Raw genomic sequence first — 59,195 nt, 5'->3', positions numbered from 1 at the left:
AATAATTAGAATTGTTTGTGCATCGATGATCAACTAGGTGAACCATTGCTGAAGTTATTTCTTGGCTAGACCCTTAATTATTATTACCTTGATTTTAGTAAATTGTCATTTAATTTTTGTTTGGCTATTTTATTTTTAGTTGAATCGTTTTAATTGTCATCTTTTATACAAAAACACCTCATGTGTTACTTTGGATTTCTAAAGAGACAAATATCCCAAATTCCTGAAGATACGACCCTACTTGCCCTGTCTACAAATTCATAATTATTTGTGAAAAAGCCATCCCATTCGGGTATATCGGATCGAGCAAATTTTTCAGAAATAGGGTGAATCAAGTAACTCATTGCACACCTAGAGTCCCTACTCCAATACCTGGAATCGGATTTTGGTTACTTTAACTGACAATTAAATTTATTTATTTTTTATTATTGCACATGCCTCGATATCCTGTCATTATCACAGGTGTAGAATGATAATACAGTGCTAATATATTTATTCTTACTGTCCATTCACAAATGGATAAGATTAATTAAGTAACTCTTTTTTATTGGATGAATAAGATGCATAGCGACAGGGCGGAGCCAGTCTTTGGTGCCCCCACTGGCCAAAGAAAATTTACTTTTATGCACAAAACTTTTGAAAGCTCAATTTTTGTGGTACCAATTTGTAACTGTGCCCCCAATAGTCACAGGAAAAACTCGTTTTAGATATTGATTTTTTTCTTTCAAAAAAAGTTATGTTTATCTCTATTAATTTGTAGAAAGCCATTATATGATGTTGACAAAATGATAATAATAATAATAATAATAGACACAACTCACACTTTGATGCTGACTACAAGAATAAGGCTAAAGAAGATTAGTTGGCTAGTAAGTTTTTCTATACATATATATATATATATACGTTCATACCAAACTTGATCATTGGTCGTCGATTTTCAATTCTCATACTTTTAGCTGTTCATTGTAATAATTGTGAGTAAATTCCCAAAAAGTGTGACTTTTTAAACTAACTTCCCAAAGGGTGGTGTTTTTTTAGTATCTTCCCAAATGATGAAAAACGCATCCAGGAATGCGTTTTTATAAATAAAAATGCAATTGTCAAATGCGTTATTTTATTTTTCATCAATTTATTTTAATATGAAAAAATTGGTCAAATAACGCATTATTAGAATGCGTTTTTTGATCTCACCATAAAACGCATTTCGGAAATGCGTTATTTTATAATAAAACGCATTAGATGAATGCGTTGTTTGTTTACAATATGTACCACTTTTTTTCATTTCTTCATTCTGGACTTCGATTATGTAAGGTTTTTGTTTTAAATATTATCTTATTATTTTATCGAAGTTATTATTAATTTAGCTCACTAATGGAAGTCAAGATCCAAAAAAATTGTTATTTCATAGTTGTTATTAATTTAGTTGGTAGAGATTTCATTTCAGGTTTGCAAAAGGCTTAAAGGTTTTGAACTTTGGATTTTACATATGTATACACTAATTTTGTATCTCAAATGTTGGTAGTAAAATTCAAAAAGTATTATAATAATATTATTACGAAAGGAAAACTAGTAGGTTTTGTATTTAATATAAATTAAATACGTGAAAGTAAAAAAAAGAAATTACCCACTTTTTACCAACTCTTTATGGGTTTCTTCTATTAGTTGAATAAAGTACTAGCTATGGGGGCAGGCATTTTACTCTGAATCATATAATTTATGTTAAATATATAAATGTTTGTAAGTAAAATTTAAAAAGTGTTATACTAATATTTTTATGAAAGGAAAACTAGTATGTTTTGTATTTAACATAAATTAAATATTTGAAAGTTAAAACAAAATTAAATTGCCCATAACATACCAGTTCTTTATGAAAAACTTGTAGGTTTTATATTTAACGTAAATTAATTGCGCGAAAGTAACACTCGTAGGTAATTTAATTAGTTTAATCAGTTACTTAATTTGTTGACAAGAAACAAGTTTCTTTTGCAAAATTTGGCCATTAGGTTTCTCCAAATAATTAGGGTATAAAGGTAAATTTTCACAATCTTTTGTTAGCAATGAGCTCCAATTTCCTTCTAAGGGAGGGCAGTGCTTAATTTATATCACCTGTTAAGCAAACACTTGCATATTCAAATATGTCATAAGATGATATAATATCACATCTAATTTCATATACTAAATTTACTTGGTTTTCAATCCAAATTCTCTTATACAATAAGAATTCTTATAACAAGACAAGTACAATAAATCATTTGAGAATGCCTCCAGAGTAACACAACTTTTGCCTTCTGACTCTTTTAGATGGTGGCCGCAAGGGTAGATGCTGATTTTTACCACGACCTTTACAAGTGTCACACTTATTTCGATCAACATGTTCTTGTGTTTGATGTTGCAAATCAAACTCCAGATGTGTCTGATCATGCTTATCACTTTGCACATGCGTCAGATCATGTTCACCAGCTTGTGCATGTGTTGTATCAGCTTCTGTATGTTCATCCCCTTGACCTTGATCGAGATTGATTTCAGAAGTCCGATCACATGTCTGATTGAACTCATTAGTTGTTTCCTCATTTCCCACGTCTCTAGTCTCTTGATTCAACATATGATCTCCTACAAACTCATCCTGACTTAAAATCTGATTTTGTACACTGTTTTGATCAGTTTGGACGTGTTTTCGCCTTCGTCCCCCTCTATGGATTCTTTGTGAACCTTCTTGTGTGGCTCTTCGAACACGTGCCCGTGGAACTACATGTTGCAACTCTTCATCCATTGAGAGCGGCATTATTGGATTCAATGGTAGGAGTTTCAATCTCATCTCACATCCAATGGCACGCATAGTTGATTGGCACATATCCCGAATATCAGTGAGAGCAGGAACAGAGATGGCCTCAGCATGTGGTAATGCTTCAAGTGATCTATAATAGACACGATGCAATGTATCTACCTGAAATGTTATCAAAATAAATTCTAATGCTGCCAATACAAAACTTTAAACAAAGTAGTCAATTAAAAATATCTAAATAATGGTTACCATCATCTCATTAGCTGGTGCAATACCCTGATAACCAGCTGGTAATAGTGGTCTCAATGATGGGTTGCCAATAAGCAATCTTGTACGCTGCTTATACCAAGTCATATACTCTAAGCTAGCCTCACCAGGAACCTCCTCGAGTTCACCTTCTTGTATACTTGAAGCTCGATCCATCCACATTTGGATGTGGCGGTAGTGTTTAAGGGTCCAATCTGTATTTCGTCTACCTCGACGATCCACTTGATGCAAACTCCAATCCGTGTCACATGGTGCCGGAATATGCTGAACAAATCCAAATTGTCGCATACACCTATCTGGTAGGTGTAGCTCTACTATATCCCAACAAATAAGTGCAGTTCGACTACGCCACAATTCAGAACTAGCCAAACAACACTGAGGCAATGTCTCTAAAATGTGTTGAGGATATGGTTGCCATACAAACTATGAGTAACAAAATGGAAAATTACAAAATAAATGAAATAAATACTTATATGATCATCTCTCAAGCTATCTAGTTGATCTCGATATACAACTAATACATGCATTGCTACTCTAGAAAGGTTAAAATCGACATTCCACCTACAGAATAATCAACAATACACCGTCATTGTTCATTATCCATGCAACTAATTGTTCATTATCCATATGTCCTAAAATCCAAAAAAAAAAGATAAAATTATTAGAAAATAACACTTGAAGGATTTAATTTCAAACATACAAATCAATGATTGATTAGAAGTCAATGTTAGACCCTCTAATGAAAGAATACCAAAATCCAATTATGACTCTGTAGAACTATGATTGATTATAAGAATTGCACAGCACTATGTTTTCTGCCTTTAATTTCAGCCTCTCGATATATCTTCCATGGCCTTTTTGGAAGTGGATGTTGACAATGTAGAGCATCCTCCTTCTTATCTTGAAACATCTTAACTATTCGAGTGAATACTAGTTCAACGGCAGCTCTAATAGGCAGATTACGAACACCTTTGATTGCATTGTTGAAACTCTCAGAAATATTAGTTGTCAACATTCCATGTCGGTATCCCCCATCATAAGCTAAGGTCCATAGCTCTTCTTTCCCTATTTCTCTTAGATATTTAGCAGCTTTTGCATCAATCCTCTCAATTTCTGCCATTATCTTGGTGAACTTGCGCTTTTGAGGGGTAGAACCAGCATCCCAACACAATTTCTTTAGATGCGTGTTATGAAACTTTGTGTTAAAGTTACTCCTAACATGTCGCAAGCAAAGTCGATGAACTGCATATGGGGGTTGCCAAAGCCTCTGCAATCTAATTGCATTTAATATTCCTTTATGACGATCAGAAATCAAGCAAACTTGTCTTTCTTTAAGAACATGTTGACGAAGAAGACGCAAGAACCAATTCCAGCTTTCATTGGTCTCTTCATCCACATAAGCATATGCCAAAGGAAAAATTTGATTGTTTGCATCTTGTCCGACTGCAAGTAGCAACTTAGCCTTGTATGGAGTGTGAAGAAATGTTCCATCCACACTAATTACAGATCGGCATGACAAAAAACCATCAATTGCTGGCTTGAATGCCCAGAACATATAGCCAAATGTCTTCAAAATTTCTAAACTGCACGGGTGGTGTTCCCAAACAACAATAGTACCAGGATTATAATATACCATAGCTGCCATGAACCTAGGTAGTTTTGTGAATGAGGTTGGCCAATCATCAAAGACCATTTTAATAGCTTTACATCGAGCAATCCATGCCTTCTTGTATGACACATCATAATGCAAAGTTTTTTTAACATGAGTTTGAACTTGCTTGACACTAGCAAGTGCATTTTCTTTAATAAAATGCACAATTCTGCGAGCAATGATCCTCGATTGAAGATGCCTATGATCATTTGTTGATGCCGTTGAAGTACAAGTATGGTCTGGAATCAACTTAGTAACTTCCCAAGTTTTATGTGTAGCTTTCAAACAAGCTATAAGTTGCCATTTGCAGCCTTCATCAGATTTTAAACATTTTACTTTCCATGCTGTACTTCGACTCTCTTGAACTTGAAACTCGCGGCATTGCTCCATAGACCAAAGTCGGACTGCCATCATCAATTGCTCTTTTTCACTGAATCGCATATGCTTGCGAATACCAGCACTATTTTCACTCCAAAAGTCTATCCTTGTAGGAGATCCCCTACCAGTGACAACAAATTTGTCAAGATCTCCAATATCTAAATAAAAAGGCATTCCGGGTGGATTGTAAGCAGGTAATTCAGGACTAAAAGTAACATTATTACTAGTATGACCATTATCCTCCCCAAAAGTACATTGTTCATTTTCAACCTCGACATTGCAATCACTGTCTTCATCAGACTGCCCTTGTTCAGCATCAATGAAAGCATCATCTCTAGACAGCAAAGATGCTTCATTCTAGACTAAGTTATGAATCACATCAGTTATCCCAAGTGCATTTCCAATTTCAGCCCCAACAATAGGTTCTTCAGCTGCTAAAATGGTTCTCATAGTTCCAATTTCTTCTCTATTATGATCCAATTGAAATGAACTAGAACAGCCAACATCATCTTCTAGTACATGCACCTGTCTTTGTTGGTTAGCACTCACAGTTTCATTATGTTCTGTATATTCGAGTGCATTCCGTGACACTAAAGGAGTAGGTAATGATGATTGGATGGGTTTCAATGAAGGTGACATACTACTCATAGCACGAAAAATGATATCATTATTTGAAGATGGCAACCATTGTGCACCATGCTTATCTTTAAGAAAAGATTGAGTGCATGAAGTTGTAGGTGCAGGTAATATCGGAGATTCAACATCTTGTGTCAGCAAATTTACATATGGAGCCATTTCCTTACTGGTGAAGATGTTATTGCCCTCCTGACAATTGACAACTGATTCTCGTACAATGTATAGATGAACCATAGTATTTGGGTACTCAGCTGCTAAAGAAAATATCAAATCCATTCCCTCTTCGTTCATTATTAGTAATGGGCAAAATTTGAAACCCCACGGTCCATGATCAGGATATTTGCAGATGAGCTTCAAATCTATAGTTATTGTATCCACTCCAATATATGAGTGTATATTACTTAGTAAGTCTCCAAATCTTATCCTGTGGTTGATTGTAACTATCTTGCCAATTGGGCCTATAAATCCCAAATCAGGATAATATTGGATATGACCATCCCAATATAAAGCAAGTTTCAATGGATGTTGAAGATCCATTAAAACATATGCTAACAAGCCTTCAAATGCAATGTAAACTACAGTCAATTCATCTCGAATGTTGAAAAATACTATAAATAAAAAGCATATTTTAAAACCAGTCATATCTTGTAAATGTAGGTAACTCCTAAACTTCTAAACTGTCCACAGGTATTACGTTCTATACTGTGAAAGAATCTTTCAAAAATAAAAGTCTATAGTAGTCTCTTATTTCTTTTCATTTTGACATGACCACACATTAATTTAGATTAATATCTATAGTGCCAACATTCATATTCGCCAATAACCAGTAAAGAATAAGAAAATATTTCAAGAACCACCTAACAATAACTGAAAGAGAGTAGACATACATGTATCAAAAGTGTTGAATGTAATATGCTGCTACGTTTTGTATCTAAACTCTTGCATGTATCTAGGTCTTGAGAATTTAAAAAAGGCACACAAGAACGCACACAACACATGCAGTGGGTGGCTCGGAAGGCAAGTTGTTGGACTGATTAACAAAATCCCCTGCTCCTCTTCTAACAAAATCATGGTTCAGACCAGTTAAATTGACATTAAGTACATTCTTACAAGTAAACTGAGAGAAAGTTAGATATCTTCAAATAAATTAACTGAATGCTAACTACACTGACATGTAAAAAAAAAAAAGAAAATTCGAAAACAAGGTGAAAAATATATCTCCTGCTTCAGTTTTGAAGTAATCTCCAGCAAAGTGTACAAGGTGTGGAGCCTAATTTAGCATCTTGACATAATCATCTCATATTATGGTCTGTTGGGGATATCTTTTCCCAAATCTTTTACTTTTTGTCTGCTGGGGTTTGCCGGATTGCTTAATTCCTTTGTATTCTATAATTCATTATTGTGCAAGAGATTATGGATCAATACATTTTTGAATCTAAGTGATGCATTACTGGGTGATGTCAAAAATTTATGAATTCAAGTAGTAATAGATCCGGATTTTAGAAGTTTAATTCATGATGCATTAGTTGATGGCACGTACTTTGTCTTTTTCTATAAATGTACGGGATGCATATTGCTCTATACTATTTTGATTGCTTCACCCTTCTTATTGGTTTCAAGAACAACAGGAAGCAAAAATTCCAACCTTGGAAGCTCAACATATAAAAGTATACTAGTAGAAGAAATGTCATAAACACACGGAAGCCATTTATATTTCAACCAAAAATAGTGTATGAAAAAAAAAGAAAAAGAAATTCAGCACTCACTTTGAAGAGAATGAATACTCTGGCAACAATTTATCCTTTGAATCTGCAAAAAAATAAACTTACTTTAAGTTTGAGGGAAAAAAAAAATTTCAGCACTTACTTGAGAGGGAAAAAGAAAGAAAGAAAGAAACCTGAGAGTAGATGATCTGTAGAATTTGAGAAAATTCCAGAATCTCTTTGTCTAATACTCTCGCCCTTTGTAGGGTATCTTCCTCTGTCAATAAACCCCAAAGAATCATCTCAGGTTTGCTTTTTGCTCTTTAAAATAATTAAATGCATCCATTACATAAACCCTAAATTTGGGATTTTAAGTATTACCTGATAATATGCCTAATTAGCTCAGCAGTCTCCCAATCACCACCCTTGCTCTTACGTTGGCTGCGAATGTGGGATAAGATGTAAGAAAAAATTGAATGGGTGGTGCGTTTTGTTTGGCGCCTGAAGAAGTTAGGGTAGAAAAAGAGAGGGATTGAGGGGAAATTAGTTTTTAGACCCCTTATGAAGTACCGGGGAGTAGAACAGGCTTCTTAGATATGCTAAACAACTCATTTAGCAAATGCGTTTTTTTATTAATAAACGCATTTCAGAAATGGGTTTTAAGGACAAAAAACGCATTCATCCTATGAGACTTTTTAAAATAAGGCATTCTAATAATGCGTTATTTAACCAATTTTTTATATTAAAATAAATTGATGAAAATTAAAATAACGCATTTGACAATTGCGATTTTATTTATAAAAATGCATTTCCTGGATGCGTTTTTCATCCTTTGGGAAGATACTAAAAAATCACCACCCTTTGGGAAGTTAGTTTAAAAAGTCACACTTTTTGGGAATTTACTCTAATAATTGTACGCCGTGGTCCGATGTCTGTCGAACGCAACCCAGGGGCCAGAGCCACACAATTTTAGCGTACCCTTTTTTTGTTGATTTTCTGCCCATGATGATAATAATTCAAATAATATCCTCGCCAAACACACTCCATGTCTATCTAAACACCAGGATGGATTCCCTTTACAGCTGGATTGCAGAACCCAATACAGAAAAAACAAAACAAAAAAGCCAAACGAAACAGCAATTGTCGTGTACAGCACCAGAAAATACACAAGAACATCACCTCTCATTTCACTCCTTATTGCAGTTTCCTCCATCACTGGTGTAGCCGACACTGAACCTGCCAAAAGATTGTCATCCGGACTTTGATGACTGATGTCGATTTCTCAACCGAATATGATTTCTGTGCTGACGACTGAAAATTTAACCAAATCCAAGGACTAAGTGATCTAATATCGCCTGAGAAATTTTGTAATCTAATAAACTACACTCAATTATCACTGGTAGCAGCAGTTTATTTGCCACATGAATTTAATAATTATTACAGGCTAATACATTTATTCTTGTGGCTAATTTACAAAAGGCAGAGAATAGTCTCGGCAATTTACATTAAGTATTAGAGTAAGTTACACTAACTTCTCCTCTAGTTTTTATAACAAGTGACCACTCTTCTTGATTTTGCAACAACTTCCCGTCTAGTAGTCTAGTTTGCTGTATATGTATATTACCACCAACCTTTCCTCTCATTAATAACTAAATAACGTAACATTAATAAGAGGGCATTTGATACAACTTAAAAGTTGAAGTTTGAAATACGAAAATTGAAGCCCAATTTCGGGGAGTTTCAATTTATTGAATCCATATAGACAAATTTATTTGATAATCAGCTAAATGCGAGCACTGAATTAAAATATTTTATTCTATGTGTATTACATAGTTTAACAGTAATAGTATACTATATTTATATATTATATTAGTTTCTTAAATATTTCTTCTTAATACTAATAAATTATTTGCTAATATAGAATGTGTGTTTGCGTCTGCGTGTGCGTCTGCGTGTGCGTGTGCGTGTGTGTAGTAGTATGTGTTTTAGTGTGAAATTGTGTCTGCTTGAGAGAAGAATATATATGTGTGTGTTTGTTTGACAAAATGATTATGTTTTAAATTGTATGTTGTAGAGAAATTGGTATACATGTGTGTGTGTGAAAGGGAGGGCGAAGAGAAGAGGGAGAGTATGTGTGTGTATGAGAGCGTGCATATGTAAGAGAATACATGTATATGTGTGAAAATGTGTGAGGGAGAGTATGCATATATGCGTAAAAATGTGCAAGAGTATGAGATAATACATTGCTGTAAATATTGCCGTAAGTGATACAACTTTCACTCAAAATTTTATGTACAAATTAAGTGAGTTTCAATAAATTCATAAGTAAGCAAATTCTGTTATCAAACAAGTTTTGTAGAAACAGCGCTCAATGTACTAAATTTTCAATGGCGCCATCATACACATCATAACAACAACTGGCTATCTGACTATAAAATGGGGTAAGTGGTTTGGCATAGTTTCTAACTTTCCATGCTAGGACCGTCCCAGAATTTTTTTCCCCAATCCTCATGGATATTCTCTTTTTCCTTGGTGCATTTCTCCTCTTTGGTTTGATGGCAGTCAAAATTGTAAAGAAATCCAAGCCTGTGAAGCTGCCACCAGGCCCAAGAAAACTGCCAATTGTCGGCAACTTGCATCTGCTTAGGGGCTCACTAACTTATCGAATCCTGGCAGACTGATAGGGTGTGAAATTGTCATTTAATTTATAATTATTTCTCCTTTTATTCAAGTCAAATATTGCGTTAATTGATGGATTCTACTTATATTTGGTTAATGATGCTAAATTGTAGGAAAAAGAGCAAAATGTGACAAAAAGGGGCAATCTTCTAATTAATTTGATGGTGGCACGTTCGGGATCGATTTCCAAGTTCGATTCAAACTCTGGGCAGCTTTAGAGGAAGATTTGGAAGACTTGAATTCTAATTACTAGTCTTATTGTTGAATTAGGGAACTTGAAATACTTTCTTTTGTGGTTTATTTTGCTATTTAGGAAACTAGTTCTTTTTGGTAGTATTTTTCCATTAGGAAACTAAGGAGAAAAAGAAAGTCAGGTTCCGTGTGATTAGGAGGAAGCCACCAACGCATTTGGGGACTTCTTATTATCTTTGCGGGGTCGGCCGCAAAGCAGAAGTCGGCAGAGCCTTTTGGCCTTTTGGCCAATCCTTTGTTCCCTGCAGTTTTTCTTTTTATCAAACAACAATTCGGCTGGTACTCTTGGCCTTGACTTTTCTGCTTAGCCGATTTTGGTAGAAAGAAACAACGGAAAAGTTTGGAACAATTATTTGCATGGCTTGTTCTCCAGTAACGGAGAACTAATTTTACACTGCTAGTCAAGGGGACAACTGAAGATTTGGTTCAACAATTACTGTGAGATCTAATTTATTTTAACTGCTCCCTCCATTTATTGGTATTCGTATATTTTTTACTTTTAATTGTTGTTATAGCTATCGTGTATGATTGAATAAATGCGCAATATTTAATTATTCACGTAGGCTATTGTGCTAATTAGGGGTAATTGAATCCGTAATTGTTCGTTATCTCTATCTCAGTAGCAACTGGCGTAATTGGGTTTATGTCAGGAGAACATACGATCTAATTTAAACAAACCCTCTTAGCGTGTTTGTTAGTTAGGATTGGGCCTTTCTAATTCTTAATGCAATCTAGAAATTAAATCCTACGGTCGTACCTAGGGTTGTTTTTGAGTTAGAGAAATAGTTAACGGTCGTACCTTAACTATCGGAAAAGTAAGGAAAGGTTGGTTGTTTATCGCGTGCATGACAACTATAACTAATCTATTAATAAATGTTAGAATTATCTGTGAATCAATTATCAGTACATGAACCATTTCTGAAGTATACCCTTGGCTAGAGTTTCTCCAATAATTATTTCTTTTATTTATTTTCTGCATTTAATTTATTTAGTTAGCATTTAATCCAAAAATCCCCCCATACTTTGAACTCTAGAAAAAACGAATTATCCCCAATCCCTGTGGATTCGACCCTGCTTATCACTATCTACAGAAATTATATTTTATTTGAGCAAATATTTATTATTGCACAGGCTTGACCCCTGTCAATTTTTGGCGCCGTTACCGGGGACTGGTGCCTATTTAATTTGTTTCTTTTTGAGTTCATTTTATTTTCAATTCCATTTTTTTCCCTCTTATTTTTTTTTCTTCTTTTTTTTTTCTTTACTAGTTTATGGCTGCTAACACTCCGTATTTTGGTGATAGACTGGATTTTGTTTCCAGGGAAGGCAATGAGGCTTGTTTTTTTGCTAAGTTTGCATATTCAGAGGCACTAAACTCTATTAGAGAAAGAATGGCTGCTGCAACTTGTAAAATTTGTTATGCCAGGGATCATTCAACCGGTATGTGCCCCGAATATCAAGATAATCTGTGTGTCCCACTCAATAATTATGGAGATTTTTCACCCTGGACTCAAACGTGGTATGACCCTTATTCAAATGGGTATGAGCAAGGATGGTGGGATGATTCCAATTTTAATTATCAACAAATGCCAATAGATTTTCAACAGCTAGAGTCTCAAGAACCGTCATTCATGTCAGGTATGTCTCTTGAAAAAATAGTTGAATTAATAGCTACTAACACATATCAAATTCAACAGGAGGTATATCAACTTCAACAGGAGACACAAAAGATGAGTGAAGAGATGAAAGAAGGAAGGCATGAATGGGCATCTAAAATGAGCAAATTGATTTCTCCAGTTTATGAAGAATTGCCCTCACCGACTATTATCGACCATGAGGAAGATGAGAGTGCAATTATTCTGACAAATGACATGGTACTGCAAGGGTCTCAAAAAGAAGAATCTAAAGATACAGTTGAAAAGAAAATTGAAGCGCAAGAATTGAGACCCCAACATCAAATGGTTCAAGTGAATGAATCCAGTGAACAATCTCCAAATGCGGTGACATCTCCTCCATTCCTTAATCAATATTTTCCTGACTCTTATTCTTTAATTCCTGTTAGTGAGATTGATTTTATTATACCAGAAAATTTTGAGTTTCATGACAGGAACAATTTAAGAGTCACGATGGCAAAATATCTCAAACCAGTAAGTGCTTGTGATGGAGGAGTGAATGAAGATTTAATGTCATTACTTGGTTGTTTGGCGCCATCTACTAGTCCATGGAAGACCGTAGCTCGTGTGCTCAAAAATTACTCTATTTACGAGGGCTATCAGGATTACATAGAAGATGAAGCACTGAAGCGAGTTACGCGATTTTATCCTCCATGAATAAACAGGACAATGTCTAGCCAATGACATTAAAGAAAGGTGCTGCTTGGGAGGCAACCCAAGGCTTTTGTTTTAATTTTCTTATATTTTTGGAGTTTTTGTTAAGTGTTAGTTGCATTTAGTGATTTGTTGCTTGGTGGCAGGAAATTGGCTTAAGCGTGCTCACGCCAGGTGGTCATGCCTGATGGGAAGAAATTTTCGTTCAGGATCTGAAGACTCTATAGCAGTTAAGCGTGCCCACGCCAGGTGGTCACGCCTGAGGAGAAAAAATTTTCGTTCAGGATCTGAGGACTCTATAGCAGTTGAGCGTGCCCACGCTAGGTGGTCACGCTAACGGATCGAGAATTTTCGACGGATGGAAAAGATTAGAGGGCGGTTAGGCGTGCCCACGCCTAAGACTGGGTTTCTTTGTAAAAAAAAAAATATATATATATATATATATATATATATATATAAATATAAAAAAATATTAAAAAAATAATAAAAAAAAGAACACGAAACCCTACTCTTTTCTTTCTTTTCTTTTTCTTTCTTTCTTCTTTCTTCTTCCTTCTTTTCTTTCTTTTCTTCGTTCCTTTCTTTTGCTTGGTCCGCCGCCGCACCTCACCTCGTTGCCACCGCTCGATCTCCACCAGCCCGCGCACCACTCCAGTCGCGCGACCAGAGCACCAGCAGCTGCAACAGCCATCCGCAGGCTGACGTGCGCCTGCACCCCAGCTCCCAGGCGAGCTCCAGCCGTGCGCTTCTCCCTGCCATCGCGCGCAAGTCTTCACGCGCCCCTCTTCACTGTCATCCACTACCTACTCCAAACCTCCGGTGAACTCTTTCTTTATTTTTCTGTCACTAAGTAGCTGAGGCCAGATTACTAGCTTTTATTAGCTGATGCCAGATTTTAATTTCTTAGCTGAGGTCAGATTTTTGATTTGCTAGCTGAGGACAGAAAATTTGTGCTTGTTTGGGTGCTGTGACATATCTGTGAATTGATTGTTGATTATTTGGTTAACGTTGTGCCTAACCAGTGATATTTGGGGAAAGTTTTTACTCTAATTGCCTGTTTAATTAGTTTTTGGGGGAATTTTGCTGTGTTTATCTAATTAATTGATTTTTGGGTTGAACTGGTAGTATTTGGGAAAAATTTGTCGTTCACAGGTTTAATTAGTTTTTGGGGTGAGTATATTATCCGTTTCTGCACTTGTTTGTGATTGGGAGTTGTGACTGGGGATCATTTGCCTTATTGGTTGTTTGTTGACATATTTTGAACACCATTACTTTGCCTTTGTCTTGTCCACTGATATCCAATGACCAAACCCAAGAACAAAGGCAAGAGCAAACTTTCCATCTCAACCCCACAGCCCACAGTCCCCTTGAGTGGATCTGCCCCCTCGACTGGACCGGGAGGACCCCGGACTGTCCTCTGCGGCACCTCCACCGTCTTCTTCCGCCAATAGCCAGCTTGCAGCCCTTCGGCTCCAGATGCAGCACATGGACACTCGTATGGAGTGGATGGAGCGTCAAATGGGCGGGATGGCCCAGAATTTAACACAGTATCTCCATCACGTGGGTTTCCGCCTGCATTTCCCTCCCTAGCCGTAGTTCAGTTCTGCCCTCCTCCTTTTTAAGGGAAGTGTCGTTGCCCCAATATCTCTGTTTTGCTCTTTCTTTGCTTACATTGAGGGCAATGCAAGATTTAGGTGTGGGAGGGTAGTATATTGGCATTTTATTGAAAAAGTATAAGTGTAGGCATTTTTGTTGGAATTTTTTGTTTGACTTTGTCGAATTTTGTCCAATTTTTGCCTATCTTTGTGCTTATTTGTGATTATTCCTGATAAACGATGATTAGATGTCTCAAATTTTTCTATTGCTAAGATTTTACACTTTAAGGTGTTGAGTATGACATGGTTGATTTTAAGGGTATCTTTCGGGTGAATGTTTGAGATTTTGTGACTTTTGCACTTTTTGGTTAACTTTTCTAAGTATTGTAAATATTTGTCTAGCATTTTTTTTGTGCAAATTGGTTTAGCTATTAATCTTAGTTCTCCATGTTTAAGAAATGAAGCGGGTTTGTGTGGTATTTCATTTTATTTTTGGTGCTTATTTATGAATAGTATTAGGCTATACTCCGCTAGTATCGTTGCCTAGTAACCGGGAGTCTTTACCACAAGTGTCGACTTTCGCGTCAAAAAGTGACGATAGCTATGAGTATGTGGTTTTTAAGCGATGATAGCTGAGTAACCGGGCTCCTTCATTTGGCCAATGTCGGAGTTCGCGTCAAAATGCTTGAATTGCTAAAAACTAAGCATTCCCCCGGAAAAAAAAAAATCAATCAAGCATGAGGATATTTTAGAAAAAAAAATGCTAATAGTGAAAAATGTGAAAGTGCTTGAATGAATTGTTAGTCCACTGATTCATGAATTTTAATGTTGAGATTTGGCTTGATAGTCGAACCATTTGCTTATGGATGCTGGTTGAATATTTTATATTCTTAGATTAGTTAGTCATGAATTGGAAGAGTCCTTAATCTTGAAAGCTAACTGGAGAGATATTGCTTGAAAAATTACCACTAATACTTGACATATGTTTTAATTGTATCTTGACAATAGAAGATTTGAACAATAGCCATTGTTTGATTTTATTTGCTTGATTTGTTGTTCTCATGCTTGAGGACAAGCATGGTTTAATTTAGGTGTGGGGGAAATTGATAGGGTGTGAAATTGTCATTTAATTCATAATTATTTCTCCTTTTATTCAAGTCAAATATTGCGTTAATTGATGGATTCTACTTATATTTGGTTAATGATGCTAAATTGTAGGAAAAAGAGCAAAACGTGACAAAAAGGGGCAATCTTCTAATTAATTTGATGGTGGCACGTTCGGGATCGATTTCCAAGTTCGATTCAAACTCTGGGCAGCTTTAGAGGAAGATTTGGAAGACTTGAATTCTAATTACTAGTCTTATTGTTGAATTAGGGAGCTTGAAATACTTTCTTTTGTGGTTTATTTTGCTATTTAGGAAACTAGTTCTTTTTGGTAGTATTTTTCCATTAGGAAACTAAGGAGAAAAAGAAAGTCGGGTTCCGTGTGATTAGGAGGAAGCCACCAACGCATTTGGGGACTTCTTATTATCTTTGCGGGGTCGGCCGCAAAGCAGAAGTCGGCAGAGCCTTTTGGCCTTTTGGCCAATCCTTTGTTCCCTGCAGTTTTTCTTTTTATCAAACAACAATTCGGCTGGTACTCTTGGCCTTGACTTTTCTGCTTAGCCGATTTTGGTAGAAAGAAACAACGGAAAAGCTTGGAACAATTATTTGCATGGCTTGTTCTCCATTAACGGAGAACTAATTTTACACTGCTAGTCAAGGGGACAACTGAAGATTTGGTTCAACAATTACTGTGAGATCTAATTTATTTTAACTGCTCCCTCCATTTATTGGTATTCGTATGTTTTTTACTTTTAATTGTTGTTATAGCTATCGTGTATGATTGAATAAATGCGCAATATTTAATTATTCACGTAGGCTATTGTGCTAATTAGGGGTAATTGAATCCGTAATTGTTCGTTATCTCTATCTCAGTAGCAACTGGCGTAATTGGGTTTATGTCAGGGGAACATACGATCTAATTTAAATAAACCCTTTTAGCGTGTTTGTTAGTTAGGATTGGGCCTTTCTAATTCTTAATGCAATCTAGAAATTAAATCCTACGGTCGTACCTAGGGTTGTTTTTTGGTTAGAAAAATAGTTAACGGTCGTACCTTAACATCGGAAAAGTAAGGAAAGGTTGGTTGTTTATCGCGTGCATGACAACTATAACTAATCTATTAATAAATGTTAGAATTATCTGTGAATCAATTATCAGTACATGAACCATTTCTGAAGTGTACCCTTGGCTAGAGTTTCTCCAATAATTATTTCTTTTATTTATTTTCTGCATTTAATTTATTTAGTTAGCATTTAATCCAAAAATCCCCCCATACTTTGAACTCTAGAAGAAACGAATTATCCCCAGTCCCTGTGGATTCGACCCTGTTTATCACTATCTACAGAAATTATATTTTATTTGAGCAGGTATTTATTATTCCACAGGCTCGACCCCTGTCACAGACTTAGCCAAGAAATATGGACCCTTGTTGCATCTTCAGTTTGGTGAAGTTTCAACTATAATTGTGTCATAACAACCATATTTTCTAGTAGGCATACTTTTCTACAAGAATACTGATATTGTCTTTTCTCCATATGGTGATTACTGGAGACAACTACGCAAGATTTGCATGTTGGAGGCTCCTAAGTGCAAGCATGATTCAAAGTCGCGGTCACAGTTTGGACCGTTTCACATCAGTCTAGGCATATCGGTCGCGGTCTCGACAAGACACGAATTTTTGAAATATTTAATATTCTAAAAATTGTAAAAATGTGATAAACAAAAATAATTAAAAATTAGTAAAAATAATAAAAATTCGAGTTGATTCAGAATGACTCAGAATGATTCGGTGTGATTCAGCCGTTTCAACCCTTCACGGTGACGTCTCGGTGAGTTGAGTATTTGGGTATCGTTTCGTCACGATATCGTATCGGCGAAGATCGAGACGGTGACGACTCGGCCGAGTCTTCGAACCATGAGTGCAAGGTGTGTCCAAATGTTCCGATCAATAAGGGAATATGAAGTCTTGAATATGATCAAATCAATCTCTGCACAAGAGGGATCAGTTATCAATCTTACAGCGAAGTTGTCTTCTCTGACATTTAGCATCATTAATCGGCTGCTTTTAGTAAATGAAGCAAATACCATGATGAGTTCGTGTCACTTATGGACGATGTTGCGATATTTCTGTCAGGGTTCAATATCACGGACATGTACCCTTCTTTCAAGATTCTCGAATGAATTACTCGAATTAGGCATAAACTGGAGAGGTTACACAAACAGATTGATGAAGTAGTTGAAAACATTCTCAATGAGCACAGAGTCAAAAGAGCAGAATCAACACCTGGTTATGGAGAAGCAAAGCAGGATCTAGTTGACGTTCTTCTAAATATCCAACAATCTGGGGAATTTGGAGTTCCACTTACTGACAATAACATCAAGGCAGTCATATTTGTAAGTGAGTCCTTTTTTTACCTCTGCAGACTCAAATCAAACATTTTCTTATAGGTTGTGTTTAGTTTTTAATCGGACCAGGAATAGTAGTAGAGCTAATATCGATCCTATAGAACACAGCTACTTTTCTTAGGATACATTTCAATTCCACTTCCAATTTAAATATAGCACCAAATGTAGCCATATGAACGATATCAATGAGTGCTACATTATAATCTGGTTCACTCTCCTATTTCCATCAACTAAACTTGAAGTTACTCATTCTGTCTAGGAAATGTACTTTGCCGGCGTGGAGACGTCGTCAACAACTATGGCGTGGGCAATGGCTGAAATGATTAAAAACCCAAGACTATTAAAAAATCCCAAAATGAAGTACGACAAATTTATGGTGAAATGGGCAATGTTGATGAGTCGCGATTTACATGAATTGAAATACTTGCAAGCAGTTATTAAAGAAGCTATGAGATTGCACCCTGCTGCTTCACTGTTACTTCCAAGGGAATGTAGCGAACAATGTGAAATCCAGGGATATGAAATCCCGGTCAAAACCAGAGTCTTTGTCAATGCCTGGGCAATTGGTCGAGATCCAGACTACTGGACTGAGCCTGAGAAATTCATTCCAGAGCGGTTTCTTGATTCTGAAATCGATTTCAAGGGAACAACTTTTAATTACATAGCATTTGGAGCGGGAAGAAGGATGTGCCTGGCATATCATTTGCTCTTCCTAACATCGAGCTACTTCTTGCTCAACTGCTCTACCACTTCGATTGGAAGCTCCCTGGTGACTTAGAACAAGAACAACTAGACATGACTGAGGTATTTGGCGTCACAGTCAGGCCAAAACAGGATCTCCTCTTGATTCCCACTCCTTACCACCCTTCTTCTCTCTGAGAAATTTGTCATCCACCATGGTCTATGAATGCTATGACTTTAAAAACTGTCCGAAAGTTAATCTAAAGTATTACTTATTATCACTGCAAATTATGTTTTGCACAAGCGAGTTAGATGCTTAACAAGTAGTACATTTGAATTTGTTTGATTTCTTATTCACAGATGGAGAAGATCAAAACTCACTAGAGTAAAAATATCACGGAACCATTGTGTATAATATCAATCTCCCACTAAAATGCATGGCTCCAGATTGTTTGCTAGTATAATTCCAATGCAATTTATCATGGGGTCTCCATAAAATTTCCAGTTGTTGCTGTTTCAGTTTACTGCTGAGCTCCAATCAAAGTGACACAAAAATTGTGCAAACGATAGTCCCAGGACATATACTTTTACAGATCAGATTTTGTCGCTGCTTTAGTAGTGCTAAATCTGGACTTCCAATCCAAAACTATTTTTGGAACGTAAGATGCAATTCAATGAATCTAAAAGATAAAATTAAAAAAGGTCACTTCAGTACAGTCATCCGAGAAAAGCATATTCCTAATGTCAGTAAGTGGTAATTGTGGTTGAGTAATGCATTGAACAAACCTCTAATTAGAATGTGGAAATTGTCAAGAACGAGTCCATTGATGGATGAAGTAAACTTGTCTGATCAATGACGAGCAATAATATAATTTATTTCCCATTTGAATATCGTTTGATCTAATGGAGTAGGCTCTTTCCAACCGTCAGCGTAAGAACTACATTTCAAGTCAATAAGCAAATGGCAATTGGTAACTGTTCTTTATTTCTTTCAAGTACTTTGGAATGTCAGAAGTTCATTGGTTTTACTCTTATTTAAATCAGATCAGGGACATAAGAACTACAGATCCGGGCAAAGTAAATTAACTGATGCATCTCTGGATCAAATCATCATAAACAGCTCTTTGGTTGTAATTGTTCTTATCTAATAAATCAAATTAAGAAAAGGATTAGTGGAAACAGAAGGGACAAAGCTGGCTTAAGACCCTCCAACAAGACAACTCCAATCGGCTCTAGATTAAAGAAATCTCGACATTCATGCATAAAAAATTGGTGTGGCATATTCATTATTTATTGTATAACTGGACTTCAAATAGGCTTTCTAAAATCCAATAGTCGAACAAACATACAATTCTATCTTTTGATTCTTTGCTATGGTTTGTGCGGTAGTAGCAGTTTGCGACAAAGAGAATTTTAAACATGTTCTTTTAGGTCGCGTTTAGTTTTATCATCAGAACAGGAATATTAGTGGAGCTAATATGGATCCTTTAATTAGGGCATAGCTACTTTTTCTTAAGATACAATTTCAATTCCACTTCCAATTGAATTAGAGCAGCAAATATACCTATATGAGTGATATCAATGAGTAGTACCTGATAATCTGGTTACCTTTCCTTCATCAACTAAACTTGAAGTTACTCATTATGCGTAGGAAATGTTCTTTGCCGCCAGGGAGATGTCATCAAGCCAAAAAAGAACAAATTTTATTTGCAAAATATTCAATTTCAAAGAGTACGTGTACCATGAATCAAAATACAATATCGGTACCATGAGTCTTCATAAAAATAGCACCATTTTGGTACTCATATTTATGACAGTACTGAATAAGAAACTTTAACATAAGATATAATAAGAGATGGAGTGCAAGGGTTGGACAAAGAGTTTTAGGTTTGGGAGCTTTTTATTATAGTTAATTTATTGAACTTTACAATGGATGTTCTTGTAGCTACTGCCAGTATTACAATACAATCAATGAATATAATAATGGGTTATATTTGAGATGAATATTGGTGCATTGGGTTGGACTCTCTTTAAAAGTAGCATGAGTTTGATGGTTAAGTGTACTGTGCAAACAAAACTTGATCCTTTTTTTTTATTATTTCAATCAATGTCAATCATATTAACAGTTATAAAAATGAAAATTCCCTCTGAATTATGGTGAATTAAGGAAAAAAAAAATGAAGAACAACTTTTATTTTAAAATATCTAAATTTAAATAGTACTTCAAACATGACCTAAAACATATTCAGCTAGCTCATTTGTTTGACTATCATATAGCAACAAACCTAATGGTTTACAATTTTGAATCATGAAGCTCTATAATGATAAAGCATGTCATCAACTAGAAATACAAATAGGTTTCACCAAATCAAAATATTTCTCCTCGAAGTTATGCTATTTGGGCAATCAAAACTTAGGCAATGAGATTTCAATACAATTGAAATAGTGTCATAACTCAAATAACACTATGGATCGTCTTCAATCCATCATTAACAGTAGAAAATGGAAAAAAAAAATCACTAAAAGTAAAACCAAGGAATGGCGTTGAGGAACAAGAAATTAATCAAATTTTGAAAAATTCAACTCAAGTGACGAAGAAAAGAACATTTAAATCGCCCAAATCTAATTGAGGAGGCCTTAGTCTGGCCACAAAATATAGAGATTTTTTATTCTAATCTCGCTACTCCCTCCGTACTTCTTAAAATTTCACCCCTCCCCTGCTTAAAAAAAAAAGAAAAATTTAAAAGGTCATCCAAATTTAATGGACAGTGATACTAAATAAAAGTGCTTATAGGATACTGAAGGGCTTAATTTGTATTGGTGAAAGCAAACCAAATTCATAAAAGAATATAAAATACTTTAAATATTAATGATAATTTTTTTTGTTTCAATTACATTTATTCTGTCAAAATAATTAATTTAAAATTCAAAAAATAAAAATGACAAAAACATCATGACGTACAAAGCACGTGTTCCATTCCATTACTAGTACGACAAAAGGCTTTTCCACTTTAAAATAAAATCTCAAAGTCTGGTATATCCCAAAGAATGGCCGAGAAAGGGCGGTCACAGGTGACCCGACTCGAAACCCTTGGTCTTAAAGTGCCATGTTAACTTTGGCCATGTCTGTAACCTTGAGAAGAGAACAGAATTTTGCCTGCATGCTGATGATCAGCAGTCTCAAAGAAGTCATCATCTACGTTTTAAGAGTTAGCATACCGGAAAATTGGGATGATTTCACTAGCCTCCCTCTAAATTTTAAAATGTATACTAACTTCCCTTGAGGTTTATTATTGTGTAACATTTGGGTCCAACCAATAATTAAAAAGTGATAGCGATATTAAAGGAGAGAAAATAATATGATTTCATAATTGCCCCCATCTACTAAATTGTTTAATTAATCTAATAGTTATCTAAATATTAAAGAAAATACTAGAATTTACTATTTATCATCAAAGGTTAAATCACATATGGCATTAAAAATAGTATATCATTATATATTTTGTTTAATTTAAGATCTAAATTGCTGTTTTCAGTTATCAACTCATCATCAGACACGATCAAAAATAAATAATCAATTGTAATCAAAATATTACAAAAAGCGAATTTTAATACCATAAAATTCATGACAAGAATGTTTATGATGTTAAAGTTTGTTTTCTATAATATTTTGGTTACAAATTTTTCGATTATTTGTTGTTGATCATGTTTGACAATGGGTATATAACTAAAAAGAGTAATTTAATCTTGTATTAAGCGAAAAATATAATATGATATACTATTTTTTGATACTATATGTGATTTAATCCCTAATAATAAATAGCAAATTTTATCGTTTTAATTTAATGTGTAGGTTGGTATTAAATGAATCAAATAATGTAGTAGATGAGGGACAATGGCGGAATTATATTGTCTTCTCTCCCCTAATATTATTTTTTAATTATCAATTGGGTCTAAATGTTACAAAATAATTAACCTCGGGAGAAGTTAGTGTAATTTTTGAAATCCAGAGAGAGGCGAGTAAAATAATTAGAAACATCATGGGAGGTTTCTGAAATTATCCCCGAGAAAATTATGCCTATCTAAACACCAGGATAGATACCATATACAACTGAACTGCCGAACCCAAAAAAATAAAAGAAAATTGCCTAACAAAACAGCAATTGTCATATTTGGCACCAGAAAAACACACAAGAGAATCACCTAGCAATTCAATCTCAATGAATATTTTGCCAAGCTAATTACTTGTAATACTTAGTTGGATTCAATGAAACTTACAAAATCAGATCATCAATCTTACCTATACTAAAAGAGAGAGTTGGCAATTGGATTTCAATTGAGATTCAAACTCAATAGAATCGGCCACTTATTTTTGGTTTGTTTTGTAACTGAAGTGGGTGCTTTTTGCTTCAAGAATTGCAGCGCGTTTGTCTGTTGGCGTTTCTTTGATCGGTGAGTATGGTTTTCTATGTTTATCTTTGTTTGCTGATTTCGCTGCCTTTGTATCTGCTGTTAGCTTTGTGGGGGGTTTTGTTATTGGTTTTGGTGGCTGACTTTGCTCAGAATTCTTCAATGCTTTGCTGTGATTGGTATTTCCTTTGTTTTATTGTTTGCTTTAGTGGTTTGTTGACTTTTATGAATGCTTTTTGTTTTTAAATATATATATATATATATATATTTTTTATCAAATCTGATTGTTAGTTGCCTGAGTTATTTATTCGCCTTTTTGTGTAGTTGTACTTCTAAATTTTGAGTACTAAGAAAATCTCAAGTCATCCAAAATAACTAAATTTTCTTAGTATTAAAGTTTGAGTACTAAGAAAATCTAAATTTGAGTACTAAAATTGCAGGTGTAAAATTTTATTTAGTCATTTTTTAAATGTCTGCACGAGAAAATAAGGATAATTTAGTTATTTAGTTATTTTCTTCATCACTTGTCAAGCATACACTGAAGAACTTGCCAAAAGATTATCCATCTGGACTTTGACGACCGAAAAGAGAAGCGGCGAGTGATGACCGCTGTTGATTTCCCCATCGAATATAATTTCTGATGCTGACGACTGAAAATTTAACCAAATCGAAGAAATATGTGATCTAATATTTTAGGTGCCATATTTTTTTAAATGTAAGATTAATTAGAAAATGTAAATATAGGTGACAGTAGGTAAGATTAAATATAAAAAATATATAAGTATTATGGAGAATAATAATTGTTAGTATATGTATATATATATATATATATATATATATATATATATATATATATATATATATATATATATATGATAAGTTAAGTGAACTTTAGATGTGTTAACGAGCGTCCAATGGGTACCCGTTAGAAAAAATCCTAAATTTTATATATTATTAGTGTAAAGATTTTTTTTACACAAGTAACTTTCGATGAATACCACGTTATCACTATTCAAATTTTAAATTCACATCTTGTGCATGTGCCATATATCTATACTTATTAGTGTAAAAAAAATCTTGACAATGATAGTGTATAGAACATTAATCCATTTATGAGAATAATAATCATAGGCAAATACATTTATTCATGCAGTCTATTTACAAATTATCCTTCAAATTTTAACATAATTACTAAATTACCTCAAGATTAGATAACTTTGTATGGACTTTCTGTTTTGTTCCTATTCTCATTTCATTACCAAATTCATCTATGTGTCCCTTGTTTTGATCATCCATCATTTAATCTTCATAAAACAAGTAATTAATTACATCAAAAACTATTTAATTAGTACAACAATTCATTTATGTAGTATATCAGGTAACATGCTGATCTTTTTGGCAAAATCAACTTTTTAACTTTTTTCTGAGAACACCTATGCATTTATTAACGATGGATTTTATAACAGTAAGTGAGACCACATCAGCTATTCTAAGAAAATCTAATTTTCAATTATAAAATCAACTTTTATAAAATCAAAATCAGTTGAGAACATGCCCATATTCTAAATGTTTAACTTTAACTATCATACTAGCTTTAAAAGATTAATATTCTCTACACTAACATTGTATACATTTTCACCATTAGATAAATTATAACTAATTTAAATCTGAATTTTAAATTCAAATTTTATTTTTGTGTCATATGTCTAATGGTGATAGTATATACACTATCAATGTGTACAAGATTAATTCATTTTTAAAAACTTCATTACATAATTTTACTATAACAAAATAGTATTCATCAAATATTGTAACATATGTCAAAAAAATAGATAGATATTTTTTATAGCTACATTTTTAGATAATTAAAATTATTATAATGACCATAAATCTAGAACTACATATTCGTATTAAGTGCAAAGGATCTAATAATTTAATTTCTTTATAAACGAATATTCAGTTTTCAACAAACATTGGTAAATCTATTGGTATAATTGTTAAAGTTTTTTTAAAACTAGTTAATCCATATGAATTTATCAAAAAACATGATACTGTTGGAAGAGAGAGGAACTACAAGAACAAATAATTGAAATTTATTAAAAAAAAAAAGATAAAGTTGTTAGAAGAGAGAGAAATTGTAAGAAAAATTAATTATAAAAGAGTTGGATACAAATATGGGTAAAACTCAAGTATTTAAACAACATATCACTTGGGAAAGAGAATATAGGTAATTAAAATAAGATATGTAGATTCTTTTTTATTAGATGAATAAGATATGTAGCAACAAGGGTGGAGCAAATCTTTGGTACCCCCACTGGCGAAGAAATTTTATACTTTTAGGTACAAAACTTTTGAAAGTTTAGAACTTGTTTGGATGCTATTTTTGGGGGTTTTTGTATATATATATATATATATATAGTGTAGAAATTCAATGTATATGAGTTAAAGAGATGATTGAAAAGAAAAATATATTCAGGAAAAAAGTAAAAATTTTTTGTTGAAAATTGCAATCCAAACAAGGTCTTAATTTTAGGATAAATTACTTATAACCCCCTATGGTTTTGCATAACCTCCTTGTGGTCTTTTGTAAAGTTTCAAAATAGCCATATAAGCTCTTGTGATTTTATGTAGAGTGGAAAATAGACGTGATACATAAATAACATAATCAATTAAGGTAACCAGTTAAGGCAAGTAGACCACACGTGCTCTAAAAGTGCATGTGATGAAATCATAATATCCACTTAATACTCCTATAATTTGCATAAATATTCACTTTATCTCCCTCCACTCTCAGTGTTTGATTGCATTTATCTATGTAATCCCCATATGAATTTGTACGAAGAGATTAAGTCGTCATTTGATTTAACATTTAAGCACATTACTGGTTTTTCAATTAATGATATTACATAAACCATTTTCCGTTAAATTTTCAGTTTACATGAAACCTGAATGGATATCTTGAAATGTCAGGGGTTATGTGACAATAGATGACATCACGAAACGGTTGTTAAAATTTTACCCTACTTTTGATCCTAGTAATTGCTATGTTTTTCAAAAAAAAAAATAATTGTTTTTCGTTAGAATGTCAATACACAGGCGTCTGTAATGCAGTTGATGACTGATAAAATAAAAGTAACTGACACAGTGCATCACTTTGATGGTGACTACATCTATAAGGCCAAATGAGTTGACTAGTTGGGTTTTCTATGCACATAAGTTCCATACATTAATGATTTGCGAAAGTATGAACGTGCAGCTTGCCTCTTAGGTCTTATAATTGCGTATATCAATCCTTAAACTAAAGTAAATTTTTTCTATTTGTGTGTCCACTGAAAGCCGCCGCCTCGTAAACAATCAACATTAGTTATTTAAGCCAAACAATCATAAACAATACGGTACTTCTGTTGACTTGTCTTAATCACTTAGCAGCTATTTGGATTTTTCTAAATCTGAGAAGACGTTTATAAATTAGAATAGTTTAACCACAATGAGATCTCAGTACTTTAGATCATTTCTGCTCTAAGCCAGGAGCATCCCAGAATTTTTCCCCATCCTCATGGATCTTTTCTTTTTCCTAGGTGCTTTCTTCCTCTTCTGTTTGATGTTAGTCAAAATTGTAAAGAAATCCAAGACTGTGAAGCTTCCACCAGGGCCAAGAAAATTGCCTATAATAGGCAACATGCATCAGCTTATCGGCTCGCTGCCTCATCGAATCCTAGCAGACTTGGCCAAGAAATATGGACCCTTGATGCATCTTCAACTTGGTGAAGTTTCAACTGTAGTTGTATCTTCTGCAGATGCAGCAAAAGATTTTCTGAATACATTTGATGCCTTGTTTGCTAATAGGCCCACTCTTCTTACATCAACCATACTCTTTTACAATAATACTGATATTAGCTTTTCTCCATGCGGCGATTATTGGAGACAACTACGCAAGATTTGCACGATGGAGCTCCTAACTGCAAGGCGTGTCCAGACGTTCCGATCACTAAGGGAAGATGAAGTCTTAAATATGATCAAATCAATCTCTTCACAAGAGGGAGCAGTTGTCAATCTTACGGCGAAGTTGCGCTCTCTGACATTGAGCATCACTACTCGGGCTGCTTTTGGCAAGAGAAGTAAATACCATGACGAGTTCTTGTCACTTATGGACGATGTTGTGATGTTGATGTCAGGGTTTAGCATCATGGACATGTACCCTTCTTTCAAGATTCTCGAGAGAATTACTGGAATTAGGCATAAGCTGGAGACGTTACACAAAAAGATTGATGAAGTACTTGAAAACATTCTCAATGAGCACAGAGTCAAAAGAGCAGAATGGAAACCTGAAAATGGAGAAGCAAAGCAGAATCTGCTTGACGTTCTTCTAAATGTTCAACAATCTGGGGAATTTGGAGCTCCACTTGCCGACAATAATATCAAGGCAGTCATATTTGTAAGCGAGTTCCTTTTTCACCTCCATAGATTCAATTTAAACATTTTCTTATAGGTTGTGTTTTGTTTTTAATGAGACCAGCAATAGTAATGGAGCTAATATCGATCCTTTTAAACACAGTTATTTTTCTTAGGACACATTTCAATTCCACTTCCAATTTAAATATAGCACCTAATATATCCATATGAATGATATTAATCTGGTTTTACCCTCCTTTCTCCATCAACTGAACTTGAAGTTGCACATTCTGTTTAGGATATTTTTGCTGCTGGTGGGGAGACGTCGCCAACAACTATGGGATGGACAATGGCTGAAATGATTAAAAATCCAACAGTATTCAGAAGAGCACAAGATGAGGTACGACAAATTTATGGTGAAATGGGTAATGTTGATGAGTCGCGACTTCATGAATTGAAATACTTGCATGCCGTTATTAAAGAAGCTTTGAGATTGCACCCTGCTGCTCCACTATTACTTCCAAGGGAATGTAGTGAGAAATGTGAAATTCAGGGATATGAAATCCCTGTCAACACAAGAATCCTTATTAATGCTTGGGCAATTGGTCGAGATTCGCAGCACTGGAGGGAACCTGAGAAATTCTTCCCAGAGCGGTTTCTTGATTCTGAAATCGATTTCAAGGGAACAACTTTCAATTACATACCATTTGGTGGGGGAAGAAGGATGTGCCCTGGCATATCATTTGCTGTTCCTGTCATCGAGCTACCTCTTGCTCAACTGCTCTACCACTTTGATTGGAAGCTCCCTAATAATGACCTGCAGCAAGAACAACTAGACATAGCTGAGGTCTTTGGCGTCGTCGTCAGGCCAAAACAGGATCTGCTCTTGATTCCCATTCCTTACCATCATTCTTCTATCTGAGATATTTGATGTCGACAGGGTTGATGAACACTATGACATCAAACACTTGCATCCATCTCTAAATAGTAAACACACAAGTGAGTCCTCATGCTTAACAAATGAAGGCATGCTAAAATCTTGGACTTCATGATCAATACTTTGCAAAGATTGAATTGCATTGCACAATTCAGTTACACTTTACACAGTGATAATGTACAAAGTCAAACCCACATTAATAAGCGTAGCTCCAGACTGTTTTCTACTCTAGTATATTGCCAATGTAACTTACTTTGCAAGAAAACAAATTAACTACAGATTTCTAATTATCCTAATCTTTCAGAAGAAGCACACGGGATCCTCAGTATCACTTCTATATTTATGTCAAATATTATGTTTATTTAAATTGTCACATACTTTTTAATTTTTTAATAAATCAAATTTCTTTGATTTAACTCAAGTTTCCTTTATCATCACGTGATAAGTGGACTTATCACTGAACTTAGCACCAGCTAATGATACCGAGGATTCCAACTACAGAAGAAGGGCTGTAAGCGCAAGGAACTAAAACCAAGTGCAGATCGCACATTGGCCTAACTGCCTAGCCAAAGGCCTACATATTTCTTCTTGTTTCTGGTTCACAACTTAGAATTTAGATCACATAATACGCAACTTCGATTTTGATCAATGTCTAAACCAAAAATTTTGTAGGTGCCAACAACAATTTTCTGTGCAGGAAAGTGAACAGCTGTCTCCTCATGGTTTACAAAGATAATTATTTCATCTGCCAAAGACTATTCTGTCCAAAGTTTCAGCACAAAGTCAGTCCAGTAAGTGGCAAATATAGTTGAGGTATGCACTGAACAGACCACTGTTGAAAAAATGGAAATTGTGAAGAATAATTCCATTGATGGATCAACTGAACTCATTTAACTGATAACGAGCACCAATTTTTTTGCATGTGAAGAACGTCTAATCTGATGGCCACAAAAAAAAAATCTTTACATTGTCAACCCATGAAGAACAACTCCATTGATGGATCAACTATCAAAGACCAAAAAAACCCAGACTCAAGTAAGAATAAGTAGAGAATTTAGAGGGAGAAGAGAAGAAAATTTTGAAAGATTGGAAGGAAATCCTAAATCAAATTCATCCCAAAGTTGAAGTTTCCACAGCTACCTATTGACCCCCTCAATTTCTTAAATTTTACAAATTGAACCATAAAGTTCATCTATATGTCCCTCAAAAGAGCCGAATATGAAAAAAGCTTTAAGGGGTCGGGTATAGAGAGTTACCTCCAGCACAACTGTAATACCACTTTAGTTTGAAGTTGATTGGACACAGTTGTAACACTTTTAGCAATTTCTCTTTAAAGGGACTAGTCGGAATAAGAGAGTTGTGATAGAAAAAATTTTGGATGGTAAGTATCGGACCATGAGTTCCTATCCTAAAACGAGGAAACAAAAGGCAAAAATTCTAAACATGCAATCAATTATGAATTTAACGTAGGTGATATATGATATTTGTATATATAACATAATGAATTGCATAATTTGTCAAGTTGCATGATTAACATTAAACCTTAAATTTAAAGCTTCCCATAATTTGTACAAATTTCATTTCTTTTCTTCAATAAAAAAATCCAGTGATAGTAAGAGTTTCACCATGGCCCTCATAATTGCTTGTCACTAGTTAGAAACAACTGTTACAAAATGAGGAAGTGTAACTTTCTTTGAACAGTTTGTAACTCCATGTGAACTACTCGTAAAACTTTACAACAGACACATAATTATTATGTATCTTAATAGTTTGTCAAGATGTACAAGTAATTATGTTGTTACCAGAATAGAAAGTCGGTTAAGGAGCTTAGTCACAGATATAGAAGGTCGGTGCAAGATCTGTATAAAAGCATGAGAGATAGGAGGGAAAGGTTGTTGAATCTTTTTTCTATATTTTGCATCTTGTATCTTTCACCAGCTTCTTAATAACATCAGTTCTCTCTCTCGAGTTGGCTTCTCATTCCCAACTCCTGATTGGGAATCCCTTGCATTGAGATTTTTACTACCTTTCGCATCAATGGTATTAGAGCTGGGGGAGACCAGCTCAAGCAACAATGGCGGAAGGTACTAGATCTCAGGATAACAAGAGATTAGAGGTGAGCGTGAAGGCCATGATGAAGGAGTAGAAGGAACAGTTTGAACAAGAGATGGCGGCTCTCATGAATTTGGTACTAGAATTGCATTCTCGGAGGGGGCAATCTGCAAGGAGCTCTCCCTCTGACAATGAAGTTTCCTAGGAAAGGAGTTATCAAGCTCCCACATGCTTCTCTCGCTTGGAGTTTCCTAGATTCCATGGAGAAGATTTCCAGGGATGGTTGTTCAAGATTGAACAATTTTTTGAGGTGGATGAGGCACCTAATCATGTGAAGGTGAAAATGGTTGCTATGAACTTGGAGGGGAAGGCTCTCCAATGGCACTAGATCTTTATGAGATCTCGCATCACCAGAGAATTGCTTGCTTGGGAGGAATACATCAAGGAGTTGGCGTCAAGATTTGGAGGTTGCTTGTATGATGATCCGATGGGAGAATTGAAAGCTTTGAAACAAGAAGGATCAGTGCTTGACTACCAGGAGCAGTTTGAGGAGCTACTAAATAGGGTGGATCTTCTTGAAGATTATGCCACAAGCTGTTTTCTCAATGGCCTGACAAAAATACAGTTGGCTGTGAGGATGTTTATGCCTAAAACATTGCAGCATGCCAGAACACTAGCCAAACTAGAGGAGGCCAAGATTTTAACTCAGCAGAAGAAGGGAGTGATCAAAACAGGTTTCCATTCTAACATGGAAGATAGATGGAGAGGAGAAAAGAATTCTGAAGCTCCTTGGAAGAAGGAAAACAATTTTGAATGAAATTGGAGGAGAGATGGTAAGGCATTACTGCCCACCCCTAGCTAGGATAAAAGTGGAAAAACTGCAGAAGGATATACCAGGAAACCATTCAAGAGACTGTCATCCATGGAAATGGATGAAAAAAGAGGAAAAGGCCTCTATTTCTGGTGTGATGAAAAATTTGGAGTTGGCCATAGATGCAAGAACAGGCAACTATTTCGATTGGAAGTGTGTAGAAGATGAGGATGAGGAATTGGAGGTAGAATCTGAGGAGGAGGAAGAAGTCTCACAAGGTAATTTGGCTCACATTTCCTTAAATGCCATGACCTTAGCTGCTGTTCCTAAATTTAGAACAATGAGGGTGACTGGTCATGTGGGAAAAACCTCAGTCAACATCTTCATAGACTATGGGAGTTCTCACAACTTTATCCACCCAGATTTAGTCAATAAATTGGGGTTGAGAGTGCAAGGATTTCCACATCTGGTGGTAGAAATGGCAGATGGCAACAAGATTACCACCAATACATTGTGTGCTGGTTTTACTTGGAAGATGCAGAATCAAACTTTCAAGGTTGATGCCATGGTGTTACCTGTGGGAGGTTGTGAGCTAGTGCTGGGAGTTCAATGGCAATCAACTCTGGGTGATATTAAATGGAACTTTGAGGAATTGAAGATGGAATTTCTAAGTGGAAAAAGGAGAGTGGTGTTAAGGGGCAAGAATCAACAGGTTTCTTCAGTTGGTGAAGAGAAGGACCATGCAGAGGATTCTACACAAGGTAGAGCAGATTGCTTCTACTCAGCTATGTTTCCTTGTACCTGTGCAGTTAGCAACAGATGAACAATTAGCTAGTCTTTGTCAGATGGAGGAGAACTTCCAGGTGGCAAGTCCTACCCCTGACTCTGAAACAAGTGAGTTAAATGAAGTATTAATGGAGTTTGAAGATGTTTTTAAGGAACCTTCTGAACTACCCCCACATAGAGACCACGACCACCAAATTGTGCTCAAGGAAGGTACAGCACCTGTGAATGTAAGGCCCTACAGATATCCTGTCTTCCAAAAAAATGAGATTGAGAAGTGGATCCAGGAAATGCTACAATCTGGAGTTATTAGACACAGAACCATCCCCTTTTCTTCCCAAGTTGTGTTGGTCAAGAAAAAAGATGGAACATGGAGAATGTGCATTGACTATGGGAAGTTGAACTTAGCAACTGTGAAGGACAATTTTCCTATACCAGTAGTAGAAGAGTTGATTGATGAGTTGTTTGGATCACATTTTTTCACTAAACTGGACCTTAGATCAGGCTACCATCAAATAAGGATGTGTCCTGATGATATTGCCAAGACTGCATTCAGAACGCATGAAGGGCATTATGAGTTTGTAGTAATGCCATTTGACTTGACCAATGCACCTTCCACCTTCCAAAGCCTGATGAACATTATGTTTAGGCCTTACTTGAGGAAGTTCATACTAGTTTTCTTTAACGACATTCTTGTCTTTAGTCCTACCTGGTCTGACCTCATCAGACACTTACGTATAACCTTAGAGATTCTGAGATAGCACAGTTTGAAAGTGAAGCAGAGCAAGTGCTTTTTTGCTCAAAAACAGGTGGCCTACTTAGGGTATGTGATCTCAGGAGAGGGAGTGCAGGCAGATCCTCAAAAGGTGCAAGCTATTCAACAATGGCCTTTACCTTCAAATCTAAAGGAGTTAAGGGGATTTCTGGGATTAGCAGGATACTACAGGAGATTTATAAGGGACTTTGGGAAGCTGGCCAAACCTTTGATAAAATTACTCAAGAAGAATAACTTCAAGCGGACAGATAAAGCCATAGAAGCATTTTCACAGCTGAAGTTGGTCATGAGCTCACCTCCTGTGTTGGGTTTGCCAGACTTTTCACAGACTTTTGAAGTGGAAATAGATGCCTCAGGTGATGGCATTGGGGCAGTCCTGTGCCAGAAGGGGCGACCTCTGGCTTATTTTGGTCAAGGTCTGGCTACCAAGCACAAAGGCCTTTCTGTGTATGAAAAGGAGATGCTAGCCATTATGAGTGTAGTGTAGAAATGGAGACCTTATCTGTTAGGCAGACACTTTGCCATTAAAACTGATCATCCAAGTCTTAAATAACTGATTGAACAAAGAGTGTCTACACCTATGCAGTAGAAATGGGTAGCTAAGCTCATGGGGTATGATTATGAGCTTCAGTACAGGAAGTGGGTAGACAATGTGGTGGCTGATACATTGTCTCGACAGCCTACCCCTAATGCAGCAGTACTAGCTTCAATTTCAGTCATCAAATCAGCATTGCTTGCTGAGATCCATAGCAGCTGTGTTCAAGACCCTCAGTTACAACTTCTGATACAGCAATTGTAGGATCCTACAAGCAGTCATCAGCATACACACTACACCTATCAGCATCAGCAATTGAGGAGGAAAGGAATATTAGTTGTGGAGAATGACACTGACTTAAGGCAGAGAATTATCAGGTTGTGGCATGATACTCCCATTGGGGAACACTCAGGAGTACAGGTGACTTACAAGAAACTCAAGGAAGTGGTGTACTGGAGGAACATGCAGAAGGATGTAGAGCAGTTTGTGGCCTCATGTGATGTTTGTCAAAGGCATAAGGCTAAAAATGTAGCATGTCCAGGACTACTACAACCATTGAATATTCTAGAGAAAGTATGGTCTGACATATCCATGGATTTTATGGAAGGATTGCCTAAATCTAATGGTAAGGATACTATCTTTGTAGTGGTGGATAGACTTAGCAAGTATGTTTATTTCATTTCTCTCAAACACCCCTACACTGCACTGTCAGTTGCTCAAGTATTCCTGGATAATATCTATAGGCTCCATGGCCTTCCTAACACCATAGTCAGTGACAGGGACACAATCTTCATCAGTCATTTTTGGAAGGAACTATTTCAGTTGTTGAAGGTGCAGTTGTGCTTGTCTACTGCTTATCATCCTTAGTCAGATGGCCAAACTGAGGTTGTTAACAGGTGTTTGGAGAACTATCTAAGGTGCATGTGCAGTGATCATCCAAAGCAATGGTGTTTCTGGTTGCCATTGGCAGAATTCTAGTATAATACTAACTTTCACTCGACTATCAGGAGTACTCCCTATGAGATTGTTTATGGATAGCCATCCCTCTTGCATGTTCCTTACATTCCAAGCAGCTTTACTGTCGATAGTGTGGACAGAAGCTTGGCTGCAAGGAAAGCTGCTCTTCACCTAATGAAGCATAACCTACAAAAGGCTCAGTATCGAATGAAGCAACAGGCTGATCAGCATAGGTCTGAACGAACTTTTGAGCAAGAGGATTGGGTGTATGTCAAGCTCCAACCATACAGACAGCACTCATTAAAGAGGTCATTCTTGCCAAAAATTATCTCCACGGTATTTTGGGCCATTTCAGTTTATGGAAAAGGTTGGTTCTGTGGTCTATAAACTACATCTTCCTCCAGATGTTAAGCTGCATCACACCTTCCATGTCTCTCTTTTAAAGAAACATGTGGGTAATTAACCCGTGCAGCCACACATTCTTACTCTTGTCACGGATCAGGGTCATTTACTCATAGAACCAGCTGCCATCCTGGATAGGAGACTAGTGTGTAGGGGACAAACTGCTGGTGTAGTGGAGCAACAGTTTCCCTGAGGACGTAACTTGGGAGTATTGGTTTGATCTCCAACAACAATATCCTTATTTCAGTTCTTAAGGACAAGAACTGTTTGAGGGAGGGAGTATTGTTGTGACTGAATTTCACGTTGGAAATGTTAGCTCATGTCAGTTGCAATTAGTTAAGCCACGTCAGAGTTAGTTGCCAGCTGGAGATTGTTTCATGCAAGTTCGTTGGGCCATGCAAGTTAGTTAAGCCAGCTGGAATTCTGTTATGTTGTTACTAGAATAGAAAGTCGGTTAAGGAGCTTAGTCACAGATATAGAAGGTCGGTGCAAGATCTGTATAAAAGCATGAGAGATATGAGGGAAAGGTTGTTGAATCATTTTTCTGTATTTTTCATCTTGTATCTTTCACCAGCTTCTTAATAACATCAGTTCTCTCTCTCGAGTTGGCTTCTCATTCCCCAACTCCTGATTGGGAATCCCTTGCATTGAGATTTTTACTACCTTTCGCATCATCTAGCAAGACCTCTAACTTTAGCATGCATATTGAATACTGAGAATCCCAGAACAGCCAGAGTTCCAAGCTAAGTTTGCCAAAGAATCTGATATACTACTGGCCTCAGAAAGGCACACAACAAAGCAAGCGATTTTTTATTTTTTTCGGCACAAAAGTGACAAATTCCATTCATAACAACGGATAGAGCTCTAGAGTCCATCTTCAAGATGGCATCTTCCAGCCATCTAAATTGCATTGAATTCTGCAGCACTGATTATGCATCAAGATGTCTATTTTGAGAACTCCATAGAAGATAGAATCTAAAGGCGTGTCCAAACATTCCGATCATTAGGGGAAGATGAAGTCTTGAATATGATCAAATCAATCTCTTCACAAGAGGGATCAGTTGTCAATCTTACTCGCAAAGTTGGATTCTGTGGCATTGAGCATCACTACTTGGGCTCTTTTTGGTAAAAGAAGCAAATACCATGATGAATTCTTGTCACTTATGGACAACGTTGTGTTATTGTTGTCAGGGTTCAACATCGTGGACATGTACCCCCTCTTTCAAGATTCTTGAAAGAATTACTGGAATTAGGCATAAGCTGGAGAGGTTACACAAATAGGTTGATGAAACACTTGAAAACGTTCTCAAAGAGCACAGACTCAAAGGAGCAGAATCCACACCTGGAAATGGAGAAGCAAAGCAGGACCTAGATGGTGTTCTTCTAAATGTGCAAAAATCTGGGGAATTTGGAGCTCCACTTACTGATGGTGACCTCAAAGCAGTCATATTTGTAAGTGGATTCCTTTTCCACTTTGCACATATAAACAGTTTCTTTTCGGTTGTGTTCAATCCTACATCAGAACTGGAGAAGAAATTGCAGCTGAAATTGATTCTATTGGACAAAGCTACCTCTTTTGAGGGTGCAATTCTAATACTGGTTCAAGTAGAGCACCAGACACAGCCTTCATCCAAACATGGGAAAAACCAACCAACAGAAAAAAGCAAATGCTCTGTATAAAAAGCAAGATCGTTCAGAACTAGAATTACAGGCAGTGCTTGTGCTGAACAATCAAAACGGGTCCTAGAGAAAATTCTTTGCTGCTTTACTTTTAAGATGATCATTTCTTTGAAAGGCCTCTAAATTTGAAGCTGCTCATCTTGTTTAGGACATTTTTAGTGTGGTGGGAGACACCGACAACTACTATGGCATGGGCAATGGCTGAAATGATACGTTGATGAATCGGAACTACATGAGTTGAAATACTTGCAAGCAGTTATTAAAGAAGCTATGAGATTGCACCCCTGCTGCTCCACTATTACTTCCAAGGGATTGCAGTGAGCAATGTGAACTTCAGGGATATGAAATCCCTGTCAAAACCAAAGTCTATTAATGCCTGGGCAATTGGTCGAGATCTGGACTACTGGATTGAACCTGAGAAATTCATTCTAGAGGCGGTTTCTTAATTCTGAAATCGATTTCAAGGGAACAAGCTTTCATTATATATCATTTGGCACAGGAAGAAGGATGTGACGTGACTGAAGCCTCCGGTGTGGTAGTCAAAGGCCAAAATAGGATCTCCTCTTGATTATCATAACTTACCACCCTTCTTCTATCTGAAAAATTTGTGTCGCCAAAGTCTAGGACTTTGCACTCATCTCTAAGCAAAAACTCAGAAAATTTATCCTAGATTTTGCATACTATGAATGTGAATTATACTTTGCACAAGCAGGTTTAGATGCTTAATGACTAAACAGGGTGACATTCTAAATCCATTGGTGTAAGACCATCGCATGTAGATGGTTACTACAGAATCTAGCAAAATAAATCAATGATTCTTCATTGGATTAAATCACCATAAACATGCTACAAATCTTACTTGGAGAGCTAGTTATTAACAACAAACAATTATTTTGATTTTTGGCTTCTTCACTTGTCTACAATAGCAATAGATGTATGTGGGAGAATGTTTCGCAGTATTTCATCAGCCTGTTTGTGTTTCCTCTCTAGTTTTTGCCTCCAGTAATCTCCGTGTGGGAAATGTTGTAAAATATATAGTATTTCAAAAAAATATTCTTTGTCCCACATCGAAAAATGAGAAGTATTGCTTTCTCTGTCCCACATTGAGAAGTGAGAAGAGTTGCAGTCTTTTGTCCCATATCGGAAGTGAGAAGGGTTGCACCTCATTCTAAAATCTATAAATAGGATCCATTCCCTCCTCAGAAAATCACCCCAGCAGCTTCAGTTGATATCTTTTGGTAGCTGCTCTCTCTATCTCTCTCTCTCTCTCTTTTATTTTTTGTTAGTTGATATCTTCCTGATAATTCTGTTCTCATCTTCTTCTTCTTTTTATATATATCTGCTGGCTTTAATTTGCTAGTTATGGTCCTTCTAGTTTGCAACAAGAAGAAAGCTTGTCTTTCTTGTTCGCAATAAATAGAAGAATACTTGTTTAATCCTAGGGAAACATTTCAATTTCATGAAATAGTTTCTTAGGACAGTGCTACGCACGACTCAAGCAGATAGTGTTAACATTGTTATAGCCATTTATCCAACAATCTAAGAAACTATGGCCTCCAACAATGTTAACACCTCACAACTTGCATCAGGATCAATTGCAGTCGCACTACGTTTGGCCTTTTCCAGACGTATCCAAAATTGAAGTTTTTGCCAATGAAAGCTTCAAAAGATGGCAAGAACGTGTGCACTTTCTACTCGACATTCATGGAGTAGCCTATGCACCGATAGAAACACAACCACCTACAACTACGGATGTCAAGATGCAAGAATCTTGGCAATATGCCAATAAAGTATGTCGGCATACTATTTTACAAATTCTTTCAAATGTGATCAATGAAAATAGATTTTCATTTGCCTATATTGTTGATTTAATTTCTTTATGGCATCTTAGATTAGAACATGTTAATGCTAGTTATATAAAGAAAATGCAATCTCGTGGTTTAATTTCTGATATTAATGAAAAAAATTGGACAAATGTGAGATATGTGCAGAAACTAAAATGACAAAGAAGACTTGTATAACTGTTCAAAGAGAAACTGAACTATTAAATTTAATCCACATAGATTTAGGTGATTTAAAACAAACTATGGCTAGAGGAGGAAAAAGATATTATGTTACTTTTATATATGACTACTCTAGATATACTAAACTTTATTTACTTAGAAATAAAGATGATACTCATAATGCCTTTTTATCTTATAAGTCTGAGGTAGAAAATCAACTTAATAAGAAAATAAAAAGAATTAGATCTGATAGAGGAGGCGAATATTTAGCCTTCGATAAATTTTGTGAATATGAAGACATAATACACGAAATGACACCTCCTTATTCACCTGAATCTAATGGAGTAGCTGAAAAGAAAAATAGAACACTAAAAGAAATTATGAATTCTATGTTAGTTAGTTCTCATGCTCCTGATAATTTATGGGGAGAAGCTATCTTATCTGCATGTCACTTACAAAATAGGATACCTCATAAGAAAACTGGTAAAACTCTTTATGAGTTATGGAAAAATTATAAACCTAATTTGAAATATTTGAAAGTATGGGGATGTCTTGCTAAAATATTGTTGCCTGAATCTAAGAAAAGAAAACTAGGTTCTAAATCTTCTGATTGTATGTTTATTGGATATGCTGAACGTAGTGCTGCATATAGATTTCTTGTTTTAAGAAGTGATGTGCTGGATTGTAATACAATTATTGAGGCAAAGAATGTCGAATTTTTTGAACATATTTTTTCACTGTCTAATAAAATTTCTCATGCACCTGTTGAAATAAATAAGGAAATTATTCCAATTGAGGAATTAAGAAGGAGCAAAAGGCCAAGAAAAGAATTTTCATATGGAAATTATTTTCAAACCTTTCTTATTGATAAAGATCCTTTAACATACTCCGATGCTATTTCTTCTCCTAATTGTAATTTTGGAAAGAAGCAATTAAATCTGAAATTGATTCTATCTTGACAAATAAAACTTGGATTTTGGTAGACTTACCTCCTGGTGCAAAACCTATTGGTTGCAAATGGATTTTTAAAAGAAAATATAACTCTGATGGCTCTATTGAAAAGTACAAAGCTCGTTTAGTAGCAAAAGGATTTTCTCAAAAATAAAATATTGACTATTTCGATACATTTGCACCAGTAACTAGAATTGCATCTATTCGAGTTTTATTTGCTTTAACTTCTATCCATAAACTTGTTGTTCATCAAATGGATGTCAAAACAGCCTTTTTAAATGGTGATTTAGAAGAAGAAATTTATATGTTTCAACCTGAGGGATGTATTGTATCTGGACAAGAAAATAAGGTTTGCAAACTAATTAAATCTCTTTATGGTCTGAAACAAGATCCTAAACAATGGCACGAGAAATTTGATCAAGTATTGATAAAAGATGGATTCTCGTCTGTAGAAGTGGATAAATGTGTATATGTCAAAATTATAAATGATCAATATGTGATAATCAGTTTATATGTGGATGACATGCTTATATTTGGTACTAATCTAGATATTATAAATAGTACTAAATATTTTTTGCCTTCTAATTTTGATATGAAAGATTTGGGTGAAGCCAAAATGATACTGGGTGTTAAAATTATAAGGAAAGGTGATGGTATAATGTTGTCACAAGAACATTATACAGAGAGACTTCTTAAGAAGTTTAAAAATTATGATGTGACACCTGTGAGTACTCCTTATAACGCTAACACTCAATTAAAGAAAAATAATGGTGACCCAATTGCTCAGTCTAAATATGCTCAGATTATTGGGAGTCTAATGCATCTGATGAATTTCACTAGACCTGATATAGCTTATGCTGTATGTAGATTGAGTAGATATACTCATAATCCCAACCGTGAGCATTGGTTTGCATTAGTCAGACTAATGAAATATTTGAGAGGTACCATGAATTTTGGTATCCTGTATAGTGGATTTCCCACTGTATTAGAGGGTTACAGTGATACTAATTGGATCTCTGATTCAAATGATACAAAATCCACTAGTGGTTATGTGTTCACCCTTGATGGTGGTGCAGTAGCATGGAAGCTATGTTTTCAGAACGGGACCGGATAGTGACTCGGTCAAAGTCAGGGGTCAATGGGTTCGACCGGGGGTCGATAGGGGTCGAACCAGATGACGTCATAAATAAAAATTATTTAAAAATTAAAATATTATATATATAATATCTAATAATATATTGATATTAATAAAGGTATATTCATATATATTTGATGTTTCAAATATATTTAACAAGAAAATACAAAAAAACTAGAACAATCAAGTAGCAATTTATATTATTTAATAAATATTAACAAGTTTAGAATTAAAATTATGAATTTAATTGAAAAATAACATCAAATTTTAGGACAATATTTATAAAGTATCAAATAGTTGAGGTATATCAATAAGTTTTAACAATTTATGGGGTCAAAACATAATATTAAAAAGTTTGAATTTTTTAAAAAAAATTACTGTTGAACCGGAAAAATCGATTTTTGACCGGCTTTGACCGGGTTTTAAATTTCCGGTTTTTAAATATGACTCGGACCAACAACCTGGCCGGTTCCCGGTTCGACCGGCCGGTCCGGTCCGAGTTTCAAAACAGAGCATGGAAGTCAGCCAGATAGACAATCATTGATCGGTCAACTATGGAATCGGAGTTCATAGCACTGGAGTTGACTGGCTCTGAGACAGATTGGTTAAGAAATTTCTTAGCCAATATTCCTCCTATTAAGAAACTGTTGCCTCCTGTGTCTATACACTGTGATTGTCAAGCGGCAATTGCTATTGTAAAAAATAAATCTTATAATTGTAAAAGTAGACACATGAGATTGAGACATGATGTCGTAAAGCAGCTACTTAGAGATGCAATTATTTCCATTGATTATGTAAAGTCAGAGTTGAATTTGGCCGATCCTCTGACTAAACCCGTAGGAAGAAAATTGATTCTTCAAACTACAAAAGAAATGGGATTTCGACCAACAAGTTGTCAATAGAGACGGTAACCCAACCTATGTGATTGGTGATCCCATGAAATAGGTTCATAAGGGTAACAACAAGTCAATATTGATGGTAAAGCACTTCAATTTAAGTCCCTCCAGAGATAAGTGCTTTGAGTAATTGTGAGGATGAGTTATAACTCTTAATGAATTCATATCCCATTAGGGAGGTGTAGTTAAAGCAATACACACTTGATGAATTCACCTATATAAGAGTGGAGTGGGGCCGCTCCTATAAGATTCATTGGTCAAATCTTTAGAGCTTTCATGAATAACTAGGCAGTCGCACGGCCAAAAGGCGCAAAACTACGTTAACAGCAAATTATGGGTTGTAATGTGATTGATAAAATCTCTGTCATACATCAAAAGTTATTGGTTCATACAAATTTATATTTCACCAATAATTCTGTAGGTCATGTTTTATCAATCTAAGTTTGGTTCATAGTCCAAAAGACACCAAACGAATTACATTTCATCCAAATAAATCCAGCAGATTATTTTCTTGTCCTCCATCCAAAGAATTTTTTTTAAATAGGAAGGAGATTGTTGTAAAATATATAGTATTTCAAAAAAATATTCTTTGTCCCACATCGAAAAATGAGAAGTATTGCTTTCTCTGTCCCACATTGAGAAGTGAGAAGAGTTGCAGTCTTTTGTCCCACATCGGAAGTGAGAAGGGTTGCACCTCATTCTAAAATCTATAAATAGGATCCATTCCCTCCTCAAAAAATCACCCCAGCAGATTCAATTGATATCTTTTGATAGCTGCTCTCTCTCTCTCTCTCTCTCTTTTATTTTTTGTTAGTTGATATCTTCCTGATAATTCTGTTCTCATCTTCTTCTTTTTTTTATATATATCTGTTGGCTTTAATTTGCTAGTTCTGGTCCTTCTAATTTGCAACAAGAAGAAAGCTTGTCTTTCTTGTTCGCAATAAATAGAAGAAGGCTTGTTTAATCCTGGGGAAACATTTCAATTTCATGAAATAGTTTCTTAGAACAGTGCTATGCACGACTCAAGCAGATAGTGTTAACATTGTTGTAGCCATTTATTCAACAGGAAAAAGCTATATTGGTATTTTTACGTTGTCATTAGTACATGAAATTGATAATGGTAGGCCATGTAAATGACATTTATGCAAGGTACTAAGTTTTACTTGACATAAAAATTTAGGCCACCCAAATCCCATAAAAAGAACTATTAAATACTTCATTCCTGAATTAATTAACCCACTCTAATTCCAATATTGCAATGTGTTTGTCTTAGATCCATCCTAAAAAAAATAAAGTTGGCAAAGTTATCGATAGTAATATAGAGACAATTCAAAGTATTGATTATGTCAAACCTTTAGTCTTTAGTCAAATCTTTTTTTTTCAGCTGTCGAAAACTCAATCATTTCTCTGGAAAGTCCATAATGGAATTTATTCCAAATTAGAAGAAAGCATTTCTGGACTCTTACTGGTAAGTGAGTTTGTGGGGAAGGGAAGGAGGGAAGAGAGGGTTGCACACACAACACAACAATTGACTTGCTACAATAACTCAAATCATTGATTCTAATTACCCTCTAGAGGTTGATGTTGCAGTTCACACATTTACTTTACTGATAATGTTTATAAATTCTATTTGTTGCTCCCATGCTTGACGTGTACAATTATTTCTCTGAGTTACCAACATTTTTTTTGTATATAAAAAAATTACAATATCATGATTAAAATGTAATGATATTATGAATATACAATAACTTAAGTAAGAGATGATAATACTGATCTTTGTATGTCAGAGAGTTAAAGGTATAAAGTATACCTATAACTATCAGGCTAAAAACAATAAACAATCATTGTAAAAAAATTCAATTTGAAAGCTATTTGACAAGATACATATCATATTTATTTTAAGGGCTTTTTTGTCAATACTCAATAAACAATCATTAATACATTTAATTTAGTTTAAAATCATTAAACCCTCCTGAACTTTACCTTCATTTGCACTTTGCCTCTCTCAACCCAATAAATAGGCACTTTGTCCCTATTTTATGTTTTAGGACAAAAGTACCTTTTTCATATTAATTATTATTTTATTTCTTTTTAATCCTTTTTTGCTCTTTTTCTAATTGCCTTTTTTCTTTATAAATTTTAATTTTCCTCCTTTCTCTCATGTGATCCAATACTTTCTTCTCTTTGCAATTATTATCTATATACTATTTTTAATTATCTTAAACTTCTTCTTTGTTTATTTCTAGCTCTTTTTACTTTTTGTTATTGAAAGAAATGATTACCATTAAGTCTATACTATAACAAAGTATATTATCTATGCATATAGACTATTTCATAAAGTACTTAAATCAATACATCTAGAATTTAGAATGTAAATTAATTTCTAATAACAATAGTAACAATTTCGAATCATAATAATATAGTGGCTAATAAACTATACACAAAAAGTAAATAAATATATTAGTTACCTTTTTTGGGCTATACATATAAGTATTAAGTAATTTAAAGTTCTAGTTTGCTAATATCTTTTTAAATAGTCAAAATGCTAGTAATAGACATTTTTTTTATCATAATAGGCATATATTAGTTTTTTACAATATATACAGTTTGTCTTGAATTTTTTAATAGTGTAAATAAATAAAACAATAGTGAAATTATAAGTAAAAGATAATTATAATATTATAATAAGCATATAAATTAGTAACACTAATAGGAAAGTGAAACAAAATAGTGACATAAGAGAAGCGAAAAAATAGTAAAAGAAGAAAAAATAAAAATAAAAGAAAGTGATGGAAAAGGAAAAAAAAAGGAATGAATAAACAAAAATAAAATAAAATAGTAAGGGCACATATGTTTTAAAATATCAAATATGGGGGCAAAGTGCTTATTTAATGAATTCGGGTGGGCAAAACACAACTATGGGTAAAGTTCAGGGGGATTATTGCATTATCAAACTTGTCATTTGTATCCATACACTTACATTTATTGCTTCCTTACATTTAGATACCTTTTTCTTTCAAGGGTTAAATGCAAAATACCCTCTTGAACTATATGCCCAGTTGCACTTTACCCCCTAAACTATAATAATCGATATTTTGGCCCCTTAAATGATATATTTGGACAACACTACCCCCTACTATTTTAAATATTTTCTTTTTTCTCTATTCTTTCTTTTTCATTTTTTTCCTCTCCTTCCTTTTTTTTCTATTTTTTTCTTCTTTTTTCCCTTTCTCTCATGGACCTAACAATGTTTCCCTCCCGTGCTAAAAGACGTACATCAAAATTTTTAATTTTTTTGAAACCATTTTTTAAATTTATTTATTTGTTAAATTCATTCTTAATAATTCATCATAAACTCCTTGTTATTACAAAATATATGTAGCTTATATCGTAAAGTGTATTAATCTAGTAATTCAAAAATTTAAGTACCCATAAACCAATTAAAGTTCACAATTACTCAACTATTTATAACAAAAGTAACATATTATATAGCATGTAAGAAAGAAAAGTCAACAATTGTTATTTGTAGTGAAACAAAAAGATAAGAATAAACAACAATAATAGTTCTTTTTTTTTTTGTTATTGATACTATTAATAATTGATTAATCAATACCTCTTTTGTTCTTATATATTGGAATAGTTAAATTTCTTAAACGACATTGACTTTCAACAATCAGAAAAGAAATCTTGTATACCATAGAATTCTTTTATAAAATATTGACATGCGAAATTAAGAAATAAATAAGTTTTGACTAATCTAGTATACTAATTTAAACAATGTTTAAAGAAAATAGCAAGGAAGAATCTAAAAAGAAAATGATAGGGAAAAAAGAAAAGTAACAGTGCTTAAGATAAAAGGGGTAGATTTGTTCAACTATATTATGAAAAGGGTCAAAGTGCCCATAAAAATAGTTTGGGGGATAAATTGTAACAAGGTATATATTTCATGGGGGTATTTTGCATTTAATCCTTCTTAGCTAACACTTGAGAGTTGAGACCATAGTTATTAAACCCGGCCCGGTCCGACGGTCGAACCGATCAAACCGGTGAACCGGGCATGAGACCGGGCTGGATTTCGAATTGGATCGTGTAAGCAGCCAAACCGTTGACTAGTCAACGGACCGGCGGTTCAACCGGATTAAACCGGAAACCCGGCCGGTTTTGTCTAAGAACCAGGTTTCATATAAAAATTTTATGCCCATGCCGAGAGTCGAACCTTGTACCTCTGGTACAGAGCAACAACGACGCAGCCACCAAGCTACTTCACGAGACAATGATAAGGTTGCTTACTTATAATATATAAACATTTTCAATTTTATCTTTCTTTTTCATTTCTCTAAAACAAATTTATTTGGAATCTTCTAATAAAAATTTATGACCCCCAAACTTATGAAATGGACTTAAAAAATAACATATTACATAATTCATTTTAAAAACATATATTATTTTTAATAATTTTTTGCACTTAAAATTTATAAATAAGTTAGATAATTACACTAAACATAGATAAAATTTTATACTTGAAATTTGGTGTATTACTAAATAACTTTATATTTTATTGATTCTTATATGAATTAATTTTTTTATGGCAAATTAAATTATATGAGCATTTGCTATGACATTATTTATTATAATTTATGTCATATATCCTATATCAACATTTATACTATATAATATTTAAATATATGTAGTGACCCACTGGTCCAATCACTCACCCACCGGTTGAACTAGTGACCCGTTGACCCACCTTCTTCGCCGGTCTCCCCTCCGAGCCGAGTTTAATAACTATGCTTGAGACCTCCTCTATCGAGCACTCACTAGACATCTAACAGACAAAACCGTTAGTCAGATTCTGTTAGTGAAATAATAAAGTAGGCTGATACAAAAGAGAAGAATAAATACAACCTAGAAAGAAAGTAAAGATAGAAAAATAACAATAGTAACAATCCGAGGCTTGTGAGCACAATTTCCTTAAAACAGATTCGCCCCCTCCAGGTAGAGTGCTCGAGGTTGAGTAGGCGTCTGTCTCCCAGGATACAACGGATTAAAGGTGAATATGTCAGCACCAAACTTTATTCACCACAGCGAACTCGAACTAGAGCAATATGGAACACTATAAAATATGAAGATGCAAAAAGGAAAAAGAGAGAGAGAGAGCGCCCTTGCTTTTGAAATAAAAGGAGATATTTATAGATGCTAGCTTAGGGTGACTGTTCGAAATTGGCAACAAGAGTTAAAATCCAGATAATTATCTTTACGTTGATCAAAGTACCATATTCATGTACATACACGTATCTCAATAAGATAACGATAAAATCATGTATCAAGTACATGTATCCTATCATGAATAATATACATGAATCCTATGTACATGAATAGATAATTATCCTTTGATTCTTTCAAGAGTGCCATTATGAGAACAATTTTCTCATTCACTCTACAATGAATATAGCCAATTTTCCAACAATCCCCCACATGAATGAAAAATTGTTTTGATTTGACTCGACAGTAGTGTTCCACGACTGAAACCTGCATAAGATAGGTTGGTGTTACCCATTGAACCTTCTCTTGTGAAATACACTTACTTTACTAGCAATCCAGTAGACATGATGTCTTTGAACTGTCCCGCTTTTTAGTGTAAATGAACCATATATTTCACACAGGAATCATGCTCCATTTGTTCAGTTCTCATAGTTATGTTCGTTTTGGCCATGAACATCAACCTGGTTCAGCAAGAGTTTTTTTTTTTTTTAAGAATTGAGCCCTAAACAATTCTCTTTCGAAGCGGCCCCACCTCACTCTCACATAGGTGATTTACTTAAGTCTTCAGTAATTAATTACTTCACTTAAGAATCATTAAAGCACACCATTGTGCTATCCTTAATTCTCCTTTGCGTCATTGTTTCATTATGGAATGGGTCTAGGGGTATCCCCCCACAATGACTATGCTAAGTCCTTATAATTAGGTTGTCCCTTTGAACCTAGATCTTGGGATCTCCAGTCAACTAGGTTGGGTTTCCTTTATAACACTTAGCCTTCCATGGGCTTTAGTCCCATTCCCTTTGCCATTTTTGCAATCAACTCTCGATTCAATCCTTTGGTTAGCGGATCCGCTATGTTATCCTTTGATTTCACATAATCAATAGAGATAACTCCTGTTGAGAGTAGTTGTCTAATGGTATTATGCCTACGACGTATATGTCTAGACTTACCATTATATATGTTATTCTGTGCTCTTCCAATTGCTGATTGACTATCACAGTGAATACATATTGGTGGCACAGGTTTTTCCCATTTTGGAATGTCTTCAAGGAAATGGTGGAGCCATTCAGCTTCTTCTCCACATTTGTCCAAGGCAATGAACTCAGATTCCATTGTAGATCTAGCTACAATAGTTTGTTTAAAAGACTTCCAAGATACTGCCCCACTGGCAAGTGTGAACACATATCCACTTGTGGATTTTGAATCTTTTATATCAGATATCCAATTTGCATCAGCATACCCTTCTAAAACAGCAGGGTATCTAGTGTAATGCAGTCCATAGTTCCGAGTGTACCGTAGGTATTTAAGCACCCTTAAAATTGCTTTCCAATGATCAGCACTCGGGTTGCTTGTAAACCTGCTCAATTTGCTCACAGCATATGCAATGTCAGGTCTAGTACAACTCATTAAATACATTAGACTTCCAATGATTCTTGAGTATTCTACTTGAGAAATACTCTCTCCTCTATTCTTAGATAGATGGAAACTAGTGTCTAATGGAGTTCTTGCAATTCCAGAATCATTCTTATTGAATTTTTCCAGAATCTTGTCCACATAATGAGTTTGGCTCAAGACCAACCCGTCTGATATTCTTGTAATTTTAACTCCTAAAATTACATCAGCAAGCCCCATATCTTTCATGTCAAATTTTGAATTCAACATGTCCTTGGTAGATTTGACCATTTTGTCATTACTACCAACAATAAGTATGTCATCTACATAAAGACATAAGATGACATAGCCATTGTCTGTTTCTTTAGTGTAGACACATTTGTCACACTCATTTATTCTGTATCCATTAGTTATCATTGCATTGTCGAACTTTTCATGCCATTTCTTTGGCGCTTGTTTTAGTCCATACAATGATTTCACTAATTTACAAACTTTATTTCCTTTTCCCGGAGTTATGAAGCCCTCAGGTTGCTCCATGTAGATTTCTTCATCTAAATCACCATTTAAGAAAGCTGTCTTTACATCCATTTGATGTATCTCCAGATTTCTCAATGCAGCGATAGCAAGAATCATTCTGATAGAATTTATTCTCGTAACAGGAGAATAAGTATCAAAATAATCCAAACCTTCTTGTTGCTTGTATCCTTTGATTACAAGTCTGGCTTTGTACTTATCGACAGAGCCATCAGGTTTCATTTTCCTTTTAAAGATCCATTTGGACCCTAAAGGTCTACAACCAGGAGGAAGATCCACTAACTCCCATGTATGATTCTGTAAAATAGAATCAACCTCACTTTTTATTGCTTCTTTCCACAAAAATCCTTCAGAAGAACTTACAGCTTCTGTATAGGTTTGTGGTTCCTTTTCTAATAGAAAAGTTGTAAAATCATCTCCAAATGATTTTTCCACTCTAGCCCTTTTGCTACGTCTCGGTTCATCTTGTTGAATCAAGTCATGATCATGTTTTTCTTGATTCACAACTTCATGTGTTCGTTTTGAAGAACTTGATGCACCATTCGATTTACAAGGAAACACATCTTCAAAGAATGAAGCATTCCTTGATTCCATTATCGTATTTTTGTGTATATCCGAAATTTCTGAATTATACACAAGAAACCGATAAGCAACACTATTATGTGCATAGCCTATAAAGATACAGTCCACAGTTCTAGGACCTATCTTTGTTCTTTTTGGTGCTGGAATAGCCACTTTTGCAAGACACCCCCACACTTTCAAGTATTTGTAGGATGGTCTCCTACCTTTCCATAACTCATAAGGAGTTTTATCTTGTTTTTTCCGGGGTACCCTATTTAAAAGGTAATTGCTTGACAAAATAGCTTCGCCCCACATATTTTGAGGCAATCCTGAACTTAGTAACATCGCATTCATCATTTCCTTTAGTGTGCGATTTTTCCGTTCAGCAACACCATTCGATTGTGGTGAGTAAGGTGCAGTTACTTCATGAACAATTCCATATTTTGCACAGTAACCACCAATAGGTGTTTCATATTCACCACCTCTATCACTTCTTAACCTTTTAATTCTCCGGTTAAGTTGATTTTCAACTTCATTCTTGTAGAGAATGAATTTTTTCAAGGCTTCATCTTTACTTTTGAGCAAATACACATAACAGTATTTTGTGCAATCATCAATGAAAGTGATAAAATATTTATTACCACCTCTTGTTTGAACAAATTTCAAATCACAGACATCTGTGTGAATCAATTCAAGGGGTTCGGTGTTTCTTTCAATTGATTGAAAAGATGACCTTGTTAATTTTGCTTCTACGCAAATCTCGCATTTATGGTTTGAATTGATGTGAAAGGAAGGAATATGATCCAAGTTAATTAGTCTACGCAAAGTATCATAATTAACATGACCTAGTCTACCATGCCATAAATTGGAAGACTCAAGCAAATAAGCAGAAGACTTATTCTTATTATTCACAATAGTCATTACATTCAATTTGAACAACCCATCGGTTGTATATCCTTTCCCTACATACATCCCAGATTTGGATAATATAACTTTATCCGATTCAAAAACCATGCGAAAGCCATGCTTGTTCAGCAACGATCCAGAAGCAAGGTTCTTGCGGATTTCTGGCACATACAGAACATCGTTCAAAGTCAATGTTTTGCCAGAAGTCATCTTTAGTAACACCTTCCCTTGACCTTCAATAGCAGATGAGGCAGAGTTCCCCATGAACATTTTTTCTCCTTCAATTTTTTCGAAGGTAGTAAACAAGTCTTTGTTTGTGCAAACATGTCTTGTAGCTCCAGTGTCAATCCACCATTCTTTCGGATTTGACCCTATCATATTTACTTCAGAAACCATAGCAGTCAGGTTCATGTTTTCCATGTCTCCCTCGATTCTATCAAGCAAATTTGCTTCATGCTTCTTCTTCTTTGGAAGCTTACATTCAGTGGACTTGTGACCTTTTTTGTCACAGTTGAAGCACTTCCCTTGGAATTTCTGCTTAGAGATTTTCCCTTTTGCCCCAAGATTTCGAGTTGGCTTTTTGCCTTTGGAGTTTTGCCCTTGCTTATACTCCACAAAATTTGCTTTAGCATCAACAAAAGTTGTTGCCTTGCAATCAGAACCCCTGTTGTCTTCTTCAATTCGAAGTCTAACGATAAGGTCCTCCATACTCATCTCTTTGCGCTTGTGCTTGAGATAGTTCTTGAAATCCTTCCACCCAGGAGGTAGCTTCTCAATAACAGCAGGCACTTGAAAGGTTTCACTCAAAAGCATGCCTTCAGCAAGAATCTCATGCAAGATAATCTGAATTTCTTGCACTTGACTGATAACAGTTTTGGAATCCACCATTTTATAGTCTAGAAATTTTCCAACGACAAATTTCTTTGCTCCGGCATCTTCGGTTTTATATTTCCGATCTAAGGATTCCCACAGTGCCTTCGCCGTCTTGTGTATTTGATACACGTTATACAGCGAGTCATGCAAGCAGTTCATGACATAATTTCGACAAAGGAAATCGGAGTGCTTCCAAGCATCAATAGCACTGACAGCTTGTGCATCAGTTAAGCCTTCAGACAGCTTTGGAGCATCCTCACTTAAGAATCTCGAGAGATTCAATGTTGTCAAATAGAACAACATCTTTTGTTGCCATGTCTTGAAGTTTAGGCCATGGAACTTCTCAGGTTTCTCACTATGGTTGGTAGAAACCATAGGAGTAATCTTCCCTTCAGGTTGTTTCACAATTGTGCCAGAGGCAGAGGCATCAACAGTAGATGTGTTGGTTTCTCTTCCTGTATTGTCAGCCATTGAGAACGGATCTGTTTTAAGATTGTTAGTGAAATAATAAAGTAGGCTGATACAAAAGAGAAGAATAAATACAACCTAGAAAGAAAGTAAAGATAGAAAAATAACAATAGTAACAATCCGTGGCTTGTGAGCACAATTTCCTTAAAACAGATTCGCCCCCTCCAGGTAGAGTGCTCGAGGTTGAGTAGGCGTCTGTCTCCCAGGATACAACGGATTAAAGGTGAATATGTCAGCACCAAACTTTATTCACCACAGCGAACTCGAACTAGAGCAATATGGAACACTATAAAATATGAAGATGCAAAAAGGAAAAAGAGAGAGAGAGAGCGCCCTTGCTTTTGAAATAAAAGGAGATATTTATAGATGCTAGCTTAGGGTGACTGTTCGAAATTGGCAACAAGAGTTAAAATCCAGATAATTATCTTTACGTTGATCAAAGTACCATATTCATGTACATACACGTATCTCAATAAGATAACGATAAAATCATGTATCAAGTACATGTATCCTATCATGAATAATATACATGAATCCTATGTACATGAATAGATAATTATCCTTTGATTCTTTCAAGAGTGCCATTATGAGAACAATTTTCTCATTCACTCTACAATGAATATAGCCAATTTTCCAACAGATTCTACCATTCATTACTTCTTCCCTGCATAGTCATGGAGCATTTCTTTTTCCTCTGTGCTTTCCTCTTCTTCATCTTGATGCTAGTCAAAATTGCAAGGCAATCTAAGCCAGTTAAACTGCCACCAGGGCCAAAACCACTGCCTATAATAGGCAACATACATCAACTTATTGGCTCTGTACCTCATAAAATCCTAGCAGACTTGGGCAGAAAACATGGACCTCTTATGTACCTGAAGTTTGGTGAAGTCCCAACCGTCATCATCTCTTCTGCAGAGGTTGCAAAAGAATTCTTCACTAACTATGATCGTATTTTTGCTTCTAGAGCCTATCTTCTTTCAGCCAGCATACTATACTATAACTGTACCGATATTGGCTTTGCTCCCTTTGGAGATTATTGGAGACAACTCCGGAAGATTTGCACAATGGAGCTATTAAGTCCAAGGCGTGTCCAATCCTTCAGATCAATTAGGGAAAAAGAGGTTTTAAATATGATCAAGTCAATTGCTTTACAAGAGGGATCAGCTGTTAATCTTAGTAAAAAGATTTCATCAGTGACATACAGCATCACTTCCCTGGCCGCGTTTGGTAAAGGAAGCAAATACCATGCCAAATTCATGTTGGTTAGTGATGAAGCTTTGAAGCTTCTGGGAGGTTTCAGCATAGCAGACATGTACCCTTCTGTCAAAGTTCTTGAAAGAATCACTGGAATTAGGAAAAAGCTGGAGAAGGTACACAAACAGGTCGATGAAGTACTGGAAAACATCCTCAGTGAGCACAAAGTTAAAAGAGCAGTACCAAAACGTGGAAGTGGGGAAGAAGCAAAGGATCAGGATCTGGTAGATGTTCTTCTCAAAGTTCAGAGTTCAGGAGAACTTGGAGCACAACTTACTGACAACAATCTCAAAGCAGTCATCTTTGTAAGTATTTCCATCGTTTTCAGACAATTTTCTTTTAGTAATTAATTCCGACAAGGACAAAAAAACAAGTCTTGCGATGATCAGGAATGTACAATTTGTTGATCAGCTCTTCAAGAATTAGATTTATTTTTCTGAATCAGATGTTCTTGATTCTGTTCAGGACATGTTTAGTGGCGGTGGAGAGACATCGTCAACTACTGCAGAGTGGGCAATCGCTGAAATGATTAACAATCCAAGAGTGATGAAAAGAGCACAAGATGAGGTACGTAGAATTTTTGGTGAAATAGGAACCGTAGATGAATCGCGAATTCGTGATTTAACATACTTACAAGCAGTCATCAAAGAAACACTTAGACTGCACCCTCCTGTTACACTTTTACCTGCAAGGGAATGCAGCGAACGATGCGAAATTTATGGATACGAAATCCCTGTTAAAACCAGAGTCATCGTCAATGTTTGGGCAATTGGTCGAGATCCCAACTACTGGACCGATCCTGAGAAATTCAACCCCGAGAGGTTTCTTGAATCTCAAACTGATTTCAGAGGGACAGATTTTAATTACATACCATTTGGCGCTGGAAGAAGGATATGTCCGGGAGTTTCATTTGCTTTGCCTAATATTGAGCTACCTCTAGCACAATTGTTGTACCACTTTGATTGGAAGCTGCCAGGTGCAGCTGTGAAACAAGAACAACTGGACATGTCTGAGACCTTTGGCTTGACAACCGGTAGAACACAGGATTTGGAGTTGCTTCCAATTCCTTACCACCCTTTTTTCTAATAATTCGGCGGCTTGTTAGAATAAACAAGTCTGAGTAGTGAATATCACATACTACAATCACTAAAGTAATAGTACTAGTTCTCTGTGAATTTTCATTTACTATAAAGAATAAGTGGATTTGATGTAGAATCAGTTTTTTTTTCTTTTTATTATTATTATTTTTGAATCTGGGCCTCACCTTGTCTTGGAATTGATTGTAAACCAATTTTTTACACTTTTGTCAATATGGTTTGAAGGGACTTGTGGCAATAACAAATCAGGGAGAAGAAAAATTGCAGCATATATAAGACTAGGAAACAAAAATCAAAAAGTTGCAATGTATCGATCGATACTTAGGAATCAATTTATGTATTTAACGTGTGTGGTGTAATTTTTGTGTACGTAACATATTCAAAATTTAGCCTGTCACTAAATCTTTCCCAGGTATACAGATGATAGGTCATAATTTGTTGTTAAATTTATAATTATTCTCCCTCTAATTTTAGCCAAATATTATTTTAATTGTCGGATACTACTTATATTTGGTATTTTGTGCTTATTTCAGGAATAGGAATGAAAAGTGTTTAAAATCAAAATTTAGAGGATTCGTCGTACGTTGGGCACTTCAAGCAGTGGGATTCGCTTGAAAAGCTGAAGAAATTAAATTGTAATAGATTTTATTTTATTTGAGGATGTCTTGTTTTAGGAGACTTTCGGTTGGCTAAGTTTTTTTACTTTCGTTTTGCTTTTGAATTGGGGGGGGAGGGGGGGGGGGGGGGGCTTTTACAAGCAATAAGGAGACAAAAACAAAGGCCACGGTGGTTGACCTTAAAGAGACTACTTTTTCATTCTCGTAGGATCACAATGGAAAGGAGCAAAGTAGAGAAACCTTTCTCGCATGTTTTGTGAGGCTAGCCGCCATTGTTGACCCTTTGTCTTTGTACTTTTCTTCTTAATTCCGATACTTCATCACGCTCTTGGAGGAGAATGGCTGCGGCAATAAACTCCAATATTTCGCGCATGTCACTAAATCTTTCCCAGGTATACAGGTTTTCTTGACCGGGGCTTTTGATTGAGGGAACATTATAGTCTGATGTATCTGTTTTTGGTTCTCCGCTTATCCGCTGAGAAATTTGTGGGACATTCCCATACTTTGATGCCACATGAATGAAGTATACTAATTATAGGCAATTAACCATAATGTTATAGGCCAACTGACCATTAGAAGTTTACTAATTAATGACATCTGAAATGCTCATATAGTACGTTAGGTGAATGAACCAAAATATTTTGTCGATGAAACAAAATAAATACTGAGGTTGTCCGTAGAAACTCAGTCACATTGGACAAATCAACCCAAAATGTCAAAAAAACTTTGGTTTCCTTCCACTAGTTAGAATACTGTAACAAATTATTTATCCATCATAATGGCGTTGAAGCTTTACATTTTCTTTTTCCTTTCCTTCTCCCTTCATGACTCATTCCTTCACATGTTCCTATAAATCAGTCGTCGGCATATTATGAACCTGTCAAAAGGTTTTCCACCCTTCTGTGTTGGGTGTTTTACCATATAACCTTCTATGTTTTAAAAATCTATAGATAATGACCTAATGGTTTGTACTAAGGTGTCACTTTTCTATTTCTTATTTATCTATTTTTTTATTTCTCTTTCTTCTTTTTTGTATTTGACAAACATTAAAATTTATTACGATTTCATAGGCCAATGTACAATTGTTCAAAATCATGTCTTCTCTTTCCAAAGGAGAAAGAAAAAGAGGAAAAAAAAAAGCAAAAAAATGTATATATAAAAAATGTAGTGAAATGGTGTATTTGTCAGTTTATTAGTTTGACTTTGGCTTTGGAATATTGACTGTTAATTTCATCCAATAAAATCAATAATGACATTTTAATTCAAACTACGAGAAGTTTATGTACGTGTTTTAAATAATAAGGGTCTTGCGATAAAGCACTAATCTACAAAAAAATATATATATAATTTATCCAAAATTTAACCAAACCAAAGATATATGTAACCAAACCCAACAAAATTGTGATAGGAAACGGGTATACTTGTCAAGGGATTCAGGTCCTCTCCAGTTGCACTTGTGTCTAGTTCTGTCCAATTACATAAATTGATGTAATTTTGGTATCAACTGATACACTATTAGTACAATAGTGACGTTTTGCACCAACTTAGTTACAAATTCACGTTATCAAAATTGTACCATTTATACCGAACGTTTTATGGCCCCAGCGGGGTAGCTCAACCAGTGTGATTTTTCCTCTTTAGGCATGCTCACTAGAGTTCGAGTCCCGCTGTTAACGTGCTCGACGTGGGTTGGTGTGCCCTCTCCCGTGCTGCTGCAGGGGATTAGTCGGGCCAAAGGTCTGGACACCTGTGTTGACAAAAAATATATATATACCGAACGTTTTATGGATTACACAATAAGACATAACTGGAAATGGAGAGTCCCCATATCCATTTGACAAGAGCTCTATGTCATTGATAGACAAACCACACTTAAATATATCAACCAAATACAGAGTAATTTTCTTCTTTTTTTTTTATCTCCAAGTCTTAATCACTACTAGATAATTTCTTGTCTATGCCAAGACCATCCCAAAATTTGATCTTTCCAATTATCAAGGATCGATTCTTTTTCCGCTGTACTTTCCAGAAGGATTATGAGAAATAGGAATCAATTGCACATCATGTTTTGGCCTAACTGCCAGGCCAAAGCGCTCAGTCATGTCTAATGGTTGCAGTTTCAGTTCACCAGGGAGCTTCCAATCAAAACAATACAGCAGTTGTGCAAGCATCAGTTCAACATTAGGCAGAGCAAATGATATGCCAGGACATACCCTTCTTCCAGCACCAAATGGTATGTAGCCAAAATTTGTACCCCTGAAATCGATTTCAGAATCAAGAAATCGCTCTGGGATGAAATTCTCAGGTTCAGTCCAGCGCTTGGGATCTCGACCAATTGCCCAGGCGTTAATGATCACTCTAGCCTTGGCAGGGATTTCATATCCATGAATTTCACATTGTTCGCTACATTCCCTTGGCAGTAATAGTGGAAGTGGAGGGTGCAATCTCATGGCTTCTTTGATAACTGCTTGCAAGTATTTCAGTTCATGAATTCGTGATTCATCAACATTTCCTCTTTCGCCAAATACTTCTCTTATCTCTTCTTGTGCTCTTCTCATGACTCCAGGATTCTTTATCATCTCCAGCATTGTCCATTGTGCTGCTGTTGATGATGTCTCACCTCCAGCACTGAAAATGTCCTGACAGTTATAATGTTTGAGGTTATCTCATCAAAAGTAGAGATTAGAGAAGAATAAACAGCAATTGAGGTCATCTAATTACCCTGGAAATCTCTTCAATCAAAATCAAAATACGGCCAAGAATTTACAGAAGACACTTGATCACCCAAATTTTTATGTTGAAGTTGTTTCTTACCGTGGTTTAAAAGATGCAGATCGCTCTGCAATCTTTCTGCAAATATTAGTCCCAACAATTGATTGAAAATATCAAATAATAACATTTACTTACCAAGATAACAGCTTTGAGGTTGCTGTCAGTTAGGGGAGCCCCAAATTCTCCGGATTTCTGAACGTTTAGGAGAACATCTACAAGATCCTCCTTTCCTTCTCCCTTTCCTGGTTGTGCTCTTTTTTCTCTATGCTCTGTGAGAATGTTTTCGAGTATTTCATCAAGCCGTCTGTGTGTCCTCTCTACCTTTTGTCTCATTCCACTGATTCTTTCAAGTATTTTGACAGAAGGGTACATTTCTGCCAAATTGAAACCTGAAACAAGTTGTGCAAGATCCACCGCAGTCGATATGAACTCTTCTTGGTAGTTGCTTTTTTTACCAAAAGCAGCCTGGGCAATGATGCTATATGTCAGTGATGAAACCTCCTTGCTAAGGTTAACAACTGATCCCTCTTGTAAGGCAATTGCTCTGATCATATTTGATACGGCCTCTTCCCTTATTGATCGAAATGTTTGGACACGTTTTTGACTAAGAAGCTCCACCGTGCAAATTTTACGCAATTGTCTCCAGTAATCTCCATAAGGGGAGAAGGCTATGCTGGTGGCATTGTAAGAAATTATATTGATTGCAAGGAGCTTGGGTCTGGAAGCAAATATGATATCATGTTCGTGCATAACCTCTTTTGCAACCTCAGCTGATGAGATGATAATGGTTGACAGCTCACCAAGCTGCAGGTGCATCAAAGGTCCATGTTTCATGGCCAAGTCTCTGAGAATTCGATGAGGGAGGGAGCCAAAGAGCTGAGGAATGTTGCCTATGATAGGCAGTTGTCTTGGCCCTGGGGGCAGTTTTAGAGGCTGGGTTTTCTTTTGAAGTTTGGCTAACAGTGAACAAAAAAGGAGAAAAGCAAAGAGGAAAAGAATGATCTCCATCTCCGTTGGTAGAAAGAACACTGAGAGTATTTTAGGCAGGCCTTGCTACATTACCTGGTCTTATAGCATGCTAGTCTATTTTCGTAATCAACTCTAGTACCAGCCTAATTTTGGAATGGGATAATTTCAGAAACCTCCCCTTAAGTTTCTAATTATTGCATGAACTTCCCCTCTAGTTTAAAAAATTACATCTAGCTCCCTAGCATTTTAGTAACAATATAGACCCAATATGTTAAATTTGTCTTTAAAAATCCTAAAATACCCCTTTGTTACTTAAAAGGGGGAAAAACTCACTAATAAATTTCTTTCACATTGCAACTATTGTAAACAACATAACAACCACTCTAACAAACTCAATAAACCACTTTAGTTTAATATTCTCACAATTTTGACTGCGCACCATTAACGCCCCAAAACTTCCCATGTAAACCAATTGTGACAATTAAAGTTTGCATTCAATCTAATCTTTAGCCCCATTTTTTTTCTTTGCCTAAATTTTATGTTTAAATTGACCAATGTCGGTCACTATCCAAACTCGATCCAAATGGTTGCAATCTTGTTGATGCTAAAATAATCTAACCCACGAAGAATACCAAAAAGAAGCAATCAAAAGCAACACTAGAGACCACATACAATGTCTCTAGGCAATCTATTCCAATTTTTATATCTCGAAATTCTTTTTTACACAACTAGCATAATAGCGTAATCTTCCTCAATCTATGGTTTTTTTTAGCTATCACTTTTATTTTCTTGTTTGTACTCTGTATCCCGCTATCCTTCTCACTTTCATTTAATTTGACAACAAATCTAATCCGATAACTTGTCATTTGGCAATTTCAATTCAATAATACTTACAAAAAAAAAGAAAACAAAAAAAGAGAGAGGATTTATTTCCATAATAATGAGGATTCGAGATGGATTAGATGGTTGTATAAATGAGAGTTTGCAAAAAGAATAGTGGATTATAAGATGTAGGAGAAAGAAGATAGGAAAGAAAGTCCAAAAGAATGAAAGAATAAAAGTTTATTTTGTGTGGCAGCCATTGCTTTATAATGAAAGACTAGATGTAGTTGTAAGGTTTTTTTTTTCTGTTTTTATTTCAATTATTTATAAGTGAACGATATTATAGTCATTTTGCTACATGAAAGGAGGTTAGTGTAATTATTTAAATTTGAAGGGAGGTGATTAAAATTTTTAGAAACCTCAGGGAGGTTTCTAGAATTAACCCTTTTGAAAGTCATAGACACTCGCATTAATTCAAAGTGTCACTTCA

The 59,195-nt window shown here is 35.4% G+C and overlaps 6 protein-coding genes across 10 annotated transcripts; 4 read left to right on the top strand and 2 right to left on the bottom strand.

Moving 5' to 3' along the window:
- Positions 1-2,136: 2,136 nt before the first annotated feature.
- On the bottom strand, positions 2,137-8,059 carry LOC113691118 (uncharacterized). Of its 4 annotated transcripts, none has more exons than XR_011815137.1 (5): positions 7,799-8,059; positions 7,612-7,694; positions 7,481-7,523; positions 3,032-6,772; positions 2,137-2,944 (listed from the first exon to the last, which is right to left on the bottom strand). XR_011815137.1 is itself a non-coding variant. In XM_072050895.1 (5 exons), the coding sequence occupies exons 4-5, from the start codon at positions 3,335-3,337 to the stop codon at positions 2,249-2,251; spliced, it is 1,002 nt and encodes a 333-aa protein (XP_071906996.1). In that variant the 5' UTR covers positions 3,338-3,681; positions 7,481-7,523; positions 7,612-7,694; positions 7,799-8,050; the 3' UTR covers positions 2,137-2,248. The 4 variants fall into 4 exon arrangements, 2 of the variants coding, with proteins under 2 accessions (XP_071906996.1, XP_027065127.1); XR_003448547.2 differs by having other exon boundaries at positions 3,032-6,271; XM_072050895.1 differs by having other exon boundaries at positions 3,032-3,681; positions 7,799-8,050.
- A 9,228-nt stretch (positions 8,060-17,287) lies between these two features.
- On the top strand, positions 17,288-18,556 carry LOC113689444 (tabersonine 16-hydroxylase 2-like). Its single transcript, XM_027207212.1, has 3 exons — positions 17,288-17,440; positions 17,596-17,766; positions 18,038-18,556. The coding sequence occupies exons 1-3, from the start codon at positions 17,288-17,290 to the stop codon at positions 18,554-18,556; spliced, it is 843 nt and encodes a 280-aa protein (XP_027063013.1).
- Positions 18,557-26,244: 7,688 nt separating this feature from the next.
- On the top strand, positions 26,245-28,238 carry LOC113689942 (tabersonine 16-hydroxylase 2-like). Its single transcript, XM_027207763.2, has 2 exons — positions 26,245-27,304; positions 27,560-28,238. Exons 1-2 carry the CDS (start codon positions 26,426-26,428, stop codon positions 28,181-28,183), a joined length of 1,503 nt encoding a protein of 500 aa, XP_027063564.2. The 5' UTR covers positions 26,245-26,425; the 3' UTR covers positions 28,184-28,238.
- An 11,525-nt stretch (positions 28,239-39,763) lies between these two features.
- LOC140007341 (secreted RxLR effector protein 161-like) lies at positions 39,764-40,261 on the top strand. The gene has a single exon (XM_072050076.1). It carries the CDS (start codon positions 39,764-39,766, stop codon positions 40,259-40,261), a length of 498 nt encoding a protein of 165 aa, XP_071906177.1.
- An 11,288-nt stretch (positions 40,262-51,549) lies between these two features.
- Positions 51,550-54,204, top strand: LOC113689442 (tabersonine 16-hydroxylase 2-like). Of its 2 annotated transcripts, XM_072050894.1 has the most exons (3): positions 51,550-52,733; positions 52,894-53,461; positions 54,059-54,204. In XM_072050894.1, the coding sequence occupies exons 1-3, from the start codon at positions 51,849-51,851 to the stop codon at positions 54,079-54,081; spliced, it is 1,476 nt and encodes a 491-aa protein (XP_071906995.1). In that variant the 5' UTR covers positions 51,550-51,848; the 3' UTR covers positions 54,082-54,204. The 2 variants fall into 2 exon arrangements, with proteins under 2 accessions (XP_071906995.1, XP_027063012.2); XM_027207211.2 differs by lacking the exon at positions 54,059-54,204 and having other exon boundaries at positions 52,894-53,853.
- A 1,690-nt stretch (positions 54,205-55,894) lies between these two features.
- On the bottom strand, positions 55,895-57,950 carry LOC113690225 (tabersonine 6,7-epoxidase-like). The gene is made up of 2 exons (XM_027208058.2): positions 57,050-57,950; positions 55,895-56,781 (listed from the first exon to the last, which is right to left on the bottom strand). Exons 1-2 carry the CDS (start codon positions 57,920-57,922, stop codon positions 56,137-56,139), a joined length of 1,518 nt encoding a protein of 505 aa, XP_027063859.1. The 5' UTR covers positions 57,923-57,950; the 3' UTR covers positions 55,895-56,136.
- Positions 57,951-59,195: the final 1,245 nt, after the last annotated feature.

This window comes from Coffea arabica, chromosome 5c, assembly GCF_036785885.1.
Source record: "Coffea arabica cultivar ET-39 chromosome 5c, Coffea Arabica ET-39 HiFi, whole genome shotgun sequence".
NCBI classification, from domain to species: Eukaryota; Viridiplantae; Streptophyta; class Magnoliopsida; order Gentianales; family Rubiaceae; genus Coffea; species Coffea arabica.
The sequence above is the reverse complement of the archived record's forward strand: the minus strand, read 5'-3'. Positions and strand labels throughout refer to the sequence as shown.

What these genes read in the sequence shown, in the direction of transcription:
- LOC113691118 (XM_072050895.1), bottom strand. Translation starts at nt 3,337, where the DNA reads ATGCGACAATTTGGATTTGTTCAGCATATTCCGGCACCATGTGACACG. An exon ending in CACCAGCTAATGAGATGATG is followed by an intron (nt 2,945 to 3,031) that starts GTAACCATTATT and finishes ATAACATTTCAG; the next exon opens with GTAGATACATTGCATCGTGT.
- LOC113689444 (XM_027207212.1), top strand. Translation starts at nt 17,288, where the DNA reads ATGAGTGCAAGGTGTGTCCAAATGTTCCGATCAATAAGGGAATATGAA. An exon ending in TCATTAATCGGCTGCTTTTA is followed by an intron (nt 17,441 to 17,595) that starts GTAAATGAAGCA and finishes TTACACAAACAG; the next exon opens with ATTGATGAAGTAGTTGAAAA. An exon ending in ACATCAAGGCAGTCATATTT is followed by an intron (nt 17,767 to 18,037) that starts GTAAGTGAGTCC and finishes CATTCTGTCTAG; the next exon opens with GAAATGTACTTTGCCGGCGT.
- LOC113689942 (XM_027207763.2), top strand. Translation starts at nt 26,426, where the DNA reads ATGGATCTTTTCTTTTTCCTAGGTGCTTTCTTCCTCTTCTGTTTGATG. An exon ending in ATATCAAGGCAGTCATATTT is followed by an intron (nt 27,305 to 27,559) that starts GTAAGCGAGTTC and finishes CATTCTGTTTAG; the next exon opens with GATATTTTTGCTGCTGGTGG.
- LOC140007341 (XM_072050076.1), top strand. Translation starts at nt 39,764, where the DNA reads ATGATACTGGGTGTTAAAATTATAAGGAAAGGTGATGGTATAATGTTG.
- LOC113689442 (XM_027207211.2), top strand. Translation starts at nt 51,849, where the DNA reads ATGGAGCATTTCTTTTTCCTCTGTGCTTTCCTCTTCTTCATCTTGATG. An exon ending in ATCTCAAAGCAGTCATCTTT is followed by an intron (nt 52,734 to 52,893) that starts GTAAGTATTTCC and finishes GATTCTGTTCAG; the next exon opens with GACATGTTTAGTGGCGGTGG.
- LOC113690225 (XM_027208058.2), bottom strand. Translation starts at nt 57,922, where the DNA reads ATGGAGATCATTCTTTTCCTCTTTGCTTTTCTCCTTTTTTGTTCACTG. An exon ending in ACCTCAAAGCTGTTATCTTG is followed by an intron (nt 56,782 to 57,049) that starts GTAAGTAAATGT and finishes TATAACTGTCAG; the next exon opens with GACATTTTCAGTGCTGGAGG.